The 62,562-nt window shown below is 39.5% G+C and overlaps 1 protein-coding gene and 1 pseudogene across 2 annotated transcripts; one reads left to right on the top strand and one right to left on the bottom strand.

The window, feature by feature from the left end:
• Positions 1 to 27,714: 27,714 nt before the first annotated feature.
• LOC122323385 (succinate dehydrogenase assembly factor 3, mitochondrial-like) lies at positions 27,715 to 34,639 on the bottom strand. 2 transcript variants are annotated; one of them, XM_043217189.1, is made up of 2 exons: positions 34,392 to 34,635; positions 27,715 to 27,944 (listed from the first exon to the last, which is right to left on the bottom strand). In XM_043217189.1, the coding sequence occupies exons 1-2, from the start codon at positions 34,626 to 34,628 to the stop codon at positions 27,750 to 27,752; spliced, it is 432 nt and encodes a 143-aa protein (XP_043073124.1). In that variant the 5' UTR covers positions 34,629 to 34,635; the 3' UTR covers positions 27,715 to 27,749. The 2 variants fall into 2 exon arrangements, with proteins under 2 accessions (XP_043073124.1, XP_043073125.1); XM_043217190.1 differs by lacking the exon at positions 27,715 to 27,944 and adding an exon at positions 29,537 to 29,594 and having other exon boundaries at positions 34,285 to 34,639.
• Positions 34,640 to 36,173: 1,534 nt separating this feature from the next.
• LOC122323839 lies at positions 36,174 to 40,216 on the top strand (annotated as a pseudogene).
• The last annotated feature ends 22,346 nt before the right edge of the window (positions 40,217 to 62,562 follow it).

Genomic DNA, 62,562 nt, shown 5'->3' with positions numbered 1-62,562 from the left:
AATGACAGCGGGAGTTTGGAACAGGAACCCATAGGCGCTATTAGGTTTTACTCTGATTGAGATGAAGGATGATGTATTTAAGTGTCCGCGGTTAAAGAGGCCGCTTGCATTAATGCTTTATCGCTTTACTGCTTATAAAGATGCAGAGTTTTACTTTTGTTAGGGATATTGAACCACTGAGAAAAGATTCGTCTTTGTCTGATTACTTCTGCAGGAACGAGTGTATCGATATAATGGCAGATGCGTGCTGTTGATCATGCCCTTGACCAGAGCAGATCTCCTTGTTTGTTAATTAATGAGGCTGCGCTGATGAATCATGCTTGTAAATCACTGTTTCCTTTGGCTACTGCTTTAGGGGAGGGATGCAGAGGTGTGCATGACGCTGATGGATTGGACAGGAACTGGGAAAGCTTTTCATGTCTTTTAAAATATTGCCCTTCTCAAGAGAATTTCAACTTTGATTCAGTTTTCAGTTCATTTGATTTACAAGGTGAAATGGACTATCAATGAGCAGAGGCACTTTCCGTGAATAGGGCACATGTTAGGGGAAATAAGGATTTTTTTTACTACAACAGATGGTCTGTAAATCTTTTTTTATTTATTTATTTTAGTTTTTGCAACCTTGTTATTAAATAGTCGAGTTTGACCACTTGTGGAAAAAAATGCAGTAAAAGCTTCCAAAAAAGATATAATTTAAATACAGTTTAATCTAAATCTGTGATTTTGTTTTCTGCGATTTTTTTTTTTTTTTTTTTTTTTTAGCATTTTTTCATTCTTTTTATTTACAGGTTTGATTATTTGAGCCTGATAAATGCAACACATTTCACACCAAACAAACAAAAAATATTTTAAAAAAGCTGGAAATTCGGATTTATGTGATTATCTGTCAGTAAATGAATAATAAATAGAAATGAAATATTACTGAAACGGGTTCAAGTAACAGGGCTGAAAATGTAAAAAAAAAAAAAATTTAATCGGACGTGGGTTATAAACATTTATTTATTTATCTTGGTAACAGCTTTGCATAGTTGAGCTGAACAAATGCAAGTCAACACATTTTACAATTTTTTAAAAAACAGAAATTAGCATGCAAGGTTTTAAATAACACAGTGTAAAATACAGATTTGTCTGATTTTATTAATATTTTATATTTATTAATATGAGTTTTTATATTTGGTTTAATATAAAGGTGAATCATTATTACTGTTATTATTAATAGTAGTAGTAGTAGTAGTAATAGTATCTGGTTGAATAGCTGACCTAAATGTAAGTCAATACTTTTTACACAATTTGTGTAGAAACTGAGATTAGCATGCAGTGGATAATCACGTAGTAACAGGGTTGTGGGCCAAATCAATATAAGAGGTCTCGGTAATCTTTAAAAGGCCTCGATTTTAAGGCCTCGAGGTACGATTTTAATATAAATTCAGCAGACATTTAAAACGAGCTATTTTAAACACTAGGTCAACATCTAGTCTTCGCATAAAAAGAGCACCAGATTTCTGCTTTAAAAAGTGTACTATTCATTGATATATTACTTATAACCACAGGGTCTGATGTGCTAAGTCTAACACCGACAGTCCCGAAGACAACCTGCTGCTTTTATTCTACGGTTTTGTGAGCTTCGGCATAATTTAATTCTCTCATGCACTTCACAGAAGCGTAACGCGGTAACATGTTGAGTGCCCGTGCACACGCACGCACCTCTGCATCTGATTCGTGTGGCGTAAATCACGGTGACGTGCACTGGTTAGATGCACATATACCTAGAGAATGACGTGACGCATTACACATTCACCGGAGAGACTCGTTGCAGCTCTCTAGCACACGACTACAAGGCGGATGATAAATCTCTCATTACACAGACGCGCTTTGTGTCGTTTGTCATTTACTCACGTCGAAAACCGCGGCCGTGTGCCTTCCATGTCTGTGCAAGAGGAAGTCAGTCTGCTTTATGAAAACAGATGTTTGCAGCGACACGCATTTCCGTGCTTCCAAACCCAATAGAATACAAATTGTAACATAGTTTGGGCCAAATCTTTGTAAAAACCCCATGAATTTTATTTGGGACAGCCGTTCCTAATATCCGATTGCAGATATTAGAGCGATAATGCAGAGATCTGATGCTTTTTGTTCAAAGCCTGTAGACCCGATGGTTCCATTAGCCTGCAATATCGTTTCCCTCCAGTGTATGATAATCACGTTAAATGATGTTATTCATTTTCTCAGCAGACATCCTTTTTGCTTGCACACAAAGTGTTTACAGCTCCTCAAGAACCAAGAAGCTTTTAAACTGTTAACATGTCACTTGCATAGTCAGCGCGCTTGCTTTCTTTGTTCAAAGACACCAGATGAAAGCGCTTCTTATTGAAATGCTGGATAATAACACTTTCTTTGCACAGCCCTGTCCGAACCATAAGCGAGAGCCATGCACTAAAGCACAATTAACTAACCATGCATCTGCATCTGGTAAAAGTTTTCATCGAAAATGAAGACAAGAATTAGTAGGTTTTATATCGATCTACCTTAAATCCAGCAGCTGTCGTGATTAAAGTGAAACATGATAAATGAGTTGTTTACGTTTAAAGTACATTCGCTGACATTGCAACGCAATTCTTTTTAAGCATGGTTTTCAGCGTTGAGCATTAGAACCAATCACGCGCATTTCTGCTAAGCTTATGACGCGATGTCCAATCAGAGGTGCTCCGTGGCTGAAAATGAACATCCCGTGGGAATTCGTACCTCACTTTGCTAAATCGTGCAGATTTTACAAGTCTAAATTCATCTGTATTTGTACTGACGTCCTAGCGTTAAGCATGCAAGTCTGCACGAGGGAGGTCGTACAAATTCGTACGAATTAACCACCTTGTGAAGCATAAATGCCGTATCAGATGCAGCTTCTCTAACGCCTTTGAAGTGTCGGCTTTTGTTGTTGGAGATATGATTTGGTAGCAGTATGTACTGTGATTAATTAAACTAACAAGTGTAAGTACTCGACGTAAAACAATTAATGGGGTAGTTATGATATATTAACCTTTACAGTTAAAATAAATGCCTCTGGAAATCAGTTCCTATACATGGACGTTCTTGTTGGGATGTTCAGAAGGCAAATCGCTGGACATTAAATGCAAGCACATAATATATTTCTTAACATGGTTGGCTGCATCAAGCTAATGAATTTACTAGGATGTTCACGGTTATGAGAGAGTTTGACTGATACGTTACAACAAGCACTCAGACTGCACTTTGAAAACAGCAGTGATTTTTCTCTTGTTTCCTCTTAATAAACAGATCAGTGTAATAAAGAAAACAGCATTTTCAAAAAAGTAAACCTTTCTTGATCTGGCAAGCTTCATCTGAAAGTCTGCCCTCGTGAAAAAGAGGTACACTTTAGTATACTTTTAAAGAAAAGAGTAGCCTACGTTTTGCAGGACTAACTTAATAAATACACACTCGCATACCAACCGATTAAATGCGTATTTCACTCGTACCATTTTATACGAATTGCCTTGTGAAGGGACGGTTTAGGGACAGGGTCATTTATACAGATTCATATGAATTGGCAAAGCGTACAATATGTACGATTTAGCAAAAAAAGTAATGCGTCTTGAAATCGAATGAATTAGCCACCTCGTAAAATATGTACGAATTACTGTGTGATGTGAATCAAATTGAATGTTTTATTACACGTTAATCGCAATTGCATAAAATATATAGTTTACATTTAAATTAAATGCAATTAGCTGATATTTATACAGCATCGGTTTTACCCACATAAAGGGATAGTTCAGCCAAAAAACCAAAATCGGTTGATGGTCCACATTGACTTCCATAGTAAGAACCTATTAGTTGCTTATTAGCATGCATATTACTAGAATATTAGCCTTTTATTAGTGCCACAACTACCTTACTAACTATCAATGAGCAGCAATGAAGAATTTATTGAGGGAAAAGTCTTAGTTAATAGTTAACAAGTGTATTCTAAAGTGTTACCAAAAACACTATGAATTCAGTGAGGATTGCCATTGTGTTTAACAGAAGAAAGTCAGGTTTGGAACGACCTGAGGGTGAGTAAATGTTTTGGGTGAACTATCCTTTTAATCAGGACTTAAATACCTATGTGCAATTAGCAGCAGTTTAACTTTATGGTTAAAGCGCACTACTAAAAGTTTGACTCTGCGGAGCTTCAGAAATCAAAATGATATAACGGAAAATTAATATCCTAAATTTTGGTATGTTATATTGTATAATTGTTTTTTTTAAGAACATTCTCCCAGCGGACACAGGTCTGACTCCCAATGCAATGCTCCGGCATTACTCTGTACACTGCTCTCTCTGGGAATCAAAACCAGAACAGGCCCGATCCATTACTGAACTCTAATAGCCTCTCTTCAGAATTCTCAGAACTCTATTTTCCTGGGATTTTCCATTTGAAAAAATAATTGCTAAAAGAGCAACGTGGGAGGAGCGGATAGATCTTCCTTTAAGTGCTCATTCCAGCTGTTTATGAAGGTATATATCAACTCAAATCGGACCTATTTATTTTAAAAACATTTACTGTAGTGTGGTTTTGCAGTAATTGGATTAAAAAGAAATTAGGAAGAAATGTCCACAGCCGTTTTATTCGATTAAAATTGGTTTTTAAATTAGTCGCGGGAGAAATTACAGCACCGTTTGGCTTTTGCTCAGTTATGCAGAAAATGTTTACCCTTTAACGCTTTAAAATAATTGCCGATTAATTTAATACTTAACCAAATTAGATATATTGCAATCAGAAGTACAGGCCAAAATCATTGAAACGTTGTATAATTGTAATTGGGGTTTATACTAAAACTTGATTAAGCGAGTACTCTCAGACTAAGGGTTTAGATTAAGATGGGCTGTTGATATGAACATGTTTCACTTCAAACACTTTTTAAATGCACAACAACATGAGATACGATGCTTTAGATGTACCCTTTATGGACTTTACAGCATTAACAGTTATGGCAAATATATGCTGGGTTGCGTTCTGTGCCCATTCTCCACAGGACACGTGCCTCAACCGCCTAGAGGAAGCTGTTACATTTGTACAGTCATAAACATTACAGTTATACTGTAAAATCCCTACTAAATCGGGCTGAAAACACCATAAGGACCGAATTATGCATGCATTTGTGCGATATGGCTACACAAGCCATATCATATTCTGCACGATGTGGCCACAACCTTGACAGATCTCACTTCAGGGTTTCATTTTTTGCTGCACGGTTTCAAATGGGGAAAGGAAAAGAGCTGTATTTGTGCCACAGAAGAACCATTCCGTGAACGGTTCCTAACAGAACCTCAGGGTAGAACCTTTTGAAGAATGCTTTTCCACTCTAAAGAATCCTTTGTGCATTTAAAAGTTTCCATGAATGCTCATCGACCCATCAACGACAGAAGCTATTTTTTTTTAAGAGCGTACCATGAAAGGATTCCAGTCTTTCAACCGGCGGTTGTCGTTGCTCAGTAGTAATGCTCACACGCAGCTCTCAGAGAAGAGCGCTGTGGTGCTTGTATTCTAAAACACCCACCACTCCGTCAGAATGATCAGGTTATTGCTTCATTTAAGACAATATATGGGCGAACAACGTACTGTAATTCCTACAATCGCAGAGTTACCCAGCGTGGAAGCAGAACATGAGATTTCCATATTCTATTCAGCAGATAAATGCGCACGCGGAGCGTAAAACGACAAAATGTAAAATGCTTCCTGTGCGATTAAGTGGTTTTTATTTTGGCTTTCCTGCTGAGAAATGAGTCACACGAACGTTTAATGCACTGTCAGAGAGGAGAGTTATGACTCTGACGCGCCGTCACCAAGTGTATTCTGTGCATTCTCTGACTAAGCACTGTGCTGCATTATTTTATTTCGACTGAGCAGTTTATGTTGCTTATTTTATTTTTTTTAGATCTCTTGTTATGTAATTTCACTTTTTGCTTTATTTCTTCTAATCCGTTTTAAATGAAACTTTTTTTTAATGAATGTCACGATTAAATGATGACAGAACCTGTTTTGTTAATATGCTTATATAACTCAGCTTTTTGGATGAAATATGTGTATTTAGTAAATCGTGTGTGTGATTGCATGGGATTATTTCGTATTACACATCGAACCTTTTTCATCCGGTCAGTTAGATGCTCATTGAGATGCATTTGCAATATTTGCAATATTGAACGCACAGTCAATAAAATACAAATTGATTTTAAATAAATATATCAATACATATGGCGCTTCAGGATCATCTGATGTTTTTGGAAATGCTTTGTGTATGATCACTTACTGGTGATTTGTACTCTAAAATGTCACGATAAACTAGATCTAAAGCAGTTAGATGATTTTCTTACTGCTTTATGATTTAATTCCAATTCCATTTCAAATCCCATTTCAGGAATTGAATTGTAATTTAAAAGACATTCTCCTAAAGAGAAAATAAACAAGATTGACAAGCCATCAGACAACTGATGATCAAAAAACTGACGATAAAATAAAAACAAATGATCTACTGATTACGTTTCATACCATTAAGAAACCATCTCACAGCTCCAGGCTTCCTGTTGAGAAAAACTCCTCTAAAAGCTTTTTTTTTCTATTCAAGCCACATGCTACCAAGCGTGTTCCCGACCCTGCCGTCCTTTTGACTTCAGGAGCACAGATACCGAACAACTGCATGGAAAAGGGTCATCTTGCTACATCTTGTTTTTTACTAGTTGTCTGCTACTGCTAAAAACTTCAGCAAAAAATTGCAACATTAAGATGAGCAAACGAAAGAGAGAAATTATGCTTTTAAAGAGATGGTGATGTTTGTAAAATAACTTTTTTACCTGATAATGCGAGTGGTGCTTCCTTGCTGTTTCACTTAGTAGCGGCACCGTGTCATTTCAGTTTTTTTAGCTTTGTTTTGCACATTTCACAACAATTTCGAAGTAAAAAGTCCAGGGACCGGGTTTGAAATGCATTTAGTTTAATTCAAAACAGTAATGTGAATCTGGGAATGTTTTGTTGTATTTGTCACAGCAGTTTCCAAGTGCTTCAGATCGCTGCACGGGGTGCGCCACCGAGCAAGTTTACATCAGAAAAGACATTTTTAGCACGATAGTTATTCATGCACTGTGGCTAAAATGTTTTCAGGTCATAACCTTGTATTATGCGTCAAACTGCATGAAAACATACATTTGCGTGAAAAGGCCCATTTTACTGTCACTATGTTCAATTCAGCTAGAGCTTGCTTTAATGTAGTTTAAAGTGAAATGACTTGCACAACCAAGCTGATTTTATTTTATATGATTAAAATCTCATTTTTTTCATGTTGTTTAATTGCAATAATTTGGTCCCTGCTGCATCTACCAACCCAGAAAACATGAAAAAAAAAACAACCTAGTAATTTTTATTCGGTGCACAGAACACTGTTTGGATTCCCAGCCTCAGAGGAGACAAGAAAACAGTTATTGATTTATTTACTGTATATTATAAATCAACTGTAAATCTTTTCTTGACTGTCTGTGTAACTTGTGTGTTTTTGACATGCATTTGTGTGTATTTGAGAGTTTAAGCACAGAAATACATGAAAGAGAACTTAGTTCATGTGACTGCTGCTTTCTGTGTGCGTTTCAGATGTGTTTGGTCAAAAAAAACACTATATCGTTTACAATTATTGATTTCTGCGCGACAGACGTGATAATCAAATCCAAACGAATGTTTTTAGCAGAGTATTTGAGGTGTAAAATATAAAGGCGCAGCTCTATTCTGAAAAATATTGGGTATACGGGAGCAGCAGCTCATTTGCATTTAAATAGGCAAGCACAAAAACAGCTTTCCACTCAAAATAGGCATTTTCAAAATGATATAACATGTGACCTGTGGGGTATTTTGAGACGAGACTTCACAGACGTCTCAGGGACACCCGACACTTATATTACAAATTGTAAAAAGGTGCCTTTGAAGTTGAAACAGTTGGAAATATTGGATTGCATTTTAAATAATCTCCTCTTCAATGAGCTCCGTGTTTCCATCGCATTGTGCTGTTACGGCATCTGACACGGCCTACCGTGGGCGCCTCTTCGTATCGTCACATATGTTGGTCCCGTGACTACCAGCTGGGAACTTGACTGGAAAATTGCAGTGGCTGCCTTTTTTGGAACACGTCTTTTAATTTACCCCCTTCGAATTCTCCGTCTGAGCTGTTGAATCCTGCAGGGCTTTTCAGAGCAGTAATGAGTAGGTTTCCCTGTGAGCAAACACACACACACGCTATTACACACATTACTCACGCAATTGAACAGACATCCTCATGACCATGTGACTCAGCTCACTGTCAGCTCCTGAAGTACCGAGACATAATACAAGAGAATTAGTGGGACGGAATGAATATGTCTTTAAGATTCGACGTGAAATGGGCCGTTCCTCTCTGAGAATGACGCGTCCCTGTCTGTCGCTGCTATTCTTGCAGCTGTGAAAATAGGGCCGATAATATACTCTTTCAACAAAACATCTTTCCCTCTAATTCTCCCGTTTCTTACTTGAGCTTGTTTTACATAAAGTGAAAAATTGCTTTTTTTCGTTTAAAATTTCAGAGCAAAAGAGCACTGTGTGCTGTGCGTCAATGTACATCATATATACAGCAATTAATGTTATTAAAGATGTTATTTTATTATATGGATTTACACCCGTGAAAAGTTTTTGCATATTTAATTTAAACTTCACTTGACCTGTACGACAGCAGCCTTATCAAATACAGAAACTGCCACAGAAGTAATAAAAGTGAAACAGATTCCCACAGTCACTAACCATAACTCAAAAATTGGTTAAAGGCAATATCACCACAGGAAACTGAAGGCTGAAAAAAGTAAATAAATGAGATACATAGTATCAGAATAAGTCACAGAGATAAGATATAGAGAAAAGGTAAGTACTATATATATATATATATATATATATATATATATATATATATATATATATATATATATATATATATATATATATATATATATATATATGTGTTTTTAAGTTTTGAGTTTTATTGGCTTACATACATCAAATCCTTATTTTAATATTTTTTATGTAAAATGGATTTATTTATTAGTATTTATTAATTTCATTATTTTTGCCTTTGCCAATATTTCTAAATATCTGTAACTGTGACACTAAAAGTGTCTGCAATCGCGGCAATAAAATATATACAAATGTACTCGCAAAGCAAATTTGCACCATGTATTATTTTCAATATATTACAATAAATCTGATTTAAACAAATGTTTAGCTTAATGCAATAAACAGACAATAATGTAAATGTACATATAGTTAGCAAAAAAATGAAGCACATTTGAAAAAAAAAAACAAAACGAAAAAACCCGCTTTCCTTATTATTTAGCATGAATCTTTTCGGTCGCTTGCTATTGGTAATTTTTCAGGATACAGGTGTCACACCTTCGGACTCGTTTTTGTTGTTTCTTGTCCCATGTGCTCTGTGTGCCCTACTTTCCGTTGCTCGTAATTGTCTCATTGCGTTCAGGTGTTTTGAGTTTGGTCAATTAGGCTGTGTATATAATCCCTGTGTGTTTGAGTTGTCTTTAATATGTGTGGCTTTGTTTCCTGCCTGCCTGCTTGCACCTATATTGTTTATTTCGTGTGTAGAAGATTAAAAGACTATCAGTTATGTTATATTCTCATCTAGCGCTCCTACTTTTAAACCACACCTTGACAACATTATTGATTTGTTTGAGCAATTTTCACAAAAGCACTAATCTCACAACTGATCATCACGAATGCAAATTTTAGCGTGTTTTTAATTGCATTGCATTTAATGAATTGCATTAGTACAAAACAACACCAAATGTTTCATCTGTGTAAATGCTTTATTCGCAGAATTTAGATCTCATCAGTAGTGTGCAGTGTTTGTAAGTTTTCTGTCATGCACGCTCGGCTGAAAATTCCCCATGTAGCGGATCAATGGCGATCTGCTGTTTTGAATTCTGTGTGCTGCTGTAATGGTGTTGCTGAAGTGGAGTACTCTGGCTGATGTGACCCAGGCCGCCCACTCTCACTCTGCCTGTGCCGCTCTTTAATAACCATGTGTCTGGTCTCAGCCCACCAGGGGCACTTCACCTTAATACACCTGCTGAAAATAAGATATTGGACATTTCAGAAAATCTTTTGAACCCCGTTTCTACCTTGTAAATCCATCTGACATCCGTGCGATGCTCGCTGGAGGTCACGAGGGGTCAGCCGAAAAAGTGAAAAGTGTATTATCTGATCAAACACCGGTGACACGAGTCGAATTGCAATTCATTTTGCAAACGGTGAAAGACAAGAAGTTCCAAAGGAAATATGTATTTACATGAACTTCGTTTAAAAATAAAGATTGAAGGCATGGATGCAGTTGTATGCTGTTAAAATGCCATTTTTCAAGTGTATTTTACATTTATATATTACTAATAAGGAACTACTTGAAGATAATATTACTTAATATTATATTATCCTATCATGACAACTCTGAAGATTTTAGCATGCTGATGGATATGATAAAGCTATTTTATTTGGTCTTGGAGAAAGAGATCTATGCTGCTGTTGGTTGTTTCTGTAGTAGCAGATCATCGCTGCTGCTGCTGCTGCTGCAAGCAAGTACAGGAACTTTCTGCTGCCGTTACATAAAGCAATACAGTTCTGTGAGTATTTCAGACATACTGCTGCTGCACAAATAGCATACAAGCCATAGCAGATATATACAGGTGGAGCTGAGGAAGGTGGAGAGTTTTTGAGAAGCTCTAAAAACATGCTGCAAAACGCTGGGGTGGAAGCTAACCAGCCATTTAAATGTAAAGCAGCTAGCTCATTGGCAGCGTATGCAATTGTTTGGTTTGTTTTTGTCCAGTAATAATGAATGCATATTATAGAGACAAGTAAATGAAGGGCTGAGCCTATACACAACGTTCCCAATGTGGCAAGCACTCACACAAACATGCACAAAAACACACAGAAAAACAGTCACTCACACACACAAAACCAGTTATTGAAACTGGATGTTTTTTTTTTAAATGAATGATTACTAAAGCTTAATTACTATGCTTGGGTTTTTCGAATCTCATGGTGTTTTTTTTTCTTTTGTTCATTGTCACCTGTAATTCTGAACCATACTAGAGAAGGCTGTGCAATCAAATCCCATACGCGTTGGTGATGAAAGTGTATTTTTGCTACATTTCTGTTCTTTGCCTTTTTGTTGTTTTGCAGTACCCTAAGGGCCCTGCCATTGCCGCCCGCACCTCTGTTTGAAATATGCATGTCCAAATTGCCCCAAAATGTCTGTTTCCTCAGATATAATGTTCCCACCATTTTTCAGAACATCAATTTCCCAACACATTTGTTTCAGGAGTTGTTCGCGAGGGGCTAAAATCAGCCCAGTGGTCTTTTTATCACCTGTTAGAGCAGGAAAAATCAATAGGAATGGGAGGTGTTAGAGCTGTAATGCTCTCAGCCCATTTAATGTCACAACATTTATCAAACTCTAATCTGAAAATGTGAACTTTTGTTAAGTGTCGAGGGAGGTTATAGATCTCCCTGGATATGTAGTGTAAAGTAACAGCAGAGCCTAATTGATTGTTAAGTAAAGTAATGAATGCTTACGGGAGTGGAGTGGTGCTGCTAGCCATTTAGCCAGCACTTTGTATCCAAAACAACTTGTAGTACACTAATTGAAGACTCGGTCAGCATAAGACAACCTGGGGCGTCTCTCTCAAACAATATTGATCCAGTAAACCATCACTGGCGGACTCAACCTTTGGGAGGACTGAACCTGCAACCTTAATGTTTGCAGCAGATCTTTAATCATATTGTGCATGCCAGCACATTAACCAGGAGCCATGCTTCACCGTCCCAAGCTCGCTTTGGCCTCTTTCCGTTGTCAAGTAGTGTCATCTGGCAAACAGGAAAGGGGATTTTGTAATGCTGTGACCTTTGCAAAAATCTATCACGTCCACAGAGGTGCTTTTTTGCGTTTTGAATTGAGATGCGAAGGGTGAGTGTTATTTGCCTTGGATCAGGATCGTGTTTGCTTTATGATTTCTTTTGGGATAACGTCTCAAACAAGTAGATCAATATTCTGAAGGCTTGTAAATGTGACCTCCCGTGGAGCGAGGTTACGGTTCACTGATGTGTCGATAACAGGCCGAATGCTGTGGTAACTGGAAGCATAGCTAGGAAATTGTCTATGATTGTTCCTGTCACGAGAGTCTTCATCTGCAGTAATCCTTACAGCGTCAAGATCTACTGCAAGACTAAGACTAAGCCCGAAACGCAAGTACTTCGCTCAATTTAATGTGTCATTGTTTTCCAGGCAATTCATAGTGCAACACATCGCTTTCTCGGCATTGCTCTCTGCATTTCTGTGCAGAGGTTTTTCAACGTTAACAGTAACAAAAGAGTTATTGATACTACAGCATTTACACATTTATGAGCACGTAACTCAACCCCTGCCCTTAAACCTACCATTTCTCAATAAGACACATGATATAACAGCCAGGTACAACTACTGTCGTTAATTATTCAAAAAGGATTAATATTCCAAGATTGATTTGTGAGAGGAATAGGCGCAATCACCATCTCTGACTGCCATAAAGCACTTCCTGCTTGTTCTGCAGTCTCTGTGTGTGAATTGAAAAAATGCCGCCAGGAGAAGCCTTACGTTAGCCTTGGTTGGGAAATTATCTCTTGTGTGTCTCGTCAGCGATTGCTTCATACTACAGGACGCGAGTATCTTTTTGAATGAGATGTGAGAGCGTTAATGGAGCCGCATCATTTTCAATCTTTTTTTTACACTTCTTCGCATAAAGACATTGGGTCTCGTTCATTTAAACATGCGTACAATGACCTTTCATGCAGTGTGTATCACAGAAAGTTATTGTCTCTCCATCCACATTCAAGAGTTGATGAAAAAGCATGCAACAACAACAACAAAAACTCTTGTTTTTAATATGAAATATAGCATTTCCATATAAATTTTATTTTTTTCAATTTCGTGAAAACTATGCTTTTAAAAAAATGATGTTCAAGCAATTATGTTAAAAATGATAATGAGGGAAAGCACTACAATCCCATGGAGCATTTTGAAGGACCTAATGGAATTAAATTATTCAATTAGTATTAGAATTTGCAAAATATTCCCTGTTTATTTCAAAATATGTGTATATTGTGTTTATTGCAAAATATACAATTATTTAAGTAATATTAACTTTAAGACAGTGGCTCAGAGGACTGGACCGAGACATGTAGAATCATGGATAATGTAGTTTTACCAGAAATTCTGAAGTTAAATTTGACAGAAATAAAACAAGCTGAAATATTGCATACTGATAGCGTCAGAAGTGGAATGAATGTACTCACTATGATATGCAAAGCATGCTTGACATGTCCTTAAAGTCAGAAACCTTTTCTTGTTAAACAGAAAAAGCTGTCGTTGTGACACATCTACTTACTCACTGCATTAGCATTCAGCCTATTACTAACAAGAAACCTATTTGTAAAATGCATCACTGTAGCTTCAAGCGTATTTAATAAACATCTTATTTTTTGTTAAGTTCTTATTACATTTTTGGTACTTCCTCTACCATGTCTCTCTCATCTGTTACTTTTATTCCCCGTGATATCTTCTCCTTCATTCCCTTCTCGATCTACTCACTATGGGGTTGATGCTTTGCTCTGACGTATTCCTTTTGTTGGTTTTCCACTCTTATTTAATTGTGTTCCTTCTCCTTTTGTGTCCTTGATTCAGCGCCATCGTGGGTGTGCGAACGTCCTTACGAGGCTCAGAGAATGCCACTCTTCTGGGGTTTTAAAATGAAGTCTTGATTAATAACGTCGCATTTCCTGCAGAGGTGTGTAACAGTAACACTTCATTTAAGCTCTGCCAGAGCTGTTGTTTTAGATTAAATCAGGGTCACTGGGCCACGAAAAACAAAAATCCATGCTACAGAAATGCCAGAGCAGCCCATGCTAATCCTGACACTGACACACATTCACGAAACCCATTGCGTTTGAGCGTTAGCGTCAACGTTAGACGGTAGCTTTGTTCGGTAGATCACGTAGCACATAGATGTACGTGAGAGGCGAGGAGCTCTGGTTGAAATCCATGTAAGTACAATTCGACAAAACTTTTTTATATCAGTTTTGCGTTTGTTAACACTATCAGGTAGGTTTAGGGTTGGATTGGGTGTAGGACATATTTCCAACATGATAGAGCATTGACTTTTAGCAGCAGTCCGTGGATATTTTAATTCTGAACCGATGCAATACATACCTATATCAATGTAATAAAATGTGCCCAGGGTCACATATTGAACCTGTGTTTTAACACCACTCAGTGGATATTTCTTTTTAAACCTTTTTTTATAAATGTACTAACATTCACAATAAAACGCGCCTTACAATAAAAGTCACCTTACAATTGATATACATGATAATGTGCCATTTTGTTATCTTCAGGCAATTTGAAGCGCACTCGCAAATTTGTTTTCTTGCACATGCAAATGAGCAGCCTGTGTTTGGGATCTTCATAAATCAGGGTCGCGTTGCATCATGGGAGGTCCATAGGCAGGTGTAGATGACAGCTGCTAATGGCATATTTTACATAGTCTATATCAGATTGATTAGAATACGCTGATGAATATTCATCAGCCTTGTGCATGCTCATACATTAATACATTGTTTTCGTACTTTAAAATAGCCTCTCATTACAGACCAATCAAAATTTCATTTAAAATGCAGAGATATTATTCAAGGATTGCCTCGGTCCCAAAACGATCCGAAAATTAAGTTAGAAGAGAATCAGAAGGGTTTTAGTCCCACATCTAGGTGAACACTACACCTGCAAAGATTTTTCCCTTAAAGACAATTTAGCCACCGTTTCATTTAATTAAAAATAAACGGCTTTGCAAGTCCAATTTGGCTTTGTGCCGCTAGTATATTTGATGATTTCTTTGCACTACCTTCAGATTAATTTTTAGCTATAATCAAATGATTTCCAATATCTGTTTTCTGGTAATGTTTAATCACCTTTACCCTTCACCGGTTCGTTCAGACTCTCCCATGCTGAGACAAATTCAGTTTTTAAAAGAACAAATGTTCCGCGTACTTTCTTAATTAATGAGGTTATAAAAGCTCTACAGGAATTATTCGGACGGTTTTAGTGTGGATTAGAGAGTTTAGCACGTCATACGGCAGGACCACATTTCTCAGATTTATTCGATGTCCACTTCACTTCTCGCTTGGACCGTCTGTTTCCAGTGAAGGTTTACAGTAGACTCCGTGGATCGGCGGTTGATTCAGATGAGGAATGCATTGATCTGTCGGTGCTGATGGGATGTCACGGCGTGTCAATCCGGTAGGTGACTCTATTCTCCACACTGCCTGCTCGCATTAAACTCCTTATTAGCAGCCGGGGCTGTGATTGATCCTGTGATCAGCCTCCTCAGTGACCCGCCTGTCACACAGCCGTGATTAGACTCAGCCCTCGGTGAAAGCAAACAACTGGATGCTTTCCGTTCTCAGGAGGACAGATTAGTGTAGGCCGATATGATTCATTATTACTGTTGTGTAACATTACATAAGATTCACTTTTCTACATATACTGCGTAAAAAGCATTATACCTATAAATAAGATCATGTATGAGATTATTGTGAAGAAAAAAAAACAATTATGTGGACAATTTCCTTCGAGGGTTGTCTTCCCACAAAGTGTTTCTTGCTTCTGTTAGGCACCAATCTTTTGAAGATTGTTGGGAACCAAACAGTTGACGGTAGCCATTAATATTAAAAAATAACATTCATGGTTAACATTCTTCAATTATACCTTTAAGTGCAAACGGAATGTGATGTTTCAGACACTTAACTGAATGTTATTTAGTTAAAATATATATTTAAAAAAAAATATTATAGTTGAAATGTATATTAATAGCAATTATCACAACTTTACAGTTAAAATATAAAAATATATTAAAAAATATTGTAGTTTAAATTAATAATAATAGCAATTATTCGAACTCCAGAGTACTTTTAACACATTTAAGTGGGGCTGTATTTTCATATTAATTAGATTAGTCATTTATAATATTTTTTTATTCATTTATATTAACACATTTGTTATTGCAGTTCAACACATTTAAAATAGCACTTAAATGTTGTTTAAGTGTTAAGAAAGTCATGAAAGTCACTTAAGTGTTCTTTTATTTCTTGATTTGCTATCTGAAAGTATAGCTTTTTCAAAATGACAAACGCGTATAATCTTAATTATATAATATTTGAAGTACACTATTCAATACGATCAAGAGCACCTCTTTAAACAGAGAGAAATATTACAATAAATATCAGTATATAATAAATACTTCAGCTGCGGTTTTGAGGCTTTTAGTCACGTCTTTTCACTTGAAAATCATATTTGTGACTGCATTTGTAAATAGTGCCATAGTTAGCTTAGGATTTATGTATTTAATATGTACAATGTCTGTCTTATAGATGCTTCAAATTACTTAAATTACCTTCCATCAGCAGTAGCAGCTCATGTTCGGAGGATACATATATAAAAAAACAACATTTTATTTCCGTTTTATTCTCAAATGAAACGTTAACACAGAAAAGCGCATTTGTTATTGTCTATGTTACATAAGCAGATATGCAAAATCATCTTTATCTACATATAGGGTTACGACCCTGAGGCAGCATCATAAAGTATACGACTCCGTATATAATAGATGAAGTGAGTGGAGGTCACATTTGAGCAGCAGCTCCGTGCAGAAGCTCTCTTAAATAATTGACTTTTAATAATTCATGTTATGCCCACCTACTATATTAATTCTCTTCGCTAAGCAGAGCCGGCTGAAGAGGGGATGAATGATCATTGCTCAGCTGCTTGGAACCCGTGTTGCAGATTTAGGAGTAGAATAAAAAGAAAGGATAGAAATAGCTGTGAAGATTTGCCGCATCAAAAATGTAAAAGCTGTAATCAGCGCAGAGAGCTGAATCATAATGGAAAATACAGACAGTGAATGAATTTCATCAGGGTGACCTTAAGCGGGGGAAAACATTTCAACATTTTTTACTGCGGTCAAACAACAAACAGTCCAGATCCCTTTCTCTTTTCAACGCACCGTGAAGCAAATTAAGAGCATTGGATCGCGGCTGTTTCTGAGATTGTTCGTCGGCGATATAAGACCTAGAGTAAAAATAACCCAGACTCGTGTTGTTTCTAAACCTGTGTGACGGGAAAAGCAAAAGAGTAAGTTTAGTTGAGCTGAAATCAAGCTGGCCTTTCCATACTATTAAAAAGTAGATGGTGACTAAATAGCTCACTCATAAATAAAAATGAGATGAATCTGTTCTCGCTCTTAGGCCATCCGAGATGTAGATGAGTTTGTTTCTTCATTAGATTTGGAGAATTGTACCATTTCATCAGTATATCAGTGAATGGGTGCCGTCAGAAAGTATTTCACAAAAAACGATCTGATTCAGAGAAACATACACAGACCAAGCACCATTTACAAGAAAGAACCGTCCAGTTTGTTGGTTAGGACTTTTAATTTTTATTCCGACGGCACCCATTCACCGCTGAGGATTTATTTGGTGAGCTTTTCTCCAAATCTGATGAAGAAACAAACTCGTCTACATCTCGGGGTGACCCGAAGGTGCTGCGTTTCTCGAAATCTGTTCTGATGAAGAAATTCAGTTTCTCCATAATTATTTGTAGTTGTTCAGTGCTGGGCATTTTGCGAGCTGCTCTTGTGTCGTGCCGATGAAGCAAAGTGAAACGAAAGACACGAGGGCGACTAAATGATGACGGTTTTCATGTTTGTGCAAAGTATTCCTTTAACATCGCACACTTGAAAACAGCAGAGTGCTCCTACAAAGCACAATTAAAGCTGTTGTCACAAGTGCTTTTCTCACCACGCGGTGTGTTTTAATGCGTTTCATTTACATTGTGCTTTGAAATACACTTTAGAAAAAACAGGGTTCGGTCTTGTTTATTTCAGTAAACAATGCGCAGCGCTGCATAAACATCTCTGAAACGGAGGTGGATGGCAGAAGATATTTAAAAAACGTGTAGAAAAGCTCTTGAGATTTAAATAGCCGTCTCTGAACGAGGCGGTGAGTCACCTCCCGAACGTACTCTTCAGAGTCAAAGCCAAACGCAACTTCACAATACAACCGAGATACGGCACAAAAGCACTTAAAGGAGTAAAGAAAGTTCATGGCAACTTTTGGATGAAATGATATGTGACGTGAGTCACGAGGTAAATGTATTTATTTGATGAAATGATCAGGAGAATCTAATGAAACCCGAAACACGTCCGGGTCGCATTTCATCCCAAAAGCAAAAGAAAAAGTTATATTTGGCTATTTAACTATTGCAATTGCCAATAGTAATTAATACCGTGACAGTTTAAAGTGTCTTTGTTACATGTAGCTACTATTACGATAGCAATAAATTATGCATTAATAAAATATAGTAATCATATAGTAAGTACACGTAGTTGACTAATGTTAACAAACACAACTTGTATGATTTTAATAATGCATGAGTAAATGCTGAAATTAATGTTAACTAGGATTAATGCAGGCTGTAGAAGTACTGTTCATGTTAACTAATGAACCTTATTGTATTTTAGGTGTTACCAAATAAAGTGTAACCATTTATACTCTTAAGTGGAATAGGAATATTATTTAAATACTGTGATATATTATTTAAATTCTAAAGTTTTTACATTTTTTATTATTTATACAGTATTATAAACTATAAAGGGTATAACTGTAGGTGAAAGGTAAAATAATGGCACATTAAAATAGGCAAGTGAGAATTATTATTATTATATTATTAATTCTGGGTTTTAATGGGTTGACCAATTTCATAATGAGGTTACTGTATATGTGTACGTCTCAGACTTTAAAAGATAAAAGGTCATTTTCTCCCTCGTGTTTAGTCTTTTCTGTCAGGAACGAACACGGATTCAGTTGCAGGATCAACTTAATTTATTTGTAGTCTTTGAACAAAAACTCGACTGGGGCAGAGGAACAGAAAACTTGACTTCAGCAGGAAAATCAAAACGGCCTCCAGTCACTCCACTAGGCAGGGAGCATAAGAAAACGGGAACTTGATAACGAGTCTCTACATAGTCCTGCTGCTCGATTCCAGCGTAAGATCCCCAGGATCAGGTGAGGACGAGCTGCCAACACAGCACCGGAAGAACCAGGCCCAGCACAGGGGATCAGAGGTCTGGAGAAAACAAAAAGGCAGAGCAAGCAAGAGAGAAAAAAACTAAAAAAACACTAGCTAAACTTGGAGCCTACACAGACTTGACAAGACAGGACAGGACTGGATACGCTTGCAGCATCCTCACACCACAACGGTCAGACACAAGACTGCAAACAAAGGGAGCTTAAGTAGGGGGAGCAGTTAAGGAGCTAATGAGCCACAGGTGAGAAGGCAGCTAATTTAGTGATTAATCAGATGACGATGGGGCGGGGAAACACAAGCACATGGCAGACTGTTTGACAGAACAACAAAAACAAACTGATCAGACTGAAGTCATGACAGTACCCCCCCTCCCAGGAGCGCCACCTGGCGCCCCCAAGGGGAGCCCACCTCGTCGCGGCGGAAGTCCTCAACCAGAGTCTGATCCAGAATGTCCCGGGCCGGTATCCAACTCCTCTCCTCCGGTCCGTAGCCCTCCCAGTCCACCAGAAACTGGAAACCCCGACCACGGCGTCTAACATCCAGGAGCTTTCTCACAGTGTACACTGGAGTACCATCCACTATGCGGGGGGGAAGGGGAGTCGGGGTAGACCTCACAGGATTAAGGGGGGAACGAAACACAGGCTTAACCCTGGACACATGAAAGACAGGGTGGACCCGACCAAGAGTGTGGGAAGCTTGAGCCGCACCGCCACTGGACTCAGAACCTTGGTGATAGGATATGGGCCAATGAACCTGGGTGCCAGCTTGCGAGAAGGCACCCGGAGAGGCAGGTCCTTGGTGGAAAGCCATACCTTCTGACCACACACATACTGAGGAGCAGGAGTCCTGTGACGATCAGCCGCTGCTTTGGTCCGTCTGGAAGCCCGGGCCAAGACCTCCTTAGCCCTCCTCCAGGTGCGCGACGACACCCGACGGACGAAGGCCAAGGCAGGCGGGACCGCAGCCTCGGGTTCCTGAGTGGGGAAAAAGGGGTGGTTGATAACCCATAGAACATTGAAAGGGGACATACCTGTGGGCGCTACAGGGGAGGGAATTGTGGGAATATTCGACCCACGGTAGCTGCTGGCTCCAGGAGCTCGGACTGTGTGATGCCATACAGCGGAGAGCTCTCTCGAGATCCTGGTTGGCTCGCTCGGACTGCCCATTGGTCTGGGGGTGAAAACCTGAAGACAGACTCGTAGAGGCCCCGATCTGTCTACAGAACTCTTTCCAAAACCGGGGGAGACAAATTGTGGTCCTCTGTCGGAGACCACATCTACCGGAAGGCCATGAATCCGAAAGCGTGGTCCACCACCACCTGTGCGGTCTCCTTGGCGGAAGGGAGTTTGGGCAAAGGGATAAAATGGGCCGCTTTAGAGAAGCGATCCACCACTGTCAGTATCACGGTGTTGCCTCTCGAAGGGGGAAGACCAGAGACAAAGTCAAGGGCCAGGTGTGACCAAGGGACGAGAGGAATGGGCAGGGGCTGCAACAGACCAACAGGAGACTGGTTAGAAGTCTTATTTTGAGCACACACCGAGCAAGCCAACACAAACTGCCTGACATCGGAAGCCATGGATGGCCACCAAAATCGCTGACGGATGGTAGCCAGCGATCTCCGAACACCTGGGTGACAGGCTACCCTGGACTCATGACCCCACTGGAGAACCTTAGGACGCAGAGCAGCCGGCACAAATAACCGACCCTCCGGGCACCCCTCTGGCGCCTCTCTCCCTCCCGTCCGGCCTTTCTCACTCGCTGTTCGATGTCCCAGGAGAGGGACCCACAACCACCCCCTTAGGGAGAATGGTATCGGGATCCAAATCCTCCCAGGAACCTCAAACAGACGAGAGAGGGCATCAGGCTTAGTGTTCTTAGAACCCGGCCGATACGAGAGGGAGAAGTTAAACCGCCCAAAGAAGAGTGCCCAGCGAGCCTGGCGAGCATTTAACCTCTTGGCCGAACGGATATATTGCAGGTTCTTATGATCCGTCCATACCAAGAAGGGCTGCGCAGCTCCCTCCAGCCACTGGCGCCACTCCCCAGAGCCAGCCTGACTGCCAGCAGCTCCCTGTTACCTATGTCATAGTTTCGCTCTGCAGGGCTCAGGCGGTGAGAGAAAACGCACATGGGTGCACCTTCTCATCTCCAGGGGACCGTTGGGATAGAACCGCGCCTACCCCGACCTCTGAGGCATCTACCTCAACAATAAACTGACGTTCAGGATCTGGAAGACAAAGAACAGGAGCAGAGATGAAACGGGACTTAAGAACATCAAAGGCCTCCTGAGCCTGAGAACTCCACCTGAACGATACTTTAGGTGAGGTAAGTGCCGTTAAGGGTGCAGCGACCAGGCCAAAGTTCCGGATGAATCGCCTATAGAAGTTGGCGAAGCCCAGGAACCGCTGCAGTGCCTTCCGAGAATCGGGGGTTGGCCACTCGGCTACGGCTCTTGTCTTGGCAGGATCGGCTTTAATCCCCTCCGCTGAAATAATATGCCCCAAGAACGAAACTGACTTGGCGTGGAACACACACTTCTCCGCCTTGGCATAAAGCTGGTTCTCCAGCAGCCGTTGTAGCACCTGACGAACGTGTTGAGTGTGTACCTGCAACGAGGGGGAGAAGATGAGAATATCATCAAGATACACAAAGACAAACCTGTTTACCATGTCCCTCAACACGTCATTGATCAGGGCCTGGAAGACAGCTGGGGCATTGGTAAGCCCGAAGGGTAAGACCCGGTATTCAAAGTGTCCCGTAGGGGTGTTAAAGGCTGTCTTCCACTCATCCCCCTCACGGATGCGGACCAAATGATAGGCGTTATGGAGGTCTAGTTTAGTAAAGACCTTGGCTCCCTGTAATAACTCAAAGGCAGAGGACATCAGAGGTAGAGGATACCGGTTTCTTATGGTGATGTCATTCAGGCCTCGATAGTCGATGCAAGGACGCAGGGAGCCATCCTTCTTCTTAACGAAGAAGAACCCAGCACCAGCAGGTGAGGAAGAGGGTCGGATGAGGCCGGCATTTAAGGACTCCTTGATATACTTGTCCATGGCCTCTCTTTCAGGACTAGACAGGGAGTACAAACGCCCTCTAGGCGGAGAAGTGCCTGGGAGGAGATCGATGGCACAGTCGTACGGCCGGTGAGGAGGTAGGGATGTGGCTCGAGACTTACTGAAGACCCGACAAAGATCATGGTACTCCGCCGGGACCCCAGAGAGATCAGCGGACTCCGTCTGAAACACAGAAGACACAGAGACAGGAGACAAGGCAGCACCCAAACACGAAGCAAGACAAGACTGACTCCAAGATAGCACAGAATTACCTGACCAATCCACGTGAGGCTTGTGCTGCGCCAACCACGGTGCCCCAGGACAACAGGGGCTCCCGGGAGTCAAGAAGGTACAGCTCAATTACCTCACGGTGATTGCCAGAGACCACTAGACTTACTGAGGGAGTGGAATGAGTGATGGAGAAGAGAAGGAGGCCATTGAGAGAGCGGACAGGAATGGGGAAGGGGAGAGGAATGGCGGGAATGCCCCACTGTGCAGCGACTGAGGCATCCAAAAAATTGCCCTCAGCTCCCGAATCCACCAGAGCTGGGCAAGAGTGGACGGAATCCTGGAAAGCGAATGGACACGGAAGCAGGGTACGAGACTTTGGGGACTCGGAACATGGAAAAAACGCCCATCAGAATTCCCGACTTGCTGATGGGCCCCCGGCTTTTAAAGGACACCGGATGGCTCTGTGTCCTGGCTTCCACAGTATAGGCAGAGCCCTCGAGTCAGTCGATCCTGCCTCTCCTTGGCAGAAAGACGGCGGCGCCCACCTGCATGGGTTCGGGGGTCGGCTGTAGGGAGTGAGGTGGCGAGGTGAAGTTGGGTGCTCTGTCTTCCAAGGTCGGGAAGGCTGGGCAGTCCACCGCTGACGGCGAAGCTGAAGACGCCCCTCCACACGCAGAGCCAGTTCCACCAGGAGTCGAGATCACGAGGCAGTTCATGGGTGACAATCTCATCCTGGATCTCATCGTTCAGCCCTCCCGAAACTGGCTGGCTGCAAGGCAGCCTCATTCCAGTCACAGGTGGCTGCCAGTGTTCTAAATCGGATGAAGTAGTCTGTGACCGACCCACCATCCTGCCTCAATCGCACCAGCTGGGAGGCTGCCTCCTCCCCTGTGCTGATCGATCGAACAGCTTAATCATTTCGGCTCGGAATCCCTCGAAAGTGGCACAGAAGGGGCACGAGCATCCCAAACGGCAGTTGCCCAGTCACGAGCCCTCCCTTAAGGAGGGTGATCACGAATGCCACCTGAGACTCCTCTGTGGCATAACGGCGGGCTGGAGTGCAAAGACCAGGAACACTGGGACAGGAAGGCCCGGCACGAATTAGGATCCCGTCATAGGGAGGAGGACTATTGGCATGGGGTTCTGGACCGGCCTGAGGTGAAAAGTATGCCTGGGCGGCAGCAGAGCGGGTGGCCTGGGCCTCTTGCTGGAGTTCTTGCACCCTTGCACTGAGCTCAGCAACTTGGGTTGTCAGAAGGTCGACATCTCTTGAGGTAACCGTAATTTGAGTCGCATGCTGGCCAAGGAGAATACCCTGTTGCGTCACAGCAGTCCTGACTTGGTCTTCTCCTGCTGAATCCATCTTTGGTCTGACCGTTCTGTCAGGAACGAACACGGATTCAGTTGCAGGATCAACTTAATTTATTTGTAGTCTTTGAACAAAAACTCGACTGGGGCAGAGGAACAGAAAACTTGACTTCAGCAGGAAAATCAAAACGGCCTCCAGTCACTCCACTAGGCAGGGAGCATAAGAAAACGGGAACTTGATAACGAGTCTCTACATAGTCCTGCTGCTCGATTCCAGCGTAAGATCCCCAGGATCAGGTGAGGACGAGCTGCCAACACAGCACCGGAAGAACCAGGCCCAGCACAGGGGATCAGAGGTCTGGAGAAAACAAAAGGCAGAGCAAGCAAAGAGAGAAAAAAAAAACTAAAAAAACACTAGCTAAACTTGGAGCCTACACAGACTTGACAAGACAGGACAGGACTGGATACGCTTGCAGCATCCTCACACCACAACGGTCAGACACAAGACTGCAAACAAAGGGAGCTTAAGTAGGGGAGCAGTTAAGGAGCTAATGAGCCACAGGTGAGAAGGCAGCTAATTTAGTGATTAATCAGATGACGATGGGGCGGGAAACACAAGCACATGGCAGACTGTTTGACAGAACAACAAAAACAAACTGATCAGACTGAAGTCATGACATTTTCTTGTTTTTTTATTTAAGAAAAAAATCTTATTTCATTTCCATTATATCTGTGTCAATCTACATTAAGCGCATCATCTGCATCTGTTGTGCCAAATTGTTTACGATGGGCGGTTTGTTTGAATAAAACAGCGCTTCATTTAATGAATAATGCAGTGTGTCAACACATGAAAATTGATTTGTCCGAGACACAGCGTCAGATGTCTCCGTTTCTTCAGCCTGATTATGACCTGGAAACTTTCATTGGCTCTGAATATATTCTTTCCAGCGCTTGGTTTTATAGCTTGTTGACTCTCAGTATTCCAGAGCGACAGTTGTGTATGTATAACGTTTACAAGTCCTCCCTGTAAGGTTTGGCCTCAATCAAGCTTTTATGCTAATTACACACTGTATAAGCGTTATAGTTCAGCACAATAGGCCACTTGTCACTTAAACCAATGATGATACGTTACACCAGAAGTAATTGCTACCCTCGTCTTCAAAGATCTAACAAGGACTCTTGAGTAATCAATTCCTGATATTTAACTTTGGAAAGACAGGCTAGCTCGTGTCTTGAGTAAAACGCTGCAAACGGAAAACGTTTAGTAAAGGGTTTACAGTGATTTTACTATTTTCATTCAGAAATTGCTAGTAAATTTCACTAATAATTGCATAGAATTGCCACCTCTATATCTTACGACCAATTCGTACGACCTTCGTTTGTATGATTTTGTACGAATGGTCCAAACCCCATTAATGGGTAGGTTTGGGGCCCGGAGGTTAGGTGTAGCTCATTCGTACAAATTCACGCGTATTGTGCGACTCGCAAACATACAATTTTTGGCAAAAATCGTAGGAATTTGTACGAGGTCATACGAATTTGATCGCATTAGCCACTTTGTATAATATATACACGAACTGCAAGTAACATTGGATGAAATTCTGAACCAAAAATAGTGTTTTCTTGCAAAAGCGCTCCATTCCTCTTTGAAAAAAAAAGTGTTTTTACATTATGTAAAGGTTTAGAAAATGGTTTATCATTTTGAAGAGTATATAGATGACGTGTTGAATAGTGTCTTCATTGATTTCTGCCCTTTTCCCTTCTTTTGTTCAGCTTTTCTTGACTGGAGAAGCTCAAGCAAAAGGTTACCATATGTATGCTCTTGATTTATCGCTTTCTCTCTGTTCAGAGAGAAAAGCATAAAGATTACCTCCAAGTCTTCCCATAATCCCCAAGGATATGCATCGGCTTTCTCTCCTGCCAGAAGCCATCCAGTCAAGAGTCATGCACTTTTAACTTGACAAAGGGTTGTGCATTTTAATGGAGTGAATATGTTTCCGTTTGCGCGTGTTTTAGTCCGCTAAACTTAAAGCTAGCATGACTGCGGCGTGACTGTGGTTGCGCAATGTTTTTGCTGTTCGAGATCACCGTTTATGGCTCGTGTACACTTACAGGAGCTGTATTGTGTCATTACAGCGTGTTTTATGATTGAAGTGGCGTTCAGAAATTAATCTGCGTGATGAGGGAGCCGTGCTAAGTGCAACAAAACAAACCACCTCCGCCTAAACGCCTCTATTCAAAACACTTTGGACCGTTCCTTGCCGTTATTTGTATTGAGACTGTATGCATGCTCTCACATGAATACCGATTTCTTCACAAGCCACTGATTTTAGCGACTAAATTGGTTTTTATACTTGATTAAAGATGCTTGTCTTGCAGTGCAGTATTTGGTAAAGTTCAACATGGGGGAAAATCTCTCTCAACCAATCAGCTGATGCTAGCTGACAGCGCAGAGGCTTTTTGTGCAGCGCTTCCGTGAAAGTGTATGAGAGATACGGTCTCGGGCTAATGAGGTATTATTTTTCAGACAATCTAATAATTCAGAGAGCGAAAGAAGCATTATTGATTTAAGCTTTTTTTTTTGCCAGATGTAATGAAGGCAAAGACTATCTGGAGAATGGCTTTTTAGCGTGTCTGCAAACTTTTCCTGTATGCACATGATGCCAGTGACAATAACAAATGTTCAGTTCACCTTAAAAGCATCGCTACCTGTTCGGCATTTTATGTTTTTTTTTTTATTTTTTGGAGTGTGAGAGGTTGGAAGGTTGGAATGGCTTTTTGAAAACCCATAGATGTGAAGCTAGATATGCGTGACGCTAACCTTCAAAAGCATCCGTTTTCAAATCTCCCAGCATATTAATATTCAGTCATAGCGTGATATACGTCTAATTGTGCCAAAATTGCTTTATAAATTAGAAACTCTGTAAATATGAGTGGAAAGGAATAAATGGTGTCAAGAGTTTCACTGCCTCTATTGTTCGTTTCTTTTGGAAACGGCAGAGATATGTACTTGTTGGTACGTATTTTGTGTCTCGCTAATAGTGCGTCATGTTTATGCCACGAGACCGTACCTCTCGCACATGGACTGTTTTAACAATGTCCTTATTACCATTCTGGGCCTTAAATATTTCAGTTGCGTTGCTGTCTATGGAGGGTCAGAAAGCTTTTGGATTTTAATATGTGTTCTGAAAACGAATGAATGGGTTTGAAACAACATGAGGGTGAGTATTTAATGACAGAATTTGAATTTTTGAGCATGATAGGTGCTGCCATGTTAGTTTGTACCTCGGAAAAACCTTTCTGCCAGCTTTACAGCATGTAAATTTCTCCATTTTTCCCCAAAATGCATGAAAGTGGGTGGCTGGTGCAATGTGAAATGAATAGAGGAACTTTTACGATCCTCATCCGGTATGAATAAAACATGTTTTCAGATTATAATTGAATTGTATGCTTCCGCAGAAATCAGTGCTAAAATCAATGTTATGAGCTTGAAAAAACACAGGTGTAATTATAAGTGCCAAGCGTCTATCTCTGGCTCAGCACCAGCCAAAGAGCGAAGGCAGACTTTGATTCTGATACTTGTGTGACTTCACTTTGCACAGTAAATCTCATATGTGGGTCCACTCAAGTGACACAGAAATACAGACAATGAGTGGAAACACAACGAAATGTTGACCAGAGGTGGTGCTGCCATCAAAGCTGAAGCATCCTCATTATAACTGCTGATCACAAAGCCACATTCTCCTTTTATCTCAGAAACATCAAAAGAAGTAAGAACAGATACTTTTTGAAGAGTTTTAATTTAATAATCGGTCTTAGTTATGAACAAAAGAACTTCATAGAGAGTGAAACATGTTCCAATGGGACGACTTCCCGTGAGAGAGGAGATAAAGAGTCCTTTTTCCCTTCAGAGGGTGTGTTACTTTGGCGTTCCCTCTTCTTGAATATCAAACTGTCGGTTTGGTTTTGTGGACTCAAGCATAAGCTCATAAAGCTGTCCGATCTGTTCATCTTGAAAGTCTTTGAGTTTCTCTTCCGATAAATCAGAGCCAAACTCCAATTTCTTGTTTCCCACCGCTTCCAGCACTTGCGTCTGTAGAGTGTCTTTGTAGTTCTGCAAATAAAATAAGACGACAAAATAAGAGTGTTATTTATGAAAACGTAAGCAACCTGTTGAACTTCAAAGTCTCAATGTCCGTGTGCCTGTTATTGCTTCTTATATTGATGTTACACTCAGGCACAGGTGAGGTATTCATCTGATAGAGCGCTATTGATTTACTGTAACGCACTGTGACAGAATTATTTATTTCTCTTTGTTGGAGATACATTGATTGCAATTCACATGATGAAACGCGGGTCACGGGGGTTGATGGGGGATGTGAAGGATCAGAGAATCCGTTAAGGTCTAATGGAGGTCAATGCCTACTGCTCTCTCTCGGTCTGTTGAAAGCACTCCCTCTGTATTAGCGACACCGTCTGCATGAAAGGTCCGCACAGGTCTACAAGTTTTACAAAAAGTCCTACAAATCCGTCAGGCTTCAACTTCAACCACTAAAACAGGCCTTAACATATCAGACTTATTTTTTGTTAAGATTGGAAAGTTATTCCACTGTCGACACATACTTGCTCCTCAAAGTGCATTCTCTGTGAGTTTGGTTTCTTTATATATATATATATATATATATATATATATATATATATATATATATATATATTTTTTTTTTAATAGCAAACTATTTTCATGACGCACAAATATATTGTTCTTCAAGGTCTACATTCTTTTGCTGCCGTGGACAAAGCACTGTATCAAAATATTCTCAGGGACCATGTTTTATACAGAATGTACAGCACCACAATGAAAGAAATGAACAAACAATGTGACCAGTGTGGTCCAATACATTCATTTACAGAGGTGTAATAAGAACCTGAAATAATGCTTAAGTCGAAGTATATATACCTTACAGCGAAAATCAGTAACGGGGACTCAATTACAAGCCATTCCAATACGACTTGAGTAAAAGTCTTAAAGATGTCTTATATGATTTAAGAGTAGTAAATGTAGGCTCACAGATGCAATAGTTCTTAACAATTGCCAGTGAAAACATAAAACCAGCTGATTTGTGGGAAGGTGTTTGTTTTCTAAAATCAAAGTAAAACTGAACACCTCAAAACCGCAGTAAATCAAGCTTGACACAAGTGCGTCTACAAACACCGAAGACTCAGTTAAGCTCAAATACTATTTTGAAGATCATAGGTAAACCTTCAAAAAGTTCTCCACTATGTCCTCATCTCTGTTATGAAACACTGCTTGCACAAGTCTGAGTAAGTAACAGCAAAACACACAAGGTATAGTACCTTCAAAGAAATCAGGCAGTAAATGATCTTATTGTTGATTGGCTTTATTTTGTTTTGCTGCTTGACCAGACTTCAGGGTTTTTTTTTTCACTTTATTTGAAAAATCAAATCATTAAATCATTTTGATCATTAAAACCAAATTGCTAATTAATTGGTTTTATTAAGTATACAAGACCAATTATTGTGAGTTCCTAAATGAATCAGTGACTGAGATCACTTAATTTGAATCAGATCTGTTACATACTGTTCAAATCCCCAATCCTTGTAAGACTCTAGTACACAGAGTCCCAGACTGCAACACTAACCATATTTACAGCGCACATGCAGATTCTATCACACGAGCTTGGGTTTTCTGACATCTTAATTGAAACTTGTCCGTCACGTCTGTCATGACTGCTTACGATCAAACCTACAAGACATTACAGAGAGACTCATTCAGAAAAACACACTGAAAACAAAACCATTAAGAACTCTCATTCACTCTCCTAACGTCTTGGAATTTGGACGCAATTCAATTTTGGAAGCAAAAAGCCATTTGTCTGAGAAGCTTCCTCTTCTACATAATGTAATTAGATTGAACATTTGCCAAGGAGCAATATTTTAAGAATGGAAGGGATGTGGGCATACTGAATGGCAAGCTTTTTGGTGAAGCTCACCTTCTGAATATAAACACCTCGCTTCCCATCGCGATGACGTAATCAGGCAACCCGTTTCATGCTTGTCTGGAATAGCCTGACTTTCTCAAGGGCACAGAACTTTCAGGATCCATACAGATAAATAGATTAGCTCTGTGTCTGCCGCTCTGTATGTACAAAATCGCCTGGAAACTACTGTTATGCCAGTAGTCATTTAGAAGATGCTTTATCCAAAGTGACATATAGTGCAATTATTACAGGGGACGATCCCACACAGGAGCAACCGGAGGTTAATGGAGATGGTTCATGGAGAAGGCACCAACATACGTCAAGCAAAGTCTACAGCAAACTTTGGTCAAAACCAAGTGTTCTAGAGAACGTTTTGGTTGTTTACTTTCCAAAATAACACTGTTGAACTTTCACTGGTCCATGGCAATTATATAATGCTGTGGCACTCCACCTTCTTGTGGGTGGAATATTTCCTGGTTTGTTTTTTCATTCAGTTTAAACATGAGAAAAAAAAACACAAATGCAGTGGACTAAAGTTCTGTTTTACAGTTTGTGAACCGGCAAGCATGAGTTTACCAGCAACAAAATAGTTTGTTAAATAAAATGCTTACAGAGTCTTGTGATTGTCTGCAGGTTGTCACAAGATTTTAAGGTGTTCTGCATGTCGCATCCAACTTTAATATTATTTTCTGGCTCCCCCCATCAAAATAGGTCTATGGAATTTTTTCAACAATCATCCATCAAATGAAAAAGGCAAAGCCATTCACTCCATCACATTCTCTGTTTCTCTCTTTTTCTTTTATTCCTCAGGGAAAGCTTGTCTGTTGCAATGCGGTCGATTTATTAGGCGATGAGAAGTCCCCTGGGCCCTCTACTGTAACTGGATTAAAGTGAACACTCAGTGCTCCTAATCACATTTGGAAGCTCGCTCTACGTCTGTTCCTGGCTCCTCGCCGCCCTTTCATTTTTTCCCCAGCAGCGCTACAGTGATTTACTCACCTCTTAAAGAACGGACAGGCAAGGGTTTCTTAAAAAAAAACACCGTCTCCTTCCCAGATCTGATCTCAGAGTGGGCTTCTTCCGTTCACACCTGAGCAGACAGAGCGTGAAGTTCTTCCAAAACCTACTGAGCTGCCTGCATAGACAACATCTTAAAGGAGCTTTCTGCTCACCTCAAACCGTTTACTTCTTTGCAACACATAAGCCGATGTTTGGAAATATGTAGGGAAGTCTTACAAAAGTAAATGATGGCAGATTTCTGGGTGGAGATTCGCTTTAAGGCATCAGCCATTTCCTGAAACAAAACTGCTCTCAACCGGTTGATTCTGGACCCAGGTTTTTCACGTTTTTAAGTGGTGACCTAATATTGTACTAAAATTTTTTTTTTTTTTTTTTTTTCATAAATTGAGTTTCAGTGGTTTTACGTGCTCTCTGCAACCACTAAAGCACATTGTGGTCAGCACAAACCGTATTTTTGCCATGCCACAAGTGAACTCGATTCCAACGCTGTTCAATCAATAAAACAGTGAGCCATTATTTGTGCCATTATAGGGTTTCACCTGTTTAGCTTAGTAACGCTAATGTCAAACTCTAGTTACATCCTACCTACGAGTCAGTGGTGTTTCCTCAGAGGAGGCAAATAAATTCATAGCACAAAAATGCAGCAATGACTATATTACGAAGAGGCCCTGTTTTATAGACAGGGTTTAGCCCAAGCCAGGATTAGGCCATATAGTTCAATTAGGATATTTAAGTAATTTTTATAATCATGCCTTAAAAAAGCATTACTAGTGTGTGTCTTAATGCAAAACAAAATGACATGTTTTAATATAGTTAAAACGGCTCAGATTTACATTAAGTCCAGGACTAGGCTTAAGCCTTGTCTTTGAATCTGGGAGTGTATTAAAAATAACTTGATTTTCTAAAGAAAAATTGCCCAGCAAATTAAATTGCAGCAGCAGTCGGCGTCTCTCTTGCCTCCCCTGAGCCCGTTGAGTTTTAAGAGACCACCTATAGTGAGTGTGGGGTGATCGAGAACGAATGGGGCAGGTGACCTGAGAGGAGGCGATGCTTCTGTGAGGTGATTGGATGTGGCTTGTGATATTCGGCTGTGACTGGTTCACGCACAAGCACAAGAGTATGTTCATAAATCGGTCTGAATGAGCAACGTAATGGCATTAATGGTTAAACTCAACAACTCGCCACTTTCTTATGTCAAAACGAGACCTGAATACATGATCTGTGGGAGTTTTTAATCAGTAATCAGCTTGGTGTAATGTCAAGTAAATCTAAAATAGTTTAAAGTGCACTATTAAAAAGAACAGCTGAATATACGTTCACAAATAAAATGTTTAAACTGTTTAAGCCACCTTGAATTATTATTTTGGAATAAATGTAGAAAGCTTTAAAACGCTACCCTGATTGGGTTCATACTTGGTTTTACAAGTTGATTATGTTAAAGTGTTGTTTAATTTAAACCCGTGTAATTTCCTTTCATCTGTGCAACACAAACGATGAATACCCTGGCCGGTCTTTTCACTACAAGAAGTGGAAACGTTTTAGCCGTAATTCGGATTAATTCGTAAATCGTTTTTTCGAATCTAATCTTTTCAGTGAATCTGTACTGGAGTTCAACTCGATCTAGTCAATGACTTAAACTCTTTCTTCTCACACACAGCCGTTGTGTGACAGCACTGGATAAACGTGAAGAAGAGAACATAACAGGTGAGCGTTTTTGGGTGAACTATCCATTAGGGTCTACTTTGTGTATTCTATTTCTTCGTCTGTGTTTGCCGTATTTGTTCTGCAAGTACCCGAAACGGTGCAAAAAAAACTAAAATTTCCTCCCGACAGCCAGCAGCCCATTTTGGCAGGAAGCGTACATGTCCTTCTGTACAAGAACGGAGTGACTCTCATTACCGGCAAGTGCGCGTGATTTTAACCCTCTTAGAGAATATCTGTTATCTATCCAGGAACACGGCGTCCTCGCTCTGCGAAAACGCAATGAGAGTCAGCTTTGAACACACTCATGTCAGAGCTCTGAAGACTCTGCAGCAGCTGTAGTGCGTTTCGCAAGTTTGACTTAAAAAAAAAAAAGCATCTCCGGTTTTCAGACGTGGAGCGGCAGAGAAGATCTGCATCCTTGCTGCTTGAATGCGCGCTCGAGTGGAGTTCATGCCTTGAATTTGATCTCAGGATTCGTCGCGGAGACTTTCATACGTCCAGCGCTCATAAACGGCGCGAGCCGGTCCCTTCAGAGCTGAATTTAAAGCACGGACCCTTATGGACGTGTAATTGACGTACGCAGATGGTGTCTGGACACGGATGCGCTCCCTGAGAGAAAAGGGTTCGTTAGTTATGGGTTATGGGTAAATTGCGTTACGTTTACGCTGCTGGAGAATTTAGGAAGGTGCTGCCATCGTGTGGGAGGTTTCAGCGAAGGCCTGCGTTTCTCTGACTCACTAAGGAACTAGACATTTGGTAACACCTCTTGTATGAGCGGTTTCTTCTGCAATGCAACGGTTTTGGTTTAAAATGTATGCACACTCATCTCTTTTTTTACAACCCTCAAAATGCATCTCTTTTTTTTCATGCTGTGCAATACAACGTGCTCATCCCCTAAATTCACTTGTAACATTAAAATGAATGATTTTGGTGTGTATTTTACAAAATAGAAAAAGTTAACTGTCATTTTATCTATGGTCAGAAATACTGTTTTAATTCGACATACATTACAGTGTACATGCATACTTCTACTTCAAACCTTAAAAGGTTAAATCTAAAAAGTATAGATTAAAAATGTATAAAATATTTACAAAATCAAAATAAGAATAATAAAACAAATAAAATTTTATTATATATCTTAAAATATCTTTCTTAATACTAAAATAAGCATACTTAGAAAAATGTCGAATTAAAGTTTATTTTATACTTAAAAATCATTGTTTAAATTAGTGCCACGGACTATTAATCATGATTAATCTTTTACAATAAAGGTTTTTGTTTGCATTATATATATATATATATATATATATATATATATATATATATATATATATATATATATATATATATATACATACACACACACGCATGTAATTTAAATTTTATATATTAAATATATGTATATTATATGATTTTAAAAAAAGTCGTACAAATTTGTGAAATGTATGTGTTGTATTTACATAAAGACATAATAAATATACACAGTACACATACATATATTATGCAAACAAAACCTTTTATTTTGGATGCAATTAATCATGATTAATTGTTTGACAGAATTCCAGTTTAAAGTCTACAATTGTTTTACAAGGACGCAAGTGTAACAATTGGTGTAAAGTGTTGACTACAGTTATTATATTTTTGCAAATTCATGATGTGCAATTCAAATCGAGTTCGGATACAAAGAAAAATTAAATACATCCAAACTAATTTCTCACTGCTAAAGCGTACTTGTGTTTCAGGAGGACACAGCTCTTTATGTGTCTCTGTCGCTGGTGTAGAGGCCGAGGCCTGCGGTCAAGGGACGGTCTGACAGGAGCGGGCGAGTCTCTGTTTACCTGCCACTCCGTCAAGAAGCGCGTCGCCTCTTCGTCTGTGGCGGTCTTGTGTCTTCTGAACTCGTCCTTCACGTACTGATCCCCCAGAGCCCGCAGGTCCACGGGCATGAAGCGGTGCAGCAGCAGGATCCTCTTATACAGAGCCCGCACCGCCGACACGTGAGCCATAACTTCACGCCGAGTCTGACTGGAAAAGCGTGCTGAAAGCTCAAAGCCGAAGCTCACGAGAGGTGACATATCATAAAGGTTTCTACGCTACACGCGTTACCTAACCGTGCCGTCCTTGTGTAAGCGCGGACTTCTTCACCGCGGCTCTGTCAGGGTTATCAGGGCTGCTGCCGCCTCTGGCGGCGATGGGATGCATTGCAACTAAGAACCCCGAACCACTGACCTGTGATAGGGAAATAAATAAACCAAAAATAGGCTGTATTTTGTGCTAAATCAGTACCTGTGGCGGCTGTGCACTTATCCTGCCCCAAAAGATAACATCTGAAGTACAATGAGTTTACATACACCTAACTGATTTGCTTCAAAAGTGATTTTAGGTCAGGGTTCTTCCTTCTAAGAGACCCTTGGTTTTCATTTTTCTGAGGATGAGGTGGTGCAAATTTGAACAAGATTGATGTCTTTTCAATTTAAAATTATTAACGATATTTATTCTTGTAACCGAGTTCCTCAGACATAATGTACTTTCCCCGCTTTTTTATTTTTCCAAAAAGATTTAATGGTCTTAATTTCTTAAAGCTCATGATTCATAAAAAGCCCTTAAACTATGTAGTCTTTTAAAGATCAATCCCTTTGTATTATTTATTTACTTTCTATTTATATATTTTTATTTTTAATTTTTCCTATATATATATATATATATATATATATATATATATATATATATATATATATATATATATATATATATATATATGCTCTCTCTGTCAGTAGGGAATTTCAATCCTATTCGTAATTATATTACCGTTTGTTAAAGTAATTATATGAAGGAGGATTAGGCTACAATAATAAAAATAAATCTCAAGATTAAAGTTACAAAACGACGGGCGCTTTGCATCAGCTCTAGTGGGTTTTTCTCCTTTTAAATTTCGAATAACATCAGAAAAGCATTTATTTTCAATGAGAACGAGAGTAAAAGGAAATAATCCAAAAGTTGAAAATAATTGGGTAGGGTTAAGGACAGCTGTAGGGAGGGCTTTATTGTCCCAATAAGGGGTGTTAACTGTGCCGTCTATTTAATCATTTGAATTAAAATGAACATTTACTCTCAGTAAGTTCATTCTGTTGTAAAATGTTCTTCAAAACTGAGCTGCAGATAACTGCCACTTGCAATATGTAGTATAAATAGCAGAAAATGCCATCTGCGCTTCAATTAATGTAAATAGAATCCATTGCTTTCTTTTAGTAAAAGCTTAGTAAAATTATGGTTGAAGCCCTGATAATAACCTTGCTGACACGAGGGTGAGCAATTAATGACAGAACGTATATGAAGTGTATAATATAATATAATGTAATGTGCATGGGGAAAATAACTCAGGCATTCAGGCTACTGATGTAAATGAACTGTGTTGCACAATCTGTAAAGTCATCTGTGTGTTTAAAGGGCAGGACGTTTGGAGCATTGACGTTATATTGGCTTAAATGAGTCGAAGAAACAGCTTTTATCACACACGCTGTAAGACATGAGAGTCATTTAGGAGGCACTTTTTTTTTTTTTTTTAAGTGGCGTAGCAGTGGAGTGTCGTGCTCTCAATGACTTATTCGCTGCGTTTAAGGATGCCTTCGTGTGCTGTGAACGACTGCAATGTGTCTGCTGAGCAACATACAGGTAAGACAAAGGCTTTTCTCTTCTCTTACACGCGATCAGCTACAACCTCAGTAAAGGAAAAAGAAAGAGAAAGGAGATAGCGTACAGTTATGCCACTAGTGCTGCGCTGTATAGAGTGAAAATAAAGATACCCTGTAAATATTTCACTCAAAATAAAAGAACCAGCATCTGGCCAAAAACACACTTGAGTAAAAGTAAAAAAAGTACAGCTTTAAATTTGTACTGAGTATTAAAAGTAGAAGTGCTTTTTTCCCAGTAGTTTAGTTAAAGGGGGAAAACGAATCAAAAAATGCATTGAGCAGGTCAAACACATGCATCAGATGAACACAAACTATCTCTCTCTTCATATAACACACATTCATTCTTTCTTTCAGTGAATGTGAGCTCAGTAAGTCATACATCCTCTGTTACTGAATCAGTGTCTTCTTTAAGTAAAGCTGTAGGCATATGTAAGAAGATTACCGATACTAATATTTTAAACATTCATGTTTCTGTAGTGGTCCTGTCCCCTTTGCTTGTCATCTTCATTTGAAAGCCTGGGACTAAATAAGTCAACTATCACCTTTAATAACGGTGCGATGCAGAGGTTAGAAACATATTCCAAACAGGAATTAATAAAGAGAGAATTAAATAGAATTAAAATATTTTGAAAGGCCACTTTTTGTTTTGTCTACCTCACTGTCTAAAAGGATCATTAATTAATAGATAATGAATGCAATTTATCCACTACCTGCAGTAGCATCAAGCACACGAACATATTACTAATTTGAGGCCGTCTTACGTGGATTCTGGCATAGTTTTGCATCTAGCTGGCGCTGAAATAATTGTGACGTTTTTATGTTTCATTGACCTGGTCGCGCGTTAAAAAACAGGCCAATCAGAAGAGAGGCTCATGAATACTAATTAGACAGGCCAAAACGTACCTGTTTTTGAAAAGAGCTCCTGAGAAAGGAGCTATAAAAACATATTGAGATGTTTTTGTTACTTATACCACAACTATATATTCTTAAGGACATCAACAGTTAAAATAAAACTCCAAAAAAGGTATACGCCATGGTGGGACCTTTAATATTTAGAGTAACCATGAATATATGTTTTGAGGACTGGTAGTGCGATTATATTTTATTTTATTTTTTTATATATAAAAAGGGGGAAATTAAAAATAATTGTGATAACAAACAAAATTGTAATACTACAAACACTGCTACTAAAAACAATATAAAACGCACTAAGGTTAATGAACTGCTGGGTTCATGAATATTAATCGCGTTCGCTCAAATTTTGCTTAAAATTGATTTGCTGAAATCAAAACCGGGATGGTGATAGGTGAGCGCCAGCCAATCAGATTGTTGTTAGCGCATTAGTCCCGCCCACTACCGGAAAAAACAGCAGTTCTTAAAAGCTGATAAATTTCACCGAAAATACATCAAAGAATATTGTTTATATGTAGAGCGTCAATTCTGCTTTTTATGCGAGACTCTCCAGCTCTGTATCTTTCTTTCTTTGCATGTGGGAGTCAAAGTGTCGGCAACAAGAGTTAATGGTAGTCAAATCCGTCCATGAGAATGACCTGAGCCTATAATAAATTATAGTAACACCGCTTTTTAGTGTCAGTGACGGTAACGACTTCGTAACGAGGAAACTGTAAAAATTATGATAAAAATAATGCCATGAGTAATGCAGTTTCTTTTGCAACGCTGTTATTCCCATCCCATTGATCCCAGTCTCCTTGTTTCTAATCTAAAAACTCTGATATTGTTACGCAGTAGCTGAGAACAGAAGTGCTGTGCGGGGTCAGCCAGAAGGTCCGAGTGCTGTGCTGGGTAATGACTCAGCCCCACACACCTGCAGTCCAGGACCCAACATGTTGCGTGCCACATGGGGTAAGCGCTGCAACATGGTTCTGTACATGAGCTCGGAGGAGTCCGATTTCCCCACGGTAGGGCTCAACGTGACAGAAGGACGCAGTCAACTCTACTGGAAGACCATACGGGCCTTCCAGCATCCACGCACCATCTGGAGGATGCTGATTGGTTCCTCAAAGCTGACGATGACACATTCGTTGTCCTTGAGAATTTACGCTACACTTTGTCCAAAGTACAACACGGAGGAGATGGGCTGTATTTTGGACGTAGGTTCGCGCCGTTTTCGCACAGGGCTACCACATGAGCGGAGGAGCCGAGCACGCCTAAGGTAAGGAAGCTCTGAGGAGGTTCGTGAAGGGGTTTTGCTGATGGCCTTGTGGCACACCGACACGGAAACTGAGGATGTTGGTTTGGGAACATGCATGGAGACGATGAAAGTTCAGCTGGGTGATTCAAGGGACGCTTTAGGAGACAAACTTTCATCCTTACCCTCCAGATCATTACCTGCCCAGACAGACACTCAGACCACGACCCTGGGCACCTCCTCTATGAGCATTACCAACCCATTGAGGTAAGAGTTAGATGTTTAAGGTAGGATTAAGACTAGAGAATTAGACTGGTGTGAGCCAATAGGACTTCAGGAAAGGTTGGAGGAAGTTCCCATAACAGAGAGTTATGGAGTCAACCCAGGTCTTCTCGTCATAGTGACCACTGTAGGGATCTGGTGAATTTTTTTTTTTGCTAGATGAAGAACTGGATTGGACTCCCATAATCAGTCAGTGTTTTAATGTCTCTGTTCCTCGTTCAGGAAAGGAGGGTTAAACAAGACGCGTTCTTTTACATCCTCACATAATGATGTTATAATATCATCCATGCAGGTGATATTACCATGCATGCACTAATTAAATTATTATAATACATGCACAAATGAGGCCTTTATTCACCCCCTGGAGCTGTGTGAGACACATTTAAATATGGATGCATGTGCTTATTCGGCTACTTTTGGACAGTTGAACAAAACAACCCCATGCCATTATAAAGCTTTGAAAGAACCAGGACATTTTTCTAATGTAACTCAGATTATCGTGATGCACCTAAGATGCAAAACTGAGGGTGAGTAAAACATGTACTAACCCATTAAAGAAACGTACATTTCACCCTAAGTCTAAGTCCTCTGTTCACACATGCTAACACTATTAAGAGCTCATTTGCTTTTATCACACGGACATGTCCAAGTCTCATGCCTAAGGACCGGAAATGGTGACTTAATGAAAACGGTGACTTATGGAAATGGTGATATCAGATTTTCAGGCAGATACTAGTAGATTTTTTAACTAAAACATGTTCCTGAATAAACATACTTTGTTGATCCTAAAACAACATCCCTGTTTAAATGTAATGTATGCCCCTGTACTAACCCTAATCATAATTTGCATGAAAATGCAAATGCTCAATTTCTTTCATTAGAAAAGGCATTTTTAAAATGAATGAATTGATATAAAAGATCTGCCAGGGTATTTTAGGGTTGAAACTTTATCAGACATGCATTGTGGAAACCTGAGAGACATTGTAAAAAGGGCATATTAAGTGACTTTTTAACAAATTTGTTGTTTTTAACAAGGATGTTGATCCAGAACGTGTATGTTTGGTAATTCTATAGTCTCATCTTACTAAAAGAGTTAACTCTGCGTGATGCTTCATTAGAAGTGGTGTCTATGTTAGTATTTGCATAAGACTATTATTCACAGAAAAATAATGTGACCTTTAAACCCCTTGAAACAAATCAACCCTTTTCACACATTTATGATCAATTAGTCAGGTAAAATATAGGGCCAGATATACTAAAAATAAATCCAATTTACCTCAGCTGGAAATCATATTATTGATCTTTATGTTAAATACATTGTCTTTTTCTTGTTTTTAGGGCCCTGGATGCTGTTCAGATTTAGTAATCTCTTTCCACTACATAGACGAGTGCAAATGCACACTTAGAGTATTACACATATCACCTACGCCCATATGGATATAAATACAGATTTAAGCCAGATTAGCACTCGAACAACAGAAATGACATCTAAAAACAAGTAATGTAATCTTTAGTGAAATTTATTGATACGTGTATACTTTACTTCACTGTATACCATTAAATGTATGTTATAGTTATTACTCTATACAATATTAAAACAAGTTTTACAAAGTTACAGACTAATAACTTTATTTGTACTAAACATTCATTACAATAGCTTTAGAAAAACACAGAGGTTTGCTTCATCGTAGTAAGTGAAAAATGCAGAGACAAAAAACAGGTTAATACAGATTTTCGGGTGTCATTCATTTATAAAGGAAAAAACTGTATCTTTGATTGTAATGGCACGTTTAAGAATTGATCTGAGGAGTCTTGATTACTACAAGAAACATGAGTAATGAAACATGGATAAACGTTGTTGAAATAATTGATGGGTATTATGTTATTCATACAATATAATACAAATTTAACATACAATACTATCCCTAAGAGTTTAAATACAGATGTGTGATGTTATTGATCAGTGCTAGAAGTGGGTCGATGCTGTCCTGTACACAGTATTAGTTATGCTGTGCAAGTGCTTTTTTACAGTATAAAGCAGGACATAATTTATTAGCTTCTTACATTAAGCGTGGGTTAAAATTAAAAATGCGTATAATTCGTTCAAATAAATAAAATAGGTATGTATCTACGCATTAAATTTATGAAATGTAGCAGTGAATGGGTGCCGCCAGAACACAGCTTAGTCCAAACAGCTGATAAAAACATCACAAGTAATCCATACCCCTCCAGTCCATCAGTGAACAACTTGTAGTGAAAAGCTGCATGTACAAAAAATGCATTAGAAAGATTTCATTTCAGTTTTTATTTCAATTTACCTAATTTACTTTAAATTATGCGTAATATTGCTTTCCTCAGTGAAAAATGTCTGAATCAGGAGAGATGTATACACAAATCATGCCCTACTTACTAATGATCCAAACATCAGTAGATGGACTTTATCAATGGAAGAAGAGGATTATGGGCGTGATATTTTTGATAGTTTAAAGTTAAAACATCTTGATGGATTTGTTTCATACAAAACACCGCTTTTCTTTTTTTTGGCAAGATGTGGACTGGAGTGGTGTGGATTGCATATGGATTATTGTGATATTTTATATCGACTGTTTAGACACTCATTCTAGCGGCACCTATTAGGTATAACTGTTAAGCAAGTGATGTAATACTCACTGCATTTGAAGAAACAAACTCATCTACATTTTTGGATGGCCTGGTGGATGATTTAAATTGTCAGCAAATTCTCATTTTGAAAGTGAACTATTCCTTTAACAGAACTCACAATTAACAGAAATATTTACTATTTCTATGGAAGAATATTAAAAAATAAATGAATTTGTAAAACATTCAGTGCGACTAGGAAAAAATGTGCTACTTTGATATATGCACATGTTATTTTCTAGAGAAAATGGAGCAGCACTAGTCTAGTAAACGTGATATTTAAAAATAGCGTTGACTCCAAAGGACATATATCCGATCTACAGTCAGTGTAGCAGGAATCCCTTACTGTTCTGCAGAAACACATGTGCGCGCAATGAAAATGTATCTGCATAGTGCATGAATGTGCAGTGTTGACACAGCTTGATGTGAATCTGCTGAATGAAGTTTCTGAGGGTATGTTATGTCTGGACACAAGTGTTTTTGACAGAGGTCTTCCGTCCTCGAAGCGGTTGCTGTTCGCACTGGCACCGCATTCGCAGAACTGTGCGCATGCTGGCTCTCGGCGTCGGTAGTACTACATCACCCTGCATCTCGAGCACTGCCCAGGATCAACCCTGCCTAGCAGCCTACCTCTGAAACATATACAAACAGTAAGCCACATCTGAAGTACTCCAAAGTGAACTGAATCAGGTTTCCAATCTGGCATTTAAATGTGCCAGATACTCAAGATGTAATTTACAATGCCAGTTAATACTCAGGTGTAGGCCTTACTTGTGGCCTGTATTTGTTTTGTAAGCAAGGTGTTTACGCTTTCATGAAATTGTTTGGCTTGAGGGGCCGTGGGAGGAGAGGTTCGAGAGGTGGCCGATTTCTGGAGCAGGCCAGCCTTAGCTTATAAGGTGTCTGGGGTCTCACAATTGAGATGGAGGATTGTCTCGCTTATCTCCAGCAGGCGATCTGCTCACCTTAGAAGCTCATTTAAAGACCCATCAAACAAGGCGCTCCAGTTGTTATCAATATGCATATCATCATAGTGCCGTCTGGAGAAGAAGTGGTCTCAAACTCAGTTGGAAGTGCATCCTGTGAAAAAGAGGGGTATTTAAAACTGGCTATCTGCCACTCTTTCCATGTTTCATTTAATACTTAGTAAAATTTCACTGCTTCATCTGCCATTAATATATATTTTTTATATTAATTGAAAACCTATATTTTTTATTCATGGACATGTTTCCTTAATTCCTTTTAGAGTTTAATCATGGCCATATTTTAATCAATCATTCTCTTGCTTTCTTTGCAACTGAGACTCATGCATTGCATTTAAATTGATGAAATTTAAGTTACTTTTTAAATCACCTCATCTCACTACACAAAGGGTCTTGACAACTTAATTAGCTGAGACAACTTCTTTTACAGTATGTTTAAAGACATGATGGAATTTCCCACAAAAACTTAATGATATGTTACATCTAAAATCACATTACTATGAGCCTCATTTGATGCAACAAGTAAATAAAAAATAAAATGACCTCTCTTGCCCTCTGCTTGATGAAATAACTTCCTGGTGGGAAACTCTAGCCCTGTCTGGAACCCTGCTCAGGCTCAAAATGGAGGGAATGTTTTGCCATTTCTGACGCTCAAGAAGCGGTCTGTCAACGCCTTCTTGGCAGATCTGACTTCCAGCAGATTTACTCTCCAGTGCTGCGCAATCCACAAGAGCGCTAGTATAAGCGTGTTTGATAAGTTACTAACGCTTTAAAAAAGGAATGCAGGCATACATTACTGTGCAGGCCTGCTTGAAGTTACCAATCAAGTAGATATAAGCTTTACCGCCAGGCTCCAGGATGCCAAAATGTTCATCCTGCTTTGTAACCTGCATACTGGCGTCACCGCTGGTGTCTGCGGCGCCCACCACGGATTCTCCAATCCCAGCACTGCGGGAGCCTCTTCCGCAGCATCTTTCAGCCTCACTGCATCCACGCTTGTCAGCCTGGACTATCCGCCAGCACCATCACGATCTTCTTACGCCCGGCCGGGCTGCTCCGCGAAGAGCTGGAGTAGCCCGGTTTGATGGCGCCTGCCTGGAAGGTGCCCTCGCCTCATATATCGCATCCCCGCGACAGCAGCTGGCTACTTGCCTGGTCGGATAGCCGTTGTAGGCTGGTCACTACTACGCCGTCCATGCGACGGGAAGAGAACTACCCCGACACAGTGGCTTCATGACTCACTGGATACACGATCTGATCAGACCATTATTTCACGGGGACCTTCACCAGCCCAAAGTTCTCCCTGCTGACCTATGCACTTTCTGAGCTTAGTCGAAGGATGAAGACTAGTCTAGAGGAGTTTGTCCTGCATCTCAGACTACATCCTGAGAGAAAACTGCACAAAAGTAAGTGCCTCTCACCCAAAACAGAATCTTTATATAGTTTTACTGAATAATAGGGATGATTTCTGTATACTATATTTTGAGTTATTCTGATCACCTGGTCTCTCTGTGGGATCAAGTCTAATATGTTAAGGTTATTTATACAATAGAAGCCAGTCTTCTGAAAAAAGTTCTTAATAAAAATCTTTGACTCACAGACTCAGGCCGGGCTCTCCTTCTCTCTGGTTTTCCTATGTTTTTCAAGTTCTGAATTTATTATTAACAGAGTCCAGTACTCAAAGTTGTATTTCTCAAATACAATTTACTCAGTGATTTCTCAAGTAGACTTAAGACTAAATGGCACTCTAAGACTGAATTACAAAATTAGAATTCGAGGAAACTATGAAATGAGTTCAGCAATGTCTCTGGTGTAATGCTAATGGTTTTTCACATTGCTTTTAACATAGAAATAGAAACAGCTTTGTGGGGCATCAAAACTTGAATTTCTGTCTCGGAGTCTCATAAGTTTCACTGGAAATCTATATTATATTATGGTCTTGATATTAACTCATTTTGAATCCTGGATTTTGGGGATCAAGTCCCATCTTGGAGTGCTAAAACATGGCAGTATGGTGGACATTCATTCAGACCATCGCTCTCTGGACTTGGACTCTACTCTGGTCTGAACTTTGACTTGGACTGCAGCCAGTCTCTCTGACTTCTACAACTTCGCTCTGAAGAGAAAGCATGCAAAAATGCCAACTCAGAACTGGCTGGGAGTCCTGGTAACTATGCAGCCACACCTTGTCTCCTGTTTGTCCAGCCATTCCATGTTCTCCATCTCTCCTTTTCTTCCACGTCACCTGGCAGGCCCTGTCACCCTGAAACCATCAGATCTTTGCATTAATTTTGTCATTGCATTTGAAAGAAAAGTATGACACTGGCAACACTGACAACGCCACATATTACAGTCATTTCCAGTGTTTTCCTATCTGATGTTTACTTCTCTCCAGGGCAGACCATCACCTGAGGCCCTCTGAGACCAGAGGGAACCTTGAAACTCCAGGATCTCCCTGTGATCACAAAAAATGTCATTTCCAAAGGTCTAAGCTTCCTCTGTATGTGAATGTTTTATTGGTTTTCCAGATTGATTGAGCTGTAGTATGGTTTTTACCTTTAGTCCTTAAATTCCTCCTGGAGTGTCCTGAAAGACTGAGATAACAGCTACTCACTGCACTTATAAAAATCATATGCATTAACTGAAGTTTGAATATATTCTGAGACTAAGTAAAATCTATTTTAGGAAGTTTTATTGAACCTTTTGACTCCATCAGTCCAATCCCTGGAGGATCTGAAGGCCCGCTGTTCCAGAAGTAGCCCCTGGCCCTGGAAATACAAATAAATTCACTAATTTAACCTGCATTACTAGACTAGATTCCCAAAATGAATTGTATATTGACAAATACCTTTGGTCCAGGAATTCCTTTGTCCACTTCAGGCCTAATCTCCACCGGGACTGCCCAGGCAACCTTCTGGAAGCCCCTGAATACACTGGCATATACAGACGCATGTATTATTACCTGAGTTTCCAGGGCTGTTCTTAGCAAAGACTGCTGTCTCCTCTGTACACCTGTGGTCCAGGATAACCTTACACTTCCTCAGGCCTTACCTGGCTGGCCCTGGACTTTCCTCTGCTCACCCTGAAACATGCCAGCATAGATTTTAGGTTAGGGGCAAATAAAATCCTATTAAACTATCAGATAATAGTCTTTGAAGCTATAACCTTAGGGCCTGTCAGTCCCGACACTCATTTCTCCAACAGGACCTTGGGGGCCTGCAGAGGTCAACTGGCCTCCTAAAAAAACATACAACTAACATAATATAAAAAGAAATATATATAATAAATGTATAACATTCAAGGTTAGAATGCAAATAAGACAAACAACTTGTCGACAAAGGCACCAATGCACAGCAGATATTTAACTTTAGCACAAATATTCCTTTTTACGTGACCTTGAACCAGGTAATCCCTCAGACCTGGAGGCCCGAAATAAACCCACTGGCACCTAAACGTCCTGGTTCTCCCCTAGGTACAAAAGAGATCTTTTATTACTAGCCTTAAGAACATGCTTGCTAGAGTATATAAGACAACATGGATAGTGAGAAGATTTATAGGTTTTATGGGTGGATATTCCTACAACGTATAACATGATTGTTAGAAGATCGATCATGAACAACCATAAAAGTGTACAGCCAAACCCTAAAGACCTTTATGAACTCTCTTGCAAGTCATCTGACATCCCAGATTCTCTAAATACAACTACCTGGATATCAACTCCACACATTCCCAATGCAAACCAGATTGTATGTTTTTAAGCTCTGGTCACTGGTCTCCACGACTTTGATGTTCCCGGGTCCTGTGCTTGCTCCAAGGAACTTCCTGGAGACCTCAGGATCCTCTGTCCCCTCTGGTCCTGGTGAGAGATTCACAAACAAAATTATGAGTTTACACAGTATATGACTATTATTCAGGCTTTTAGGTTGGAAATACTAGCACTCAGTCAGTCAGTCTCTATTTACATTATAATTTTAAAACACTTTTTGCTCAAAGTATTTAAATATCGATCTGCTCTAGAAGATATGAGATAATCCCTGGAGGCATTAGAGGCTAGGTTTTACGCTACAGTACTATGTGCAGATATATCTGATTTACGGAGGCTTTGCAATGTGGTCACCATCCACCAGCATTAACACAAACTAAAGGAGCCAGCATACATCTTTTTAAAAAAAAAAACTGAGACTGTGTGTTCATCTGAAAGAAGATATATACACATACACATACACATAGGATGGCTTTGGGATGAGGAAATATGCAGAAATTTCTATCTTTGGTGAATCTATTCCTTTGCAAGTCTCCTAAGGACTTTTGCAGGTATATATTTAGGATTTTATCTAAAATTTTAAAATAGTATAAAGTATATGATTGATTTTTTCTAAATATTTTATTTCAAAAGTTTTAATGCCTACCAAATCTGGATTTATGGATCAAAAATGTGCAGTAAATTTAACAATAAATTTATTACTGTGATAAAAGCCGAATTTTCAGCATCAAGGATCTAAAGGCCCTTCATATGATCCTTCTGGAATCATAATATACTGCCTAAGAAATATGTTACATTAATTAATAATAAATGTATTTATTTGTCTAAATTTAATTTCTCTAAAAATTAAATTTTATATATATATATATATATATATATATATATATATATATATATATATATATATATATTTTTTTATGTGAAAAATAAGGAAATATCTGTTGTCGAGATATATTAGAAAATGAAGTTACAACATGTGCTAAACTCACTTTGAATCAATAAATCACTTAATTGCAAATGGTGTTTACTTCATTTGGCAATTGTAACCTAAAATAGCAAATACTAGTTTGTGGAATGGCCATTTTTTACATGACTGGTGTCAGTGAAATTGTATTCTGTGAATCACTGTTTGATCATAAGAGCTACATGTCAATTCATACTATTGTAATGTAAAACAGTTGTGGTAACTAAGAAAATACTAATGGTACTCACCAGGAATACCTCTCCTGGCTGGTTTCAGACCCTGAGCACCAGGTGTAAAACCTGCCCCACCCTGGACATAACGTAATACAGTGCAGAAATACTATGTGAGTAAAACACATAGAAACAGGAATTCAATGCATGCTGTGGTGCAAACTACAGCCATTTGATGTCACAATATTTGCGCCAGATGAGGAAAAACAGATGAGAAGGTATTTCGCTACACCTTAAAACTGCATATGACTACATGACATCTATCTACTTTTAGCTGTCTACAGGTTGGCATTTACTGGAATGGTAATCAAAATATTTAGAAACCAGTGACTCAGCAGCTGTCCCCTACTCCTTGGACCCACTGACCCATCTTCACCCGTGGGATACCAGGAATACTGTGTGTCTGACTGGCCTGGTTCTCCCTAAATATACAAACCAATATACCGCCATTATCTCAAAAACATCATGGTGCTGTGTAATTCAGTAGGGTACACACTGAAAAAATACGGAATAGATCATATTTGATTTTAGATAAGTAAGGGAATTAAAATCAGCATACTTTGGTCCTGGTCTCTCATTCCTCTCCTCACTTGGTAATCCAGTTTCCTCCAGGAGTTCTGGTCAATTCTGGGATTAAATTTGAAATGTACTGTACTCATACAACACACAGATCCTGTCCGGTAGTTGAGTTAGTATCTATTATATAATCCAGCCAAAACTTATATGAGGTAATGCACTCTCATTCTTTGAGCAAGCAATATCAATCACTGAGGCTACTTTTGGCCCATTCAAATGTGGCTTCGTGGATATCATGATAGCTTAGAATTGTGCTACTTGTATCAGATCACAAATATAACAAAGCAAACGCCACACAGTGCACCCAGTTCACCATGCCCACTCCGGTGGGCCTCTTGGGCCAGATGGTCCCATGGGTCCCGGGTCTCCTGCAGGAGAAACACTACATCCGGGGTGCGCTTATAAAACAGTAGCTGCACCGCTATAATTCTATAAATAACGTGCAGAGCATGCAGCCTATGGATATAAGATAAGATGAGAGCAAGAATTCCTCTTTACTCTTTCTACCCTGGAGCCCAACTCCTGGAAATCCCATCAGTCCAGGCAAACCTGCCGTTCTGTGTTACTCTGCATATGGAGAAACAATTGTCTCTAAATATTGGATCTTACTATACCCGCACAGCACGCTTTTATTGAAACTGAGTTGATACTTACCTTATCACCTGATGCTGATCTCAGGAGGTCCAATGCCCACCCTTAGGACTCTCAAATCTCCAGTCACCCTGGAAATAACAGTGTGCATCAGTGCAACCAGTCAGCACTGTGGTGCCAGCTGAGCAGACTCCCATTGGTTACATATAGTGTACTTTAATTGTAACTGAATGTACATTCTGTGATACTTCTGTGAGTTTTAAGCAATCGAGGCTTTTATTGCACTCTGGTTTCGGGTCCTGTAAACCCTCTCCGGGAAACTCCTTGCTGCCTTGAACTCCTGGAGGTCCTGGAGGGCCCTAAATACCAGATACTTCAAATATTACTTATATTATACACATATACAGTGTGTATAAGATGTCTGATAGTTACAGTGCAACTCTGGGCTGATGAGGATGTGTTTCTCAGTGTTTCTTACTGGATTATATCACTACGGGCAACTTAAGCCCACGATACTAACAGGCCTAGTCGGCCCAGGTCTGCCTTGGCCACCTTCTCCCTCTAAAGCACAAAGACATGATTTCATTATAATTATACAATAATAAATGCATGTTGATATACCTACCATTCACAAAATGTAAGATTTGAAATGTTTTAAAGTCTCTTGCCTAATGAGGCTAATTTATTTGATTATGAAGAAATCAGAAATCTTGGCATCTTTGTCATTTGATTACCTTCGCATCAGGAATCCTCACCCTGGTCTCTGGGGCCCGTGGGTCCACTGGGTCCTCGCCACTCCTGCAGATGTCACTGGCATTGCTGTATCACGCATTCTTTAGTCATCTATGCACATGCTACACGCTTATAATAAAGTGCGGCAGCCCCTTACTTTTTAGATCTCGGCGGCCTCGGCCAGTGTCTCAGTGGGGTTGTTTATCAGTCCTGCAACAGGTACATATTCCAGTGTTAGTCTTTCTTATATAGTTCACTTGAGTTAGTTGCACTGTGTGTGTTTGTGTTTTAGCATTTCTGATGAATTTTAAAAATTAAAGTATTACTGATGCAGGGGCCATATTACAGATAATTTAACATCTTAAATTAAGTTAGTCCTACTTATAGGGACTTTGTTTCAGAGATCATCTGGCCCAATCTTTACTAAATTTTAAATACAGCTTAGGCACGGTGGCGGTAAAAGTTCAAAAGAATTTACATTTGTCTGTATCGTGCATTAACTGGCTCTGCCATTGATAATTTTTCAAGAATTGAGTTTATAGTATCTGTAGCTCAAAACTTATCACAAAATATGACATACTTAGGCTACAGGACATCTTAGAGTTTGAAAATCGTACTTATGTGGGGCATTTACTGTACTGTGGATGTGGAGTAATATTTTCTCAAATATAGCTCAGCTAATCTCAAATAATCAATAAATGCATAAATATGTGAAAAACTAGCAGACGATGATGCTGCTTTTTGTAGGAGCCTTTTCTGCCACTGAAATAAAAAAATAAAGAACGTGCAACTTTTTTTTAGCCTACAATTCAGATTTTGTCTGAAATTTATGTACTTTTTCTCTAAAAATTAATTAATACAAACTTGCAACTGTGAGTTCACAATAATTAATGTATACATATAATCGTGACTATGGATATCACTCTTTTTCCTTTTTCCACCTCTCTTTCATTCTCAATCATTTAAATTTCCGACTGTAAATCATTCTCAAATCTGTCTCTATCCGCTTCTGGCTGCCTGAATAATTCTCATATGTGCTAAATAAATGCACATATAAAGTCTTATCTCAGAATATGTAGAATATAACATTTCTAGAATTCCGTGTATACATTTGTGCAGACTGTTTAATCTGACTCTATAAACTCTATGATGTGGACTTGACTCTAAACTGGGCCAGCTTTGTTTCCATAAATTGTAGCTGCTTTTACAAAAACTGGAAACAGACATAGTAAAGCTAGCTGTGCCACTACTTATGATGTGTTTTTATTGGATACATGATAGTTGTGATACAGATTCCTCTTCACACCGGAGAATGGACTGTGTGGGAAACTGGAAGTTCTATAAATCTGAATCTGGCTAAAAGGGAGGCTGTCCACACACCAAAAGCACAGGGACAGAGACTGGCGGAGGAGGGCAGGAGAGAGAGCAACTCTGGTCCTTGTGCTTAATCCAGAGGAAACAAAGATAGCCGGGCTGAGAGGAACAAATGGCCTGTAGGCCTGGATCTACTGTCGGCGATGCTATAATAGTGTAAGAACAGCCCTGATCCTCGATCACATTCCATTAGTGCAGGGACAGGAGAGATCGTCTCACTGTGGTGGAGCCTGATCGCTTCCTCTCTGCGCCTCCTGGAGGTGTGTTACTCTTCACAATAATCATAGATTTTATCATAAGTTTCAGCCTGTTCTTCGGTCTGCATGCAGATTTACAGACATTGTAAGCAGAATCTAAATGTAACTTCCTCGTTGATGTCGGCCCATAGTTGAAAAAAAGAAATCAAATATAAATGTCACATGTTTTGTCCAAAAGATTTATCAAAATGTTTTGAAAGGTTTCTATGTCTAATGAGGCTATATATAAAAACCCCAGTAAAACAGGAACTGCCAAATATCATTAGCGTTAGCAAGTTCTTATAATACACCGGCAATGTTTCTCATTTTCATTAAATTGCTTAAATGGAATATACTTACCATGCAACAATATATTTTTTATAAAAATATGAATTTTAGCAGTATTTCAAATGTCACATGATCCTCCAGAAACTACTATTAATTTTGATTTAGTGGTCTAGGGAAACATTTCTTATTACCTAATAAAAAATATGTTTCTTATAAATGTCACTATTTTTAATATTATCTTATATATTTAATAAAATATATTTATTAAATATACAAATACATATATATTTCATCATTTTTGCTGTATCATAGCACTGCATAATAACTGCCACTCAGGCGCATAAACGAAGCAAATCACTTCCTGAAATTCAAGTGCATATATCACAACCTGACTCTCTCGTGGTCTACGTGGTCCTGGAGGGCCGTCTGGGGCCTCGTGGGAATAAAAATATGATCGTCGTGGACACTGCAAGTGGGCCGTATACTGGCCGCAGTAGATCAGAGAATCAAGCCTTAAAACTTACTTGATCTCCTTCTTGATCCCCTGGGGCGCCATTCTCCTTTCCCGCCTGGGTGGTGAACGGAGACAGAGGAAAAAGTTCAAGTGCTTGTCCTTGCTGTCTGATATCATCTGTACATCTACTCACCGGCCCGCTGATAAGCTTGCAGTCTATTCCAGAGAAAAACAAGTGACCCAAATGCACTCTGGCCTTTTCCCTTGAACCTGGTCTCCTGTGATAAAAGAAGCAAGAGCTCATCAATCAGAGACCCAGCGCCATAAAGTGTATCATAACCATCTTAGAGCAAATGCATCAGGATATTGTACCCTTTGTAATTTCCAATCCTGGACGCCCATTTAAAAACCTCTGCCTCCTCCCGATAAGCAATAAAACAGAGGAAACCAGGGATTTGCAAAATTGTTGTGATCGTACATAGAAAACCGAATTAGTGCAATTGGAAATCTTACTTTCTAGATCCTTCAAGACCAGGAGGCCCACTCAAATCCTGGATCACTTAGTTTACTCTTAATATTTATAAGAAATTGCTAAATGAGCAGGCGAATAATAATTTCAATTGTACATCTTGTAAAGAAATATGTTTAGATATATTTTTCTTTGTGCAACTGAATGATATTCATTGACCAAAGTATGTTTTCCATTCAGTTCAATAAGAGCGGGCGGATTGATTTCTGATAATGATGGAGAGCTGATGATGCGGCGCTTTGGTTTTGTTAATCTCTACATAATCCACGGGTCTTGATCTTTAACTCCATCTGTGAAACACGGAGAGGCCTGGTGGAAAGTTTTCTCCAGCACTCCAAGCGCACTCTGCGCTGTGGTAAACACTTCCCTAGCCCTTGACGCGCCAGCCTCTCAATCCACCTGGGCTGCTCTCCCTGGCCTTAAGGTGCCAGAGCTTCTGTGGGCGATGGAGTTAACTGGCCCATCAAACACAGCCCGAGAGAGGATTACTGCTGTTTAATACTTCTCCCTGCAAAACAGTTTGAACTCTGTTTGTTCATGACTACAGAAACTGCGCAGTGTTTCCTAAGTTATCATAGACCTGATGTCTGATGTCTGGTGTACTGAAACACCATCCAGAGTATTCAGATGTGACTCATTGACAGATACGCTAGGACGCTTTTATATAAAACTCAAATGTGCCAGGAGGAATGTTATTTTAGTACTAATACTGTGAATAGTATATATATACATTTTTTATATACATTATACATAAATTTTACATAGTTCTAGTGGGATTCTAGAGATTTTTTAAACTTACTTAGAATTAAAAAAAAAAAAAAAAATATATATATATATATATATATATATATATATATATATATATATATATATATATATATATATATATATATATATATATATGTACTACTTTTAGTTTCTCTATAATATCAAAAGACATATTAACAATGCTAGTGCTGTTGTAATTTTAATATCTACAGAAATATATGTATTGTATAAATATGTATTGTATATAATATGTACAAAAAGTGTGATATATACTCACCGGATTTCGGAGGACTTCTCCTTTCTCACACTGACAGGATTTGGGTTGGAGGACACTGTAACAGAAACACAATCTCTCAGAGATACGCCAGCACTATAACATGGCGTGTACAGTGTTTTTATTCCATTTTGTACTAAAACAGTTTCAGCTCAAATAAATATTCTGTGAGTGTATACAGAAAGGATTGCAATCCTTTTGCAAGTAAATCATTAGATTTACTTTAAAAACAAACTCGCACACTCGTGACATAAATGTTTTTTATGAAATAACTATACTTATAACTGTGTTTAAAAGTCTACTCTGTAAAAAGAGAAAAGAGAGCATTTTAGACTGGATTGAACATAACTGTAAACTGCTATCTGATACATACATATTTTGAGGAAACTGAGAGATGTTTCTGCCATACATGATAATTATGTTTCAAATAGCTTTTCACTACCTTCATTTTTGCTAGCGTGGCTGCTACCTGGTCTCATGGTACAAATGTACCTGTGTGCACTTTTTCCTAGGTCTCAAAACAGGTACCAATAAGTACATATCTCGTGGTTTCCAATGATTTTAACGCAACTGAAATCCACTTGTTTCAACGTGCACGTGTATATTTCGTTTCAAACCACTATAAATATGCCGTGTAAGCTGCATAAAAACAGTGTTGGGTGAAATGTACCCTAGAGGTAATGATTCTTTTTGAGACCGGGCATAAAGAGAGCAATGCATTACATCTCCCGCGGAGTTTAGATTAGTGCTTGTCTAATGTGCATCTTACCATTTTACGCCTTCCGTCCGCCTTTCTGGCATCCTCTAGGTGAAATGGCCTGTCTCTAAACACTCACCAGTTCTCTGAAGAGCTTGTCATCCAGCCGCGGTCCAGTGAGGCTGAAATAGATGCTAGCTGGGGCGCGCTGCCAAGGGCAGGGACTCAGCCTACTGCTGTCCTCCCTGCCCCGGTGGGCGGATCCTGACAGCCCGGGCTGACGCACATGCGGATGTTGGTGGTTCTTGCCGCCTCGCGCCGCGCCTACAGCGCTGGGGCTGCGCGGGTGGTCCACCCTTCCGCTAACAGAAGCGCCGCCTTGCGGCTACTGGGCGAGCGTCTCGGGTGCAAAGAGGCAGAGGCGCGCAGAGACGGTGCAGGTTGAGCAGGTGCCGTGGCCGGCGTAAGCTCGCGGCATCCACTCGCCGTGAAACACGCCGATGTCCCGCCAGTCGCGAAGTTGTGCTCCACTGAGACGGTGCTGCTGTACTGCAGGAGGGCGTAGTCTCACCTGCAGACACGCCAGCCTGACACCCGAGCTGCACTGGGGTCTGGCGCTGAAGCTAACATTTAACTCCCCACGCTTGCCTCTCAAATAACAGTATTTCTGGCTTTCTCTAACTGTCCACTAGAAACGCAACTCCACTGGATACAGAAATATAGCTGGGCGCTGGGAGGAAGCGAAGATAGCACAGGTGTAAGAGGAGCAGACAGGAGAAGAAGAAGATAAAGATAGGAAAGACAGGAAGAAGACAAAGATGGACAGACCGGACGGCAGCACAGACAGACAGAAATAGAAAGCTGGTAACAGAAGATAGAGACAGAGGAGAAAGACGGACAGATGGGGAGACAAATTGGAAAGACTGATAGACAGAAGAGAAAGATGGACAAAATAGACAGAAAGAAGAGGAACGATTTACAGGCAGATAGAAGAGAAAGATGGACAGAGAGAAAGAGAAGTAAAAAAAGACAGACGGAAGAGAAAGATAGACAAACAGACAGATATAGATAGATGTTTAGACAGATAGGAAAGATAAGTAATACATAAAGTACAGAAGAGAAAGATCTACAGTAAGATAGCATTTAGATAGATAGGTAGAAAGATTTAAGAGAGAAGACAGGCTGATATGTGGGCAAAACAAAAAAGACAGAAGAGAAAAATGCAATGTAGAAAGAAGAGAAAATAGATAGAGAGACAGAAGAGAATAAATGGATAGATAGACAGACAGAAAGATATGCAAAAGATATAGGATTCTACAGAGTAATTAAGAGTAAAGATAGATAAGATAAAAAAGAAAAGTAAAATAGACGGGGTCAGCAGGAGGATTTGGAAGGCAGACAGACAGGCAGAGATACAGAAGGAGAAAAGACAAAGGGACAGGTGTAGATGTGTGCAAGATGTAAGTGGTAAAGACAGATAGAAGATAAAGATTTAGATATAGAAAAAAAGAAGAGGAAAAACAGATAGAGATAGATGAGGAAACAGTGAAATAGACAGGAAGAGACAGGTAGACAAAAGAAGATGAGCTAGACAGACAGATAGACACAGGTTTCTTACTTTGACTCTTCATTCCCTGCATGACACTGCTGTCCGCTCTGGGTCTGTCTGTTTTTTCTTCTGTTCTGGTTTCTGAGCACTCAGAGGACAGTATCAGCAGCAGGACACAAGGCATCACAATTGACACTGCATCCTTCCTGCTCATTCACCGCTGCCTGGGTAAAACGCTTCAACTAGATACAGAAGAGGAAATATGGCCTCATATAGTCTCTCTTTTTTACAGTATGGTAAAATCACTTACTCATACTAAAGCCCATCAGCCTGTCTTATAACAGCCGGACAGACTTTCATTAAACGCTCTATTAAAGTAGCCAGCCAGGTGGCTGTGGTTGGCAGTCTTTTTTTTATTAAAACAGTAAGCTGTGAAATATTCATCGCGGTGACAAAAATCACTGTAATAACTGCCAATAATCAGCCGCTTTACTCGGTTTATATTAATGAGGTAGATAATAGTTTATTGCAGTGATTAATAGCAACTGAATGCCGCAATGCATGGATTACACCTGGACCAAGGAGAACCTAAACCTTGATCAGTAGAAATGCAGAGGGTCTAGACAGGCGCATCCCGTGAACTGGCCCCAGGCGGCCACGCACGTGGCCTGTCCAGTTCACTCCCCAGGAGCTGCTAATAAAATCACTCCTGGTGCCATAAATATTTAACTGAGAAATATTCACGCTTTGGCTGCATAATGATGCGATTCCTTCTTTCCGCAATTGAATGCGATTTTTGTTTTTTCTAGTCGTGTCTGTAGAAGCTTGAGAATTCAGCAATAAAATGGGATCGATTATTTGAGCAAATCATGCCATTGATATACTATTTTATCTTGAACTTTATATACTCAGCAGCGCTGTGGATGCATAACGAATCGTCATCCGGATATGCAACCGCCTAGGCATTTGTCACGGTGGTTACTTTGGCCAAAAATGTTGACTTCTGTCTGCACTGGCCCGTGTCCTTGGTTAACTCCAGTGCAGTGATTCAGGCCCAGTCCTCGGGATTCTTCATGGTGAGCTTATATCTCCGCATGAAAGAGCTTAGAGGAGAACTGCAAAAAGTTTTATTGCGGCTGTGCATATAATCGTGAAGTAATGCAGTAAGGCCTTCTGTAGATTGTAGTCAGAGCTTCAGTGTGCCAGCATCCTGACAGTAAACTGGCCCACTGCTCTGGGACTCTAGAGTTAAATCTCTTTGTCGGTGGATAGGGAGCGATTATTCTGACAGCTCTGATTCCTGTAACTCTTGCCAACATTTTATGTGTGTCTTTTCAACCATTAGTTCAGACATGGTGTAAAAAAAAACCTGGAAAAAAAAAGGCAAGATATTGTTTAAATTAAATCTGCATTACTTATAATAGGTATTAACAAATAGCTTCTGTCTCTGACTTTAATAAAAAAATCATGTGGCAGATGTAAAATCTCCAGAAAATCTGGCAGGTCTAAACTGGATTTCTGTCAGTGTCCTCAAGCTAAAAAGGAAAACGTCTCTTTTAGAAACAGAACCTCCCTCTACACCTCAGAAATGGCTTTCTTTTAATACAGCTTTTTATTTATTTATTTTTATTTATTGTGGCAAAAATTGAATAGCAGAGTTTTCTTAGATTATTCTTAAAGAATTTTTAGATGCGCCACAACCTAGAAATGAATATGGGTTTCTAGAGCTTAAAAAGATAAAAAAACTTAATAAAACAAAATGTATGGGCTTATAATTAAAAGCAGAGAATAAACAAGCTTAGATAAATCAGATTTGCATTTTGTAAATGTACAGAAAATTACTTAAGGATGGAACTGTAAAATATAAATCAGAATTCTAACACAGTTATTGCTTATATAATATATTTGTGTATACTTAGTTCTATTTATTATGTATATATATATATATAAATACAAATATGTATAAGATTTATTTTAAGTTTTTTAATTTAAGAATTTTTCTAGTGCCATTGCATTACTTAGAGTATAAGAAAAATTTTTAAATGAAATATTTTTAAAAATAAAAAATTTAATCTTACATTATTTTATAACATTTTTCTCAAAATGAAATGGGAAAGGAATAGATAATAAAAGGCAAAAATAACATGATTTTCTTTTAAACTACTTATATATATATATATATATATATATATATATATATATATATATATATATATATATATATATATATATATATATATGAATAAGTGTGTGTGTGGTAGGTGTGTGTGTGTGTATATATATATATATATATATATATATATATATATATATATATATATATATATTATTACATACATGCATGCTTTGGTGTAAAGTTCAAATAATAGATGTTTCTGTTGATGAGTCTCTTGTTTGTCCTGGAATAGCTAAACTGGGGTTGGCTCTTCCAGCATTTTGCCTATTTTAACCATTCTGCAGTTACTGTATGATTTTACACAGCCACAACCGAGGGACTCATGCTCCAAAGGCTAAAATATCACAAATGCTCCAGATAGAAACACAATGCATTAAGAGTAAGTGTGAAAACCTTGAAAGAGATAATGAAGATGTGTGTTTCCATTTATTACACGCCCTTCAGAAGATTTACACGCCTCCTACAAGACAATGACAACTGGCAAATCACTCTCTCTCTAGCTCTGTTTGTATTACACAGCCACGACGCATCAGTCTTCCAGAGCAGACACAATAATAGAGAAACTATAGGTGTGTTCCGAACTTTGGATCTGGTGTTCATTTGTTTCTTGAGTGTTTCCTTGAACTCCACACAGGCTGTGAGGCGTAAGGTCACGCTACATACCCTATTCTCTAACCTTGTCATCTTCTCAAAGGTAAGAACATGAATCAGCATATCTCTCCTCCCATCTGATAAACTCCGGCTTTGAAAAATGCGGAGACTATCAAATCCTCTCGATGGCCCACTGAGTGAAACACTCTCTCGGCCTGAAAAAAGCTACAAAAAGTGACAGGGGCAACGAGGCACTCTAGAATGACTTGTTGGTGGAGGAGGAGCCGAGGAACACCAGTGGACAAAAAACACGGCAAACACAGCGCTGTCATTCACTTTACCTCTTCACGAGAAAACCTCATTTTACATCGGCATGCCCCGGCTGAAGTCAAAATATATGCTCTCCAATGTAAAAAAATCACATAAATCTGCCTAAAAACACCCTCAGACATTGGGCTGGTGAAGTTACATCTAAGCTGTGTGTTCCAGTGTGTAAAGATCAGTATTCTGACAGCTTGACTCCACTCAGGAGTCATTTCTAAACAGAGCACTCAACATGTCCTACGGAGAAACCTGACAATCGACACAAGTGATATATGTCTTTTATATTTGGCATCCAGTATGATTTTCGTCCCCATCTCTAAAGGGTGAAACGTTTGACTTGTTAAACTGGTCATTAGATTTTTGTTAGTTCATAATACAGGCTCCATAAATAAATTTCTTATGACTGCAAAAAGGGGAAACTAAGTTTGATTATTATTACCGTAAAGAGCTTATTGAGTCCAAGTAACGTTTCGCTTTCATTGGTATAAATTGATGCATAGCACTAAGGGTCTGGTTCATAGTGCTGCAGGAATGTATTTGGTCTTGGGAGTCCCAAACAAATACAAGACACCTCTATCTTCCTAATATCTACTTATCTTAACTCATTTGTTCAATGGCTCTCAAACGATCAATCGACTGACTTCTTAAACTGGCGTACTGCCATCGCAAAGTCGCTTTCATTCGTGAGAGCGCAATACGATTGATCTATAACAGACAGCTGCTATGCAAGATAGATAGATCACCAGCTGATCTATAAATAGACATCAGTATATAGATCGGTATCTGAGACCTCGTTTTAAGAATAGCCTGGCAGTGATTCAGGAGCTGACTTCTTTCTTTGAGAGACGGCACTTTATACGTGTTGCATGATTTAAACTCCTGCGCTTTTTTCAGTGTGATAAGATAAAAGCCACTTAGGAAAGTATTTTACCATAATTTACTCCTGCTATTTACTCCCATTTGCTGACAGCGAGAACGACATGTTATGATATAGTCTTCTTCTACAAATTGCAAACGTTTGAGTTTGATGTTAGTTTTAGAAGAACGTGACGGTGCCTTCTCAGCTGCTCTACTTCATATCCCATTTTTCATTTTTTAATCATTTCAGCAGAGCTCCCAAATTAAAGCAAATTCCCTAAATGTGCTGCCTCAAGCGCACTGATGGGATTTGATGACAGGGAAAAAACGCAATGGAGCAGCGTTAATCTGGTCTCCGTGGCCTTAAGCGGCAGAAAACTAACTGCAGAATGAGCTTTCCATTTCGCCGGCGTGGAATCCCGGTGTTCGCGAATAGTATGGCGGATACGCTGATCAAAGCGCTGCAGAGGTTTGCTGTTCAGGGTTTAACTGCCTGGCAACTACACGCGACTCACGGCTACGGAGCGGGTTTCTTGCAAGACGCTGTGGCGTGCGGTGATCGGTTAAACATGTCAGGAGATGATATGCAAGCCTTCCTGAGGCAGCGAGTAGCATCTGTGGAGCGAAAAACTCCTGATGAAAACACTTGGGAAACCTGAGATTTGCTTTAGAAAAAAAGCCTTTTGAAAGGACGCATACGCTATAAAGCCGCGTAAAGATGCCTGTCAGCAGGCTGTGTGTTTTATTGAAAGGCTGGCGTGATAAGCCGGCTTCACTGGGTTATGAATCTTTAATAGATTTGCAAGGTTATTTAATGCTGTGAAGGTTAAAGCAGGAAATGGCTTTTTCGAAGAAGACTATTGCGCAAAGTAGACTAGTACCAAGCAGCAGACATTTAGAAAACTACCTGCAAAGCTGCAAAAGTTTAAAGTTTTTCTTCTAATCATCGGCTCAATTCATCCTTGACATCCGCAAAAACGGTAAACGCATTTCTCAAAACAATTTGTGCAATAGCAAAGCACCACCTGCAGAAGCCAGTCTCCTGCTCGAAATCCTTAGTTCATATCCCAAATATTAAAAATCTGTGTTAATACACATGTCAGCCCAATCTCGAACGGGTCTCTCGGGCAAGTGTGTACGGATAAGACGGGCCGAGATAGCCAGTACAGGAGCATAAATAGACATAACAGGGTAACTTCTAGACGGTAGTTGTAATTGAAAATGGAGAAGCCATTTCTTATGTGATGTCATATATCTATTTCAAAAATACACATTACTGTGTGTGATATTGATTGGAATTACTGAGGACGTGGTCTGTCTCATAGTGCATTTAGCTGCGCTCTCAGCGATTGGGTGAGGTCAGGACTGACAACAGGGTCTACAAATGCAGCCTCTTTATTTCATCTGATATGCGCCCTCTGTCCTCTGTCACCCTTCCTCCATTAATCTCTACTCCTCTTCTCATCTCAGACGTTCTACTCCCTGATCGCTTTCTGACGTTCCAGCCCGCTCCTGTGAATTAGCTACTTCTGTGCAGCCCTCTGTCTGGCATATTCTTTCCAGCTGGTTATCTAAGTGAGATGTACCTTTGAGCCATTTTTTAGAAATTCATGAGTAATTAGCTAATCTGCATTTTTCTCCTTACTGAAAGATCTACCTCGCATAACCTATGCAGATGTTCGGAGGGTCTGACTATACAAAGCATAGAGGACTATATAATACATTTTGAACGTGATTATTAGAAAATGATTATGAAAATGTAGGGAGCAGATGCCTGAAATGTGCAAAAAGCAACTGCAATTAGTTTAAAAAGAATGGGAAAGTGCTTTGATAGCTTTCTTTGAATAGCTTTGAGAATTCCCAGTCTGAGAACATCTGTAAGCACCCAAACTAAAGTACTCTACTGTTTTTTTTTCTACAAGTAAATTTTGTAAATAAGTGACGTGGATTTTGCTGCTTGGTATAAAAAGAAATATAGGATGGAAATGCTGCTTGCTTTCTATTCATTCATGTGCTGAGTAGCGAGAATAAAAAGATGTTATTCTTATCTGGCATAATTTGAACAATCATTTAGACGCTAAAGATTTAAAAGTTAACTATGTAATGCTCTTTGTTTTGGTGTTATTTTAAATGTAAAGTATGTTTTCTGAATGGGATACTTGTTCTCGCAGTGCTAAGGAGGAGTGCGAGCTCATTTTAAAACCGATCCGGCATTTCCGGGTCTGAGTGAGTTCTGGAAGGCGGCATGAACTACCTGTCTAGATCTGCTGGTAATGAAAATGGCCTTGAAAATGCGGTTTAAAAATAGATTCAACAAGCCATAGCAGATGAAAAATCCACCTAAAGCAGCTTTCAGGGTAAACTTTGCAAGCTGTAATTTTCTAAGCATCTTGAGACAGTCTCTCTTCTAGATTTGGTCTTCTTTTTCTCTGATTCTTCAATGAATCCCAACTAATGTTTAAAATGCACTGCCATATAACCGGATTATGCTGGTTATGATGTGAATTCTTCATTACGTGGAAAACTGGCCGACTTTAAATATTTCTACATACTGAGCTAGCCACAGATAAACACTATGCCCTGTGGAACTTGCACAATATGGGCAGCTGCTGACTCAGGCAACTCCTCGCCACAGCAGGAGTACTCATGTGCTGGCATCGGCTGACTACTGCATACAGGCTCTTTTGGCCCCAGCAGCGCTTATGATGGAGATGGTTTGTCCTGGTCAGAACGAACGGGAGGCGATAGCTGTACTGAAGGGAATGTCAGGTGCCAGCTTTCATCTGTTTCTCTCTTCTGAGCACTTGGCTGGCCTACTGAGACTGACACCCTGTAATGGTACAAGTCTCTCTCGGGACACAAAGAAGAATTTAAGGGTTTGGGTTTTAGTTTTCTGTGGCCACGCTATAAACTGTGTTTTGAGAATGTAAAAATCTCAGGCTCTAGATAAGATAACTTGTCTTTCTACCTCTACAAAATAAGAGTATATAATAATACCATACTTTAATGCTGCTTCGTGAAAGAAATAAGTATCTCTGCTAAGGAAAACATACCAGCATTTGTCAAGGCTGCTTCTTTTTTCTTTGCTTATAAGCAGTGCTTGACCTGCATCTCCTCATTCAGACATTTTCGGTGAAAGTAATATTATGGCTGGAGCGGGGATTACTAAAAGCAGCTAAGTTTAAAGAACACGTTTTAATGATGGATTTGTTTTTATTCTCTTCACAGTGTGCTGTTAATTGGATGGAGTCTTCGAGATTCTGACGGCACC

The sequence above is a fragment of the Puntigrus tetrazona genome, chromosome 19 (assembly GCF_018831695.1).
Source record: "Puntigrus tetrazona isolate hp1 chromosome 19, ASM1883169v1, whole genome shotgun sequence".
NCBI classification, from domain to species: domain Eukaryota; kingdom Metazoa; phylum Chordata; class Actinopteri; order Cypriniformes; family Cyprinidae; genus Puntigrus; species Puntigrus tetrazona.
This window is presented reverse-complemented; position numbering and strand designations above follow the sequence as displayed.

Excerpts from the sequence above, each read along its gene's own strand:
- LOC122323385 (XM_043217189.1), bottom strand. The coding sequence starts at position 34,628 with ATGTCACCTCTCGTGAGCTTCGGCTTTGAGCTTTCAGCACGCTTTTCC. Across the intron at positions 27,945-34,391 it reads GCTTCTTGACGGAGTGGCAG|AACTACAAAGACACTCTACA; the intron begins GTAAACAGAGAC and ends TTTTATTTGCAG.